Source organism: Rana temporaria, assembly GCF_905171775.1.
Source record: "Rana temporaria chromosome 2 unlocalized genomic scaffold, aRanTem1.1 chr2f, whole genome shotgun sequence".
NCBI lineage: Eukaryota > Metazoa > Chordata > Amphibia > Anura > Ranidae > Rana > Rana temporaria.
Window position 1 is genome coordinate 424637 of NW_024404411.1, and position 72089 is coordinate 496725.

At 45.3% G+C, this 72089-nt stretch overlaps 1 protein-coding gene across 2 annotated transcripts; it reads right to left on the minus strand.

The window, feature by feature from the left end:
• Nucleotides 1–11292: 11292 nt before the first annotated feature.
• LOC120921577 (zinc finger protein 605-like) lies at nucleotides 11293–51069 on the minus strand. Of its 2 annotated transcripts, XM_040334079.1 has the most exons (4): nucleotides 50711–51069; nucleotides 40333–40431; nucleotides 11444–12893; nucleotides 11307–11359 (listed from the first exon to the last, which is right to left on the minus strand). In XM_040334079.1, the coding sequence occupies exons 3-4, from the start codon at nucleotides 12562–12564 to the stop codon at nucleotides 11341–11343; spliced, it is 1140 nt and encodes a 379-aa protein (XP_040190013.1). In that variant the 5' UTR covers nucleotides 12565–12893; nucleotides 40333–40431; nucleotides 50711–51069; the 3' UTR covers nucleotides 11307–11340. The 2 variants fall into 2 exon arrangements, with proteins under 2 accessions (XP_040190012.1, XP_040190013.1); XM_040334078.1 differs by having other exon boundaries at nucleotides 11293–12893; nucleotides 50711–51068.
• Nucleotides 51070–72089: the final 21020 nt, after the last annotated feature.

Below are 72089 nucleotides of genomic sequence, written 5' to 3' on the forward strand. Positions count from 1 at the left end.
AGCTGAAGAACAGGGAGAGCCGTGTGTAAACACGGCTTCCCCGTGCTTCACTGTGGCAGCGTATCGATCGTGTCATCCCCTTTATAGGGGAGACACAATTGATGACATCACACCTACAGCCACACCCCCTACAGTAGTAAACACACAAAAAGTGAACCCTAACTCCTACAGCGCCCCCTGTGGTTAACTCCCAAACTGCAACTGTCATTTTCACAATAAACAATGCATTTTAAATGCATTTTTTGCTGTGAAAATGACAATGGTCCCAAAAATGTGTCGAAATGTCCGCCATAATGTCGCAGTCACGAAAAAATCGCTGATCGCCGCCATTAGTAGTAAAAAAATAAAAATGCAATAAAACTATCCCCTATTTTGTAAACGCTATACATTTTGCGCAAACCAACCGATAAACGATTATTGCGATTTTTTTTACTAAAAATAGGTAGAAGAATACGTATCGGCCCAAACTGAGGGAAAAATTTTTATATATGTTTTTGGGGGATATTTATTATAGCAAAAAGTAAAAAATATTGCATTTTTTTCAAAATTGACGCTCTATTTTTGTTTATAGCGCAAAAACTAAAAACCGCAGATGTGATCAAATACCACCAAAAGAAAGCTCTATTTGTGGGGAAAAAAGGACGCCAATTTTATTTGGGAGCCACGTCGCACGACCGCGCAATTGTCTGTTAAAGCGACGCAGTCCCGAACTGTAGAAACTAGGGTTGTCCAGATACCGATACCAGTATCGGTATCGGGACCGATACCGAGTATTTGCGGGAGTACCTAAATAGAATACTTGCCCCCCCCTGCCCCCCCCGCCGCTGCCGCCGCATCGCGCCGCCGCATCGAGGGACATGGCTAGAGGGACATTGCTGCATATGTGAGGGACATGGCTAGAGGGACATTGCTGCATATGTGAGGGACATGGCTGCATATGTGAAGGACATGGCTAGAGGGACATTGCTGCATATGTGAGGGACATGGCTGCATATGTGAGGGACATGGCTAGAGGGACATGGCTGCATATGTGAGGGACATGGCTAGAGGGACATTGCTGCATATGTGAGGGACATGGCTAGAGGGACATTGCTGCATATGTGAGGGACATGGCTAGAGGGACATGGCTGCATATGTGAGGGACATGGCTAGAGGGACATGGCTGCATATGTGAGGGACATGGCTAGAGGGACATGGCTGCATATGTGAGGGACATGGCTAGAGGGACATGGCTGCATATGTGAGGGACATGGCTAGAGGGACATGGCTGCATATGTGAGGGACATGGCTGCATATGTGAGGGACATGGCTAGAGGGACATGGCTGCATATGTGAGGGACATGGCTAGAGGGACATGGCTGCATATGTGGGGGACATGGCTGCATATGGGGGGGGACATGGCTGCATTTGGGGACACATTTAAAAAAAGTATCGGTATTCGGTATCGGCGACTACTTGAAAAAAAGTATCGGTACTTGTACTCGGTCCTAAAAAAGTGGTATCGGGACAACCCTAGTAGAAACACCTTGGCCCAGATTCAGGTAGAATGGAGCAATATTTCCGTGGGCAAAGAGCAAAGATTTTTCTCTGCGCCCACGCAAATATTTCGATTTGCCCAGCGATTCACGGAGCAGAAGCTCCGTAAATTGCGCGGGCGATATGCTAAACAGCCGGGCGTAAGGCTGCCTAATGTAAATGATCCCGCCGGGGGCGGGAATCATTTAAATTAGGCGCGCTCCCGCGCCGAGCGAACAGCGCATGCTCCGTCGGGAAACTTTCCCGACGTGCATTGCGGCAAATGACGTCGCAAGGACGTCATTTGCTTCTAAGTGAACGTGAATGGCGTCCAGCGCCATTCACGAATCACTTACGTAAACGACATGAAATTTAAATTTCACGGGCGGGGGGCGCAGCTATACTTTAGCATAGGTTGCCCCTGCTATAGCAGGAGCAACCTTGCGCTAAAGTCGCCGTACGGAAACTCCGTACCTTGCGTGCGCAGGGCCCGCGCAACTTTTGTGAATCGGTGGTAGTATGCAATTTGCATACTATACGCCGATCACAATGGCCGCGCCCCCTAGCGGCCAACGCAAGAATGCAGCCTGGGATGTGAAGGCATAAGGAGGCTTATGTCTGTCACATCCTAGGCTGCAGTCGGTGTAACGAGGTTCCTGAATCAGGAGCACTCGTTACACCGGAGCAAGTAAGCACTTGCGCCGCGCAACCCAAGTGCTTCTTGAATCTGGGCCCTTGGGTCTTTAGGCAGCATATTGGTCCGGGGCTTAAGTGGTTAAAGTCCAACATGACCGAAAACTTGGGCCCGGATTCAGGTACGACTTGCGCGGGCGCAATCGCGATATGCGCCGCGCAAGTACTGATTAGCGCCCAGGCAAATATGCTGATGACACACAAAACAAGCTAAGCCTGAAATTAGGCATGTTTCCACAAAGGCTGGAGGGTACACCCCTCGTTTTTGAAAGAGCATTCCTGGGAGGAGAGGCTGGGGTACGTCCTGAGGGAGAAGAAGGGGAGGGACACTGGAGGGGGCGACAATGGTGGGAGGGACACTGGAGGGGCTTGCCCTGGAGGGGGATGACTTTATGGTCGGGGGGTGGTGGGGAGGGATGGTGGGATCATCCTGGAGGTAGACAGAGTCCTCCTGGTGGAGGTCAATAGACTCCTCCACCACTTCCTCCTCCATAGATGGACTATGGGCGCTCTCCTCCTCCACCAACATACCAAGGACTTGCATGGGGGTTGACTGGACCCCATGATGATGTGGGGATGGCATGGGTCGCCCTGCAGCCGACGACGGCCCAGCTTCATCCTCAACATCTGTGGATGACACAAAAAAACACATGTTGCTGGAGCCACACACTTGTTACATGTTCCCTTCTACCCCCTCACATGTTCCCTTCTACCCCCTCCCATGATACACAGCAAATATGAGATAAAACACACTTGTTACATGTTCCCTTCTACCCTACCCACTACCGGATACATTGTGTACCTTCCCTCTAGTAATATATATCTACCCCATACATTGTGTACCTTCCCTCTAGTAATGTATACCTAACCCATAAAATGTGTACCTTCCCTCTAGTAATGTATACCAACCCCATACAATGTGTACCTTCCCTGTAGTAATGTATACCTACCCCGTGCAATGTGTACCTTCCCTCTAGTAATGTATACCTACCCCATAAAATGTGTACCTTCCCTCTAGTAATGAATACCTACCCCATGCAATGTGTACCTTCCCTGTAGTAATGTATACCTACCCCATGCAATGTGTACCTTCCCTCTAGTAATGTATACCTACCCCATGCAATGTGTACCTTCCCTCTAGTAATGTATACCTACCCCATGCAATGTGTACCTTCCCTCTAGTAATATATATCTACCCCATACAATGTGTACCTTCCCTCTAGTAATGTATACCTAACCCATAAAATGTGTACCTTCCCTCTAGTAATGTATACCTACCCCATAAAATGTGTACCTTCTCTCTAGTAATGTATACCTACCCCATACAATGTGTACCTTCCCTCTAGTAATGTATACCTAACCCATAAAATGTGTACCTTCCCTCTAGTAATGTATACCTACCCCATAAAATGTGTACCTTCCCTCTAGTAATGTATACCTACCCCATACAATGTGTACCTTCCCTCTAGTAATGTATACCTACCCCATACAATGTGTACCTTCCCTCTAGTAATGTATACCTACCCCATACAATGTGTACCTTCCCTCTAGTAATGTATACCTACCCCATGCAATGTGTGCCTTCCCTCTAGTAATGTATACCTACCCCATACAATGTGTACCTTCCCTCTAGTAATGTATACCTACCCCATGCAATGTGTACCTTCCCTCTAGTAATGTATACCTACCCCATGCAATGTGTACCTTCCCTCTAGTAATGTATACCTACCCCATGCAATGTGTACCTTCCCTCTAGTAATGTATACCTACCCCATGCAATGTGTACCTTCCCTCTAGTAATATATATCTACCCCATACAATGTGTACCTTCCCTCTAGTAATGTATACCTAACCCATAAAATGTGTACCTTCCCTCTAGTAATGTATACCTAACCCATAAAATGTGTACCTTCCCTCTAGTAATGTATACCAACCCCATACAATGTGTACCTTCCCTGTAGTAATGTATACTTACCCCATGCAATGTGTACCTTCCCTGTAGTAATGTATACCTACCCCATGCAATGTGTACCTTCCCTCTAGTTATGTATACCTACCCCATACAATGTGTATCTTCCCTCTAGTAATGTATACCTACCCCGTACAACATGTATCTTCCCTCTAGTAATGTATACCTACCCCGTACAATGTGTACCTTCCCTCTAGTAATGTATACCTACCCCGTACAATGTGTACCTTCCCTCTAGTAATGTATACCTACCCCGTACAATGTGTACCTTCCCTCTAGTAATGTATACCTACCCCATGCAATGTGTACCTTCCCTCTAGTAATGTATACCTACCCCATGCAATGTGTACCTTCCCTCTAGTAATGTATACCTACCCCATAAAATGTGTACCTTCTCTCTAGTAATGTATACCTACCCCATACAATGTGTACCTTCCCTCTAGTAATGTATACCTACCCCATGCAATGTGTACCTTCCCTCTAGTAATGTATAGCTACCCCATACAATTTGTACCTTCCCTCTAGTAATGTATACCTACCCCATAAAATGTGTACCTTCTCTCTAGTAATGTATACCTTCCCCATGCAATGTGTACCTTCCCACTAGTAATGTGTACCTACCCCATGCAATGTGTACCTTCCCTCTAGTAATGTATAGCTACCCCATACAATGTGTACCTTCCCTCTAGTAATGAATACCTACCCCATACAATGTGTACCTTCCCTCTAGTAATGTATACATACCCCATACAATGTGTACCTTCCCTCTAGTAATGTATACCTACCCCATGCAATGTGTACCTTCCCTCTAGTAATGTATACCTACCCCATGCAATGTGTACCTTCCCACTAGTAATGTGTACCTACCCCATGCAATGTGTACCTTCCCTCTAGTAATGTATACCTACCCCATGCAATGTGTACCTTCCCACTAGTAATGTATACCTACCCCGTACAATGTGTACCTTCCCTCTAGTAATGTATACCTACCCCATACAATGTGTACCTTCCCACTAGTAATGTATACATACCCCATACAATGTGTACCTTCCCACTAGTAATGTATACCTACCCCATACAACATGTATCTTCCCTCTAGTAATGTGTACCTTCCCTCTAGTAATGTATACCTACCCCGTACAATGTGTACCTTCCCTCTAGTAATGTATACCTACCCCGTACAACATGCACCTTCCAACTAGTAATGAATACCTACCCCATACAATGTGTACCTTCCCTCTAGTAATGTATACCTACCCCATAAAATGTGTACCTTCCCTGTAGTAATGTATACCTACCCCATGCAATGTGTACCTTCCCTGTAGTAATGTATACCTACCCCATGCAATGTGTACCTTCCCACTAGTAATGTGTACCTACCCCATGCAATGTGTACCTTCCCTCTAGTAATGTATAGCTACCCCATACAATGTGTACCTTCCCTCTAGTAATGAATACCTACCCCATACAATGTGTACCTTCCCTCTAGTAATGAATACCTACCCCATACAACATGTATCTTCCCTCTAGTAATGTATACCTAGCCCGTACAACATGTACCTTCCAACTAGTAATGAATACCTACCCCATACAATGTGTACCATCCCACTAGTAATGAATACCTACCCCATACAATGTGTACCTTCCCACTAGTAATGAATACCTACCCTATGCAATGTGTACCTTCCCTGAAGTAATGTATACCTACCCCATAAAATGTGTACCTTCCCTCTAGTAATGTATACCTACCCCATACAATGTGTACCTTCCCTCTAGTAATGTATACCTACCCCATAACATGTGTACCTTCCCTCTAGTAATGTATACCTACCCCATACAATGTGTACCTTCCCTCTAGTAATGTATACCTACCCCATAAAATGTGTACCTTCCCTCTAGTAATGTATACCTACCCCATAAAATGTGTACCTTCTCTCTAGTAATGTATACCTACCCCATACAATGTGTACCTTCCCTCTAGTAATGTATATCTACCCCGTACAATGTGTACCTTCCCTCTAGTAATGAATACCTACCCCATACAATGTGTACCTTCCCTCTAGTAATGTATACCTACCTGTAAGGCGAATTACTTGTATAAGACCACCCAGGTAGGTTGTTAGGTTAAAACGACGGCGGGAGATTTCAGCTGCCCACGGGCCCCGGAGACGTCAAATAACACAAGGGAACAAGCATGTATTGTGACAAATGGCATCTGCCTCTTTACTCAGTGTTTGCTGTATTTATACAATTTTTGAAGGACACAAGAGACCTCTAAAAGACATACGTGCATTTTACATTCATTTCAGGTTAATCATTTGCTTAGTTATTACCTAAGTTCATTTTAACGTATGGATATGAACTGGAAAACCTCTGTTTTATGAGTTTACATAAGCATTGTAGCAGTATGCCTTATCTTAAACAAACATGAGCCAAAGCAAAGTCCATAGATACAGAACTAGGTAAAAAAGATTTCTACACATGACATACATATCTTAAACTAGGCCAAAGGTTTCTTCACATCAGCAAATTGAGTCATTTATGTAACTTTTAATTTTTCATACATAACATGGCGTCTATGAACCTAAGATGGAGGTTAGCATGCTATATTTATTTCAATTTCCCCTCTGTGAGACATCATATGTCTCACAATTATATAATATTTCTTCTATCAAAATACATACTTAGATAAATCCTATCCGCAGCCGCAGGATCAGGGGTTCGGGATGCCTTGGCAATTATGCACACTATGGGCCAGATTCTCAAAGGCGTTACGACGGCGCAATACCATTAGCGCCGTCGTAACACCTCATCTGGCCCCGGGTATCTATGCGACTGATTCTCAGAATCAGTTGCGCATAGGTACCCATTAGATCTGACAAGCGTAAGGCTGTTACGCTGTCAGATCTTAAAAGTAATTTTTTTTCCCGCCGCTAGGTGTCGCATCGTCGCTTTTCCCCGTCGTCTATATAAATGAGGTAAGTACGGCGATTCCCGAACATACGCGAGGTCGACGCAGCGAATTAACGTCGTTTGCGTAGCGTACCCGACGCGTAAGGTTGCCCCTGCTAATTAGCAGGCGCAACCAATGTTAACTATGGCCGTCGTTCCCGCGTCGAATTGAATAAAAATTACGTCGTTTGCGTAAGACGTCCGTGAATGGCGCTGGACGCCATTTACGTATACATCTAGGCAAAAGACGTCGGGGCGACATCATTTAGCGCAATGCACGTCGGGTAATTTACCCGACGGAGCATGCACAGTACGCTCGGCGCGGGAGCGCGCCTAATTTAAATGGTGCCCGCCCCATTTGAATTGGGCGGGCTTGCGCCGAGAAATGTAACGCTACACCGCCGCAAGTTTACAGGTAAGTGTTCTGAGAATCAGGATTTAAACCTGTAGATCTGCGGCGGTGAAACGTAGAGCTCATACATTACGCTGCCCAGGAGCAACGCTAATGTATGAGAATCTGGGCCTATAAGCTTATAACAAGCATATAGGAACACAACAAAAAGAATAATCATAATGATGGTTATGGCAGCACTTTTTAACCATGTCAGTATTCCTACTCCAGAATTTAGGTTGCAAAAGGATCCCATGTTTTGGCAATATTTCTAGCTTCATCTTGTAATTTGCTTACTTCTTTATAGATATATATCTCAACATTATCAGTACCATATTGCGGGGTCACTACCATATCTTCTCTACCTAGTATGACACCAAAGGGTCCACCGTACTATTTCACATCTATGTGGAGCAAAGATCTTCTTAAGGTGTATGTGGATACATATATTTACTCATTCATATCACCCATCTTGGCATCATACAAATCTGCTAATCTGACAATCTGATAACACTCTATCTCTTCCCTGGGGTGATCTTCCTCAGTTCTAATTGTCATTGTAGTACTAAGTGTATTTTAACAATAATAGAACATTTCTGATACTTAGGCCCCATACACACGAGAGAATTTATCCGCGGATACGGTCCAGCGGACCGTTTCCACGGATAAATCCTCTCAAAGATTTCCGCAGATTTCGATGCGATGGAGTGTACACACCATCGCATTGAAATCCGCGCGGAAATCCTCTGGCGATGACGTGTCGCGCCGTCGCCGCGATTATGACGCGGCGACGGGCGCGACGCTGTCATATAAGGAATTCCACGCATGCGTCAAATCATTACGACGCGTGCGGGGAATCCCTTTGGACGAATGGATCCGGTAAGTCTGTACAGACGAGCGGATCCATCCGTTGGAATGGATTCCAGCAGATGGATTTGTTGTGCATCACAGCAAATATCCGATCTGCTGGAATCCATCCCAGAGGAGATTTCTCCGCGGACACAGATCCGCTGGCGTGTACACACCATAGGATCTATCCGCAGAAACCCATTTGCTGGGATTTATCTGCGGATGGATTCTATCGTGTGTACGGGGCCTTAAAGGTACAGCCATGAGAGGAATACTAATGGTGGAGGGGTGTAATTTACTACATATCCAACATTTTTCATACCCTGATTTCTGTGCATAGGCATATTTAAACTTCAATAATAACATTTTATCTGTAAAACTTTCTGAGTTTTCATTTCTCTTGTGTCTGACATGTGTATTATTCATATTATTCTGTTGTGGAGTGTTAGAAGCTCCACAAATGCTCTTTATGTGTCCCAAATCTTCAGGATGATAAATACAGTTAGTTGTCAGCCAAATTGACAGGAATACGATCAGGGCAGCCCAGAATAAGAGGCACAAGGCTTTCCCAGAAGTCTGTGGTGAAATAAGCGACGTCATCTTCAGAGACTTTTTTTCCACCTGCTTCACTCACTGTTCGAGGATTTGTATCACCTTCTTCACCTCCTTTATCTTTGGCTTGCTTCTTAGGTGTTTGGTTCACCTTCTTCACATGACTGGCATGGATCCAAGCCTGTTTTCCCTCTACCAGAATAGCTGTTCGGGTAACCGTGATCACTGTTGATGGTGGCTTCACATGTGGACTCTCTGACCAGAAGTGCATTCTTTGAACAAAAGTGCCTGAGTTAAAAACCAGGAGTTTGCTATCAACTGCTTCTGCTTGCAAGGGTTGATTTTTTTCCCCTCTTTTTCTCTGACACTTTTTTAAACAGCTTTTTTTTTCTTTTTCCTTTCTGCTAATTAAGGGGATGGTTTAATTGTTCACAGGTGTGTGTTTGTTCACAGGTCTTCACAGGTGAGTATAAAGTGGCTGTACAAACTCCCATAGGAGCTGGCTCCCAGTTGATGGTGGCTTCACATGTGGACTCTCTGACCAGAAGTGCATTCTTTGAACAAAAGTGCCTGAGTTAAAAACCAGGAGTTTGCTATCAACTGCTTCTGCTTGCAAGGGTTGATTTTTTTCCCCTCTTTTTCTCTGACACTTTTTTAAACAGCTTTTTTTTTCTTTTTCCTTTCTGCTAATTAAGGGGATGGTTTAATTGTTCACAGGTGTGTGTTTGTTCACAGGTCTTCACAGGTGAGTATAAAGTGGCTGTACAAACTCCCATAGGAGCTGGCTCCCAGTTGATGGTGGCTTCACATGTGGACTCTCTGACCAGAAGTGCATTCTTTGAACAAAAGTGCCTGAGTTAAAAACCAGGAGTTTAAAACAGGAGGTAAGACAGGAGTCTTCATTATTTTTTCCAATCACTGATCCAGAACAAGCTTGCAGCTAATAAAGTTGGAACTCTTGATATATAGATTCAGCGGTGCAGCAGACGCTCTCACCTTAGTCTGCTCACCCCAGGGATAGTGAGAGCAGGACGCTCTCAAACGAGTCGGCTCTCCCCAGGGATAGTGCAGCCAGGCAGGGTCCTCCCAGCTCTCGGCTGCTGCAGACACAGCACAAACAACCAGGACTCACATAGTTTAACACAGGGGTACATATCCCCCCCACACCCCCCCTAGGCAATTGATCCAGGGTTGCACCGATCTCCCGTTGAGGGGTCAGGAAGGAATTTTTTCCCCCGGTCGCTGCAGATTGGCACAGCACGCCTGGGGTTTTTCGCCTTCCTCTGGACCAATCGGGGAGAGAAGACTCAACGAGTGACGACTCACTTGGACAGTCTTCCGCCCATCACCATATAAGACCCCCCCAATCAACATTACTTCCCTGCGTTTTTTTCTGCGACCATGGGTTACATAAAATACTCTGCAGAAACCATCCGGGAACTAAAACCATTTGCCTCTCTACTCCCAGTTGTCACCAAAAAAGCTCTAAGGAATGAGCGACTGTTGAGAATCAATCGACGATCAACAGTCAAAAACTACGAGCAGGTACCCCAGCCCAAGTGCATAATATGCGCTTTGGTCAACACAAGATCGGCAGTAAAACATCGACAAGAAATCTATGATTTCATCCTTCAACATGATCTAGACTGCCTCTTCATCACAGAAAGCTGGCTCACAGCCGACTGCAACACCATTCTAACAGAATTGGTGCCAGCAAATTATCGCATTCAAATGCAAAACAGAGTGGGGCAAAGAGGGGGGGCCTGGCGGTGATCCACAAGACTCACCTCTCGATCACCAAACCAGTCCTTTAAAACTCGCTTCCATTCATGGAAACCCTCACTCTGCAGCTGCAAACAAATCCCCAAAATACGGTCCATATGCTACTTTGCTATAGACCACAAGGCCCAAAAATGCACCTTCTCACGTCATTGATGGAATTTTTCTCCACATATACCCTAGACATCAAACACCTTTTGGTGCTTGGGGATTTCAACCTCTGGGCCAACTCCTCGCTGGACCCCGTAGCCGACGCCTGCATCGACCATCTGGAAGGATTAGGTCTGTAGCAACTAATTCAAGGCCTGACGGGAAACATGCGCTTTTTCACATGCTGACTTTACACCCCCCCAGGTACGAAATTTAAAGTAATATTACACTTTTATTGTTTCACTTTTAGCATTATTAAATTCACTGCTCCTGAAAAAACTGACGTTTTTAAAACATTTTTTGCATTGATACATGTTTCCTGGGACAGGACCCAGGTCCCCACACACCTTTTAGGACAATAACTTGCATATTAGCCTTTAAAATTAACACTTTAGATTTCTCCCATAAACTTTAACAGGGTGTTCCGCGGCTTTTCGAATTTGCCGCGAACACCCCTAATTGTTCGTTGACTCGAACTCGAAGCTCATCCCTAATCTTCAGTGTGAATCCTCTGGTGTGTCATAAGGTGTGACTTACGTGTAAAAGTTTTGCTACATTCAGAACACTGATATGGTTTTTCTCCAGTGTGAATCCTCTGGTGTGTCATAAGGTGTGACTTACGTGTAAAAGCTTTGCCACATTCAGAACACTGATATGGTTTCTCTTCAGTGTGAATCCTCTCGTGTGTCATAAGGTTTGACTTCTGTGTAAAAGCTTGGCCACATTCAGAACACTGATATGGCTTCTCTTCAGTGTGAATCCTCTCGTGTGTCATAAGGTGTGACTTCTGTGTAAAAGCTTTGCCACATTCAGAACACAGATATGGTTTCTCTTCAGTGTGAACCCTCTGATGTATAATAAGATAATTTTTGGTTGTACAAGCTTTGTCACATTCAGAACATTGATATGTATTTTCTCCAGTGTGAACCCTCTGGTGTATCATAAGGTATGACTTCTGTGTAAAAGCTTTGCCACATTCAGAACACTGATATGGTTTCTCTCCAGTGTGAACCCTCTGGTGTATGATAAGATCATTTTTGGTTGTAAAAGCATTGTCACATTCAGAACATTGATATGTCTTCTCTCCAGTGTGAACCCTCTGGTGTATGATAAGATGAGACTTAAATGTAAAAACGTTGTCACATTCAGAACACTGATATGGTTTCTCTTCAGTGTGAATCCTCTTGTGTGTCATAAGGTTTGACTTACGTGTAAAAGCTTTGCCACATTCAGAACACAGATATGGTTTCTCTCCAGTGTGAACCCTCTGGTGTATGATAAGATCATTTTTGGTTGTAAAAGCGTTGTCACATTCAGAACATTGATATGGCTTCTCTCCAGTGTGTACCCTCTGGTGTATGATAAGACGAGACTTAAATGTAAAAACGTTGTCACATTCAGAACACTGATATGGTTTCTCTTCAGTGTGAATCCTCTCGTGTGTCATAAGGTTTGACTTACGTGTAAAAGCTTTGCCACATTCAGAACACTGATATGGTTTCTCTCCAGTGTGAACCCTCTGGTGTATGATAAGATCATTTTTGGTTGTAAAAGCGTTGTCACATTCAGAACATTGATATGGCTTCTCTCCAGTGTGATACCTCTGGTGTATGATAAGATGAGACTTAGATGTAAAAACTTTGTCACATTCAGAACACTGATATGACTTCACTCCATTATAACCCTTCTGGTGATTGATACGTTTTGCCTCCATTGTAAATCTTTATCACATTCCAACCAAGAAATATCTTCTGAAATGACTCCTCTTATGTATACATGGGTTGGACTTTACTGTAAAGTCATTGTCACTTCCAGAACACTGAAATGACTTCTCTCCTGTTGTCCTCTGAGGCGGGATCGATGTTGAAGAGAATTCAGAACAACATTTAGAACACGGATATGACTTGTGTCCTGTGTGAATCCTCCAGTGAATTGTGATAAAGACTTTCAGTGACTTCAGACACCCATATGGCTTCACTTCCCATGTGACTTTGTTGTATTGATGAAGTCCAACATGACAGAAAACTTGGTTCATCAATCCACCTGTACAGAAAAAAATAAAAAGTCAGAATTCTATAAAAAGAGCTGAATAAAGTTGTTTTCTTTTATAACATTCATTATTAAATGTATCTAATATATAGAAACAATATATACAATATTATTTTACAGAGGACAATATATTATTCCCATTGGCTGATAAAATGTACATTTTATTACAATTTCCAGCGGGAGAATCTCATTCAGAGAAATGTGCTGCATAGTGACGGAGGAATGTTCTTGGGTTCAGATTTGTGGGGACTTCAGGCAAGACGTCTAAAAATCCCATAAAATTGCAGATTTAAATGCAAAACTCATTGAAATCAATAGGAGGCAAATCTTGAAAATCAATTCTCTGCATTTTCAAAGCGATTAATTATTCCTAATGATCTTCCTCACCCTTCAGAGATGTGGTGAGATCTTCCTTTCCTTTGATCTCAGTAACCCTGGAAATCCACAGAGACATTTCAGTGGGATAGAAGATCTCACCACGTTTATAAGGTGAATGAGTAGTGATATTTTATATAAAGCTTTAGAAAGGAGGGTCATGTGTAGAGGAAAAGCCGAATAGTCATCTCTCAGGTGTATTCTGGGTAGAGGTTTGGTAAGTCTTTAAATTTCTCTCCACAAAGGGAACAGCAGATATTATATATATATATATATATATATATATATATATATATATATATATTGTAATATTGGGGGTGTTTAGCTCAAGTGGAATATGCGATTTTAAGCGATTCACGCCAGTCCGGAACTATGTTTAAGGGCTTGTTGGCCCACTTTTATTGAAAAGGCAAAAATAAACAAAAATCCAAACATAGGTTTTCCACGCAGGGGGTTTTCACTGTCCACACAGAATGGTACCTTCAGCCTCCTGGCTTACACGTGCAAAAGAAAATACCGAGCCACCTGGCTCTTGTCAGCAGTAGCACAACTGCTCAGGCTCCAGCATGGAGCTCTCCTGACTCCTGTCAGCAACCTTAGACTCAGGTCTCTGGGGTTTCACACTGCACACCTGCACTCTCCAGCTCTCTAGCTACTTCCGTGCACACCTACACTCTCTGGGTTCTCCCTTCCAAGCCTGGACTCCTCGGGAGGGTGGAGCCCAGAATGCTGGTCCTGAGTCTCCTATCAGGCCCAAACACACACCTGCACAATCAGTGTGCTGATCTATCTGAAAATCTGGACCCAGGACTGGGGATTTCATCCCACCCAGATCGCTACGAAATCCCCGGCTCCAGGTCCCAAAGTGGACTTTAATAACAATTGAGGCAACTGAAATGCCAGTTTCCTCTGTAAACTGCAAGCTTTCTGGAGCCCCTCAACCAGTCCAATTGAAAACCCTGGGTCACCACACCCCTGGGGTACCACACTACTACATATCTCCCCCCCCTTGTTTCGACCCCGAAGGGGGCGGAACACCAGCACACGTCATCAGGGTTGGGACACCCATGTGCCTTTTCCCTTTATTTAATTTGTAAGGGATCAGATTTTTAAACCCTTGTTTAGCGGAAAGCAGGGGCTCTTTTATTGGGGTGACACTGGTCCCTCTCTGAGCTCCAAGTACGGGCACCCACTTACTGTCCAAACTTGGCGTCACTTGTTTCCCCATGTACACTGCATGCTTCATTCTGTCAGTTTCATCACTAAAACCCTCATAAGACTGCAGCCTCGTCCTAGTCTCCCTCTGAAGCACATCTTGACTGTCTTGTCACTCTGAGATTTCTAAGTCATGTGACACATTGCTAAGCTTTGGGCTATTTCCCTCCAACCATGGTTTACCAGGATCCTTCTCAGATCCTAGACGTTCCTCGAACCTCAGGAAACCTTCCCCAGAATTACCCTTCTGAACCTGTAGGGGACCTAATTCTGCTTTACCCTTTACCTCTGTGTCAAACCTATCATTTCCTGTCTCACTACAATTTTCAGGGTTTGCTACAACCAGATCAACTTGACCAAGACCATCAGGTCTACCATTATTTTTGTTGTCACCCAGAGTAACCAAACCATTAACAATTGCAGATAAGCTGCATTCTCTATCATGATCAGAAATATCAATGCATTTGTCATATTTCATTTCACCCATGTTTGGCAGGGCAGTATCTGGGGAGGAACTGCACCCAGCGGTGTGGTTGTCTATGGCAGCTTCAGTATACACCAACTCCACTGGCATGAGATCCTCTGCCAGCCATTGTCCTGACCTCTGAACATTTTTGCATAACACAACATTTGGACCTTTGACTACAATCACTTCATTTATTGCTGTGCCATCTGGCACTTCCACCAACATTAGCTCATTTGGCACGGCATCATCCATTACCACATCATTAGAACCTGTGTGGATCACAGACATGACCTCTTCTGTGCGTTCGCCGTTACTTGGCGCTTCCATCTTGTGAGCAACATCTGCAGCAGCAAATGCACCATTGCATACGAGTCGCTCTGCAGGTCCTTCATCTGGCACTGCAGAAATCATGTCTGCTCCACTTTTACCAACAGAGGCCTTTTCCAACAAAGCCAACAGGCTTTTTGCCCATCTGTCCCAGTCTATTATTTCTGCGCTATCAAAGGGATAGAGTGGCTCAGTAACAGACACCTTGCACATGTCACTTTTGTTTAACTACTTGGTAACCGCCCTATAGCCGAAATACGGCTACAAGGTGGTTCCCTAACTCTAGGAGGGCGTCAATATACGTCCTCCCAGAGAGTCACAATTGCGCGCCCGAGCGGGCGCGCACACGCGATCACCGGCGCTCGGCGGGTCCACGGGACCCGCAGCAACACGGATCGCGGTAAGGAGCCAATGGAAGCGGCTCCTTACCACGTGATCGCGCCGTCCAATGACAGCGCGATCACTTGTAAACAAACCGGCGTCATGTAATGACGCCGGTTCCTCCCTCTCCTCTCTGTACCGTTCGGTACAGTGTGAGAGGAGAGGGAGGGGGGGGGGATCGGGCGGCAGCAGCAGCCGCCGCACTGTGGGCTGGATCTGTGACAATTGCAGTCACAGATCCAGCCATCCCTGCGCAATACTCTGCAAAATAAAAATAATGATGAGTGCAATACTCTGCAATACCCCACCCCATACTCTGCAATACCCTACCCCATACTCTGCAATACCCACCCCCCCATACTCTGCAATACCCACCCCCCCATACTCTGCAATACCCCACCCCATACTCTGCAATACCCACCCCCCCATACTCTGCAATACCCACCCCCCCATACTCTGCAATACCCACCCCCCCATACTCTGCAATACCCCCCCCCATACTCTGCAATACCCCCCCCCCATACTCTGCAATACCCCCCCCCCCATACTCTGCAATACCCCCCCCCATACTCTGCAATACCCCCCCCCATACTCTGCAATACCCCCCCCCCATACTCTGCAATACCCCCCCCCCATACTCTGCAATACCCCCCCATACTCTGCAATACCCCCCCCCATACTCTGCAATACCCCCCCCATACTCTGCAATACCCCCCCCATACTCTGCAATACCCCCCCCATACTCTGCAATACCCCCCCATACTCTGCAATACCCCCCCAATACTCCGCAATACCCTCAATACTCCAATACCTTGCAATACGTCGCCTATGGGGATTTTTAAGTAGCAACGTTTGGCGCAATTTCACGAGCGTGTGCAATTTTGAAGGGTGACATGTTGGGTATCTATTTACTCGGCGTAACTTCATCTTTCATATTATGCAAAAACATTGGGCTAACTTTACTGTTTTGTTTTTTTTTTAAGCACAAAACTGTTTTTTTTTTAAAAACACGCGTTCAAAAAATTGCTGCGAAAATACCGTGCAAGATAAAAAGTTGCAACAACCGCCATTGTATTCTCTAGGGTCTTTGAAAAAAAAGCATATATAATGTTTTGGGTTTCTATGTCATTTTTTAGCAAATAAATTATGATTTTTACATGTAGGAGAGAAATGTCAGAATTGGCCTGGGTGCTCCAGAATGCCTGATGGTGCTCCCTGCATGTTGGGCCTCTCTATGTGACCACGCTGTGTAAAAGTCGCACACATGTGGTATCGCCGTACTCGGGAGGAATAGCAGAATGTGTTTTGGGGTCTAATTTGTAGTATGCATATGCTGTGTGTGAGAAATAACCTGCTAATATGACAGAAACTAGATTTTTTTTTTTTTTTTTACAGAATTTTCAGTCTTTTTTCTTTTATAGCGCAAAAAATAAAAACCGCAGAGGTGATCAAATACCACCAAAAGAAAGCTCTATTTGTGGGAAAAAAAGGACAAAAATTTCAGATGGGTACAATGTTGTATGACTGAGTAATTGTCATTCAAATTGTGAGAGCACCGAAAGCTGAAAATTGGTCTGGTGATTAAGGGGGTTTTCGTGCCCAGTGGTCAAGTGGTTAAACCAGACTGTGGTAATACATTTTGAACCAGAGCAGACTGCAATACCACACTCTCACCTTCTGGTGGCGCTTCATTAAATGCATGAAGACCTTCACACCTGTCATTGCCAGACTGCATTAACCCATTTCCATCATGAGTGTTTCCAAACATATTAGTTTTAGCATTTAACATTTCATTATTACTATGTTCAGGTACCGTCTTATCCTTCAGAGTGGCACCATGACAGGAATAGTACCACTGGATTGGCGTAGAGCCAATGTGGTGCCTATATTTAAAAAGGGAACAAAGTCTTTACCAAGTAACTATAGACCTGTTAGTCTAACTTCTATAGTTGGGAAGATACTGGAACGTTTAATAAAAGACCACATGGATGAGTTCTTGCAGGAAAAAAACTATTTAAGCAGCAGACAACATGGATTCATGAAAGACAGAAGTTGTCAGACAAACCTGATTTCCTTTTATGAAGAGGTAAGTAAAACCCTGGACAGAGGCGTGGCTGTGGACGTGATATATTTGGATTTTGCAAAAGCGTTGGATACAGTTCCGCACACACGGCTCATGTGTAAGGTAAGGTCTACAGGATTGGATATATCAGTTTGTAAATGGATAGAAAATTGGCTGAAAGACAGAATTCAGAGAGTCGTGGTTAATGATTCTTACTCTGAATGGTCCAATGTTATCAGTGGTGTACCCCAAGGTTCTGGGACCCTTACTTTTCAATATATTTATAAATGATATTGGGTCTGGGATCAAAAGTAACATTTCTGTCTTTGCAGATGACACCAAGCTATGCAGTGGAATAACGTCCTTGCAGGATGTCGCCAATTTACAAGCCGACCTCAATGCTCTGTCTAATTGGGCGACTGAGTGGCAGATGAGGTTTAATGTTGATAAATGTAAAGTTATGCACTTGGGGGCTAAGAATATGCATGCATCATACATACTAGGGGGAGTACAACTGGGGGGGGTCTGTAGTGGAGAAGGATCTGGGGGTTTTAGTTGATCATAAGTTCAATAATAACATGCAATGCCAAGCTGCGGTTTCCAAAGCGAGCAAAGTCCTTTCTTGTATTAAGAGAGGTATGGACTCCAGAGAGAGAGATATCATTTTGCCCCTGTACAAATCATTAGTAAGACCTCATCTGGAATATGCAGTTCAGTTTTGGGCTCCAGTTCTCAAAAAGGATATCAGAGAACTGGAGAAAGTGCAGAGAAGGGCAACCAAACTGATAAGAGGCATGGAGGAGCTCAGCTATGAGGAAAGATTAGAGGAACTGAATTTATTCTCTCCTGAGAAGAGGAGAATAAGGGGGGATATGATCAACATGTACAAATATATAAGAGGTCCATACAGTGTACTTGGTGTTGAGTTATTCACTTTACGGTCATCACTGAGGACAAGGGGGCGCTCTTTACGTCTAGAGGAAAAGAGATTTCACCTCCAAATACGGAAAGGTTTTTTCACAGTAAGAGCTGTGAAAATGTGGAACAGACTCCCTCCAGAGGTGGTTCTGGCCAGCTCAGTAGATTGCTTTAAGAAAGGCCTGGATTCTTTCCTAAATGTACATAAAATAACTGAGTACTAAGATTTGTAGGTAAAGTTGATCCAGGGTAAATCCGATTGCCTCTCGGGGGATCAGGAGGGAATTTTTTCCCCTGCTGTAGCAAATTGGATCATGCTCTGCTGGGGTTTTTTGCCTTCCTCTGGATCAACTGTGGGTATGGAGTTGGGTGTATGGGATTGTATTGTGTTTTTTATTTTGTTTATTTTTTTGTGGTTGAACTGGATGGACTTGTGTCTTTTTTCAACCTGACTAACTATGTAACTATGTAACTATGTAACTATGTAACCATAGCTGTCCCAGGCAACCTCCGGCTCCAAAACGCAGAGCCCCATGGGGGTTTCTAGGGACACCTCTATAACCTTTGTCTCAGTTGCTAGGGGAGATAGCACATCTTTAACTGCATTCATAGCAACATTGTTATCTCTAGTGAGCTGCACTAGCCCATTAGCAACTGGACCATCAACTTTAGAAAACACAATATTATCAGTTTTACCCATCACACTGTCACATTCAACTTTACCACTTGCCTCCCCATTGAACAGGGCACTGCAGCAAGGCAAGTCCTTTTCCACACAGACAGTGGATCTCCCATTTGGGGTCACTGCAACTGCAGTGTGCACATTCACATAGTCATTTTTCATGCCATTACCAGCAACAGTTTTACCGATCACTGTAACAGGGGTTGTCATGTTCATTTGAGTACGTTGTCCATCCTTTATCGCACTTTCACTGGCCAACTCTCCCTGGTGGCCATGGGATGAAATTACAGCAGCCATTTCTGACTCCTTAGCACCCCCTGCAGGCACAACAGAAAACTCCTCCTTGTTGCCAGGGGTGACGGCAAATATATTTTCACAGGAAACTGGCTCAGCCTCATTACCTCCAGGTGCACCCCAGAATCTAGGGCAAGACAACATTTCATGCCCCAGCTGGCCACATTCCAGGCATGGTACATTTTTACACAAATCTTTAATGGGACGCCTCTCTACATCTCCACAGTAGCTCCTCCTTCCGGTTGACATTTGATCTCTTGTTGCTAAGGGAGATGGCACTCTTCCAGCTGTACATTGCTGACTCTCCCAAACGCAGCGACTTTGCGATCATTGAAACATTGTTGCTTTCAACTTGCCACGATCCTTTGTCGGCAATACGTTTCTCATGTGGTTTGCAGACTTGATATCTCCACCGTTGCTACGGGCAACCACATACCTCTCAAACTTCTGATCCGCCTTTTGGACACTCCTGGCACTCAAATCAGGTTTTCCAAACATTGTCGCAGGCCTTTGTCGGGCCATGTCACCTTGTCTTGGCGACTGAGACAAAGGGCACTTGGAGAGAACATGCCCCCACTCTCTGCACCGCAAACAGCGCTCTTGCCTCAGAGCCTTAGCAGGACTTCCCCAACTGCATCCCCTTTCAAACTTAGGACTTTGCACATTAACAGCTGGCCTGCTTGCACTAGCGTTACCAGGGGCGACCACATGCACTTCCCCTTTAACTGGAGTTAGATTAGCAAAAAACAGTCTGCAATGCTCTCCAGCAGGCTCAAACCCTTGCATCATCTTTGCAGTCACTCCACCAAACTTTTGCACCGTCCAGCAAAAAAAAATGAAGCACTGTCACTTTAAAGCAAGTTGCTTTTCACTTCTTGCAAGCTTTACTCAGCTGTACACACAGATTGTGCTGTCTCAAGCACACAAACACAGTTCATAAAAAAGATGAACTTACATTTCCAGGGATCTCCAGTTCTGCCAAGGATTCTCCTTTCACAGGTACAGAACCTGCAACATGCAATGCCTTTCGCCTGGCTGCACTTCCACACACAGCCAACAGTTCCTGACGTGAATTTACTGTGGAGCAATGACCCGGATTCCACCGTCTTGTTGCCCGCTGAATCCACCACTTGTAATATTGGGGGTGTTTAGCACAAGTGGCATATGCGATTTTAAGCGATTCACGCCAGTCCGGAACTATGTTTAAGGGCTTGTTGGCCCACTTTTATTGAAAAGGCAAAAATAAACAAAAATACAAACATAAGTTTCCCACGCAGGGGGTTTTCACTGTCCACACAAAATGGTACCTTCAGCCTCCTGGCTTACACGTGCAAAAGAAAATACCGAGCCACCTGCCTCTTGTCAGCAGTAGCACAACTGCTCAGGCTCCAGCATGGAGCTCTCATGACTCCTGTCAGCAACCTTATGCCGCATACACACCATCACTTTATGTGATGAAAAAAAATGACGTTTTTAAAAATGTCACTTTAATTGACTGTGTGTGGGGGAAAACGTAGTTTTATGTCTTCTAAAAAACGACCAAAAAAAATTGAAGCATGCTTCAATTTTATGTGTCGTTTTTCAAAAGTGCACTTTTTACTTCACAGAAATTGACCGTGTGTAGCAAAAAACGTCGTTTTCTAAGACGTTTTTTCATCCACGCATGCCCAGAAGCTACTTATGAAGCAAGCTTCAATGGAAAAACGTGGTGAACGTAACCTCGCTTTGCAAGATCATTGTGAGAAAAACGATGGTGTGTAGGCAACTTCGTCTTTGAAAATTGAAGTTTCAAAAACGTCATTTTTTACTTCACAGAAAGTGTCGTTTTTTTTCATCACATAAAGTGATGGTGTGTACGTGGCATTAGACTCAGGTCTCTGGGGTTTCACAGTGCAACCTGCACTCTCCAGCTTCTCTAGCTACTTCCTTGCACACCTGCACTCTCTGGGTTCTCCCTTCCAAGCCTGGACTCCTCGGGAGGGTGGAGCCCAGAATGCTGGTCCTGAGTCTCCTATCAGGCCCACACACACCTGCACAATCAGTGTGCTGATCTATCTGAAAATCTGGACCCAGGACTGGGGATTTCCTCCCACCCAGATCTCTACGAAATCCCCAGGCTCCAGGTCCCAAAGTGGACTTTACTAACAATTGAGGCAACTGAAATGCCAGTTTCCTCTGTAAACTGCAAGCTTTCTGGAGCCCCTCAACCAGTCCAATTGAAAACCCTGGGTCACCACACCCCTTCAATATCTACACTCCACTCTAAAAAAATAGAGTTCTGAAGCTTTTTTGGGGTGATTGTTGCACATAGGGCAGCCCAGTCCAATGAATGGTCTACCCTATGCGTGACAAGTGAAAATGCTTCAGAATGATAAAAAACCTCATGGGGGGAATGCGAGTTCCCACTACGCAGAGATATGAATGCGGCTTGACAGCTGAGTGACTCCATCACCTCCATCTTATGTACTTATTTAAAGCTGGCCATATACCATGCAATCTGATTGTACAATGTCCTTTAGGTGTACCAGGTTGTATAGTGTATGGTGATCATTACAGAACCCAGGACACACTTCTCCAAATTGCAATATTACAGCTCTATCAACATCCGTTGTTATCTGATCGCTCAGCTCCTGCACACTCTGCCAAATAAACGATCTATAGCTGTGTATTTAGTGAGAATGGTGATCACTGATTGCATAGGAAAAACGTGCACCTGATGAGGTGGGTGGAAGGGGGGAGGGTAGATGGTGCAGGGTGTGTCCAGGAAGTAAAGGAGAAGTGATTATCCACTTAAGGACCAAACCTCTTTCTGAGATTTGGTGTTTACATGTTAAAAACTATTTTTTACTAGAAAGTCAATTAGAACCCCCAAACATTATTAAAAAAATAAAAATTCTAACACCCTAGAGAATAAAATGGCGGTCATTGTAATACTTTATGTCACACCGTATTTGCACAGCGGTCTTACAAGCGCAATTTGTTGGGAAAAATTAAACTTTTTTTAGTTAAAAAATAAGACAACAGTAAAGTTAGCCCATTTTTTGTATAATGTGAAAGATAATGTTACGCCAAGTAAATTGATACCCAACATGTCACGCTTCAAAATTGCACCCGCTCGTGGAATGGCGACAAACTTTTACCCTTAAAAATCTCCATAGGCGACGTTTAAAAAATTCTACAGGTTGCATGTTTTGAGTTACAGAGGAGGACTAGAACTAGAATTATTGCTCTCACTCCAACCATCGTGGCGATACCTCACATGTGTGGTTTGAACACCGTTTTCATATGTGGGCGCTGCTCACGTATGCGTTTGCTTCTGCACACAAGCTCGGCGGGACCGGGCGCATTTAATTTTTATTTCTTTATTTTTTACACTGTTCTTTAAAAAAAAGTGTCACTTGTATTCCTATTACAAGGAATGTAAATATCCCTTGTAATGGAAAAAAAGCATGACAGGTCCTCTTATATATGAGATCTGGGGGTCAAAAAAAGTCACATCTCATATGAATTGACATAAAAATGTAATATAAAATACAATTGTCATTTAAAAAAAAATACAAACAAATGTCCCTTTAAGATCTATGAGCGGAAGTGATGTTTTGACGTGGCTTGCACCCTGCTATGGTATGGAGACGGGTGGGGGGCATCTTCCCCTCACTCATCTCCATACCCAGCCAGCAGATAGATGTGATTGCCTCCACCGCTACCGACAGCTCCGGTTAGCTGCAGAGGGCACGGGAGAGTGGCGGGAGGGGGAGAGTGGCGGGAGGGGGAGGGCCCTCTCCCACCACCGATAAAAGTGATCTTGCTGCAAATCTGCCGCAGAGACCACCATTATCAGAAACCGGACCCCCGGCGAAGAGGAGGATACCGGAGTTATAGAAGCTAGCTGCTGCCATAACAGAGATATCCCTCTTCAAACAGCCGACGTATATCGGAGTGCGGAGGTCCGGAAGTGATTATACAGCCAAGTGGGCACAGGTGGGGGGTGTAAGATAAATAGAAATAAGTACATTAATGGTATATTGGTACATGGGGGGCTGGGATTTAGGTGGGGAGGGGAACTTATCATTGAAGTCAGCAATGTGAGGGGGGGCAGTGTTTGGGATGCACAGTGTTTATAGATTAGTGAGGGGTGAAAGGACACAGTGAGGTGCTGGGACAATAAAGACCGCTCTTGGACAGATTGTCTGGTGAGGACTAATTACCACAAAGCTACAAGATAACATGTCCCAGAAGGGGGCGCTCTGTCGGGGGGGGGGGTAGAGAAGAGTGATCTGGAGATCTGACCTCGGAACCATGGAGGGAACAGTAATGGGAGGTGACAGGACAGCATGGCACGAGGGGCCCGACACCCCGTGTTTTCCAGAACAGATAACAGATTCAGAGCATAGAAGATAGGAAAAAGAGTGTGTCCAAGGGCACATGAAGGTCAGTAGACGGAGGAAGAAAAAGGGGGGGTAGAAAGGGGGTGAATATAGAGCACAAAGAAGGGGGGGAAGGGGGGGGGGGAAACTCGCGAGCACAGCTCCACGCCGCCTTCCCAAAGCTGTTGTTCTTCACGTCAGACAGTCCAAGGGGGGGTCCTCACATCCCAGTGAGTGAATCGTCAGTTGATTTGGTCAACCCCCCTGAGGGCCTGGCCCTCCGCTGAAAATTTAAAGATGTTCCATAGTTGCCACCTCTTGGAGTAGGATTACTCCTATATTGGCTTGTGAGAATAAAGTCTTCCATCTGGTTGATGTCATCAACCTTTTGAGCCACGTGGGCGATGGTCGGTGCGCATTGAGACTTCCACAGGAGTGGGATGCAGGCCTTTGCTGCGTCTAGTAGGTGTCTGAAGACTGATTTTTTGTAAATACCGGCCGGGATGTCAGTGGAGTGCAGGAGGAAGTATGCCGGGTCGTCCGGGACCTGTCAGTCTGTGAATTTTTGGACTATTCTGTGGACCTCTCTCCAGTATGTCTGTATCCCTGGGTAAGTCCAGAAAATTTGGAGCAAAGTGCCTCTTTCTTTTTGGCATCAGGGAAAAATTGATGTAATAGTGCCGGAGTCCTGTACCAGCACGTAAGAATTTTGTAATTAGTCTCCTGTATTTTGGAGCACAAGGAAGAAAATGTGTAAATTTAAGGATGTGTTGTCGTTTGCTGGCAGAGAGGTGGCAGTCTAGATCTCGCTCCCATTTGACAAGGCTCGGAAGTTGGAAAGCCTCAGTCAGTGTTATGAGCATGTTATACATCAATGAAAGTGCGCGTGGTAGTACCGCATGTGCCTGTGCAGAGTTCCTCTAGTGTCGTAACAGGGTGAGTATCTGGAGTCAGGGGTGTCAAAAGTTTAAGGAAGTGACTAAGTTGAAGTGCCCTCAGAAAGTACAGTCGGTACTGTCCGTCTGGGTCCGAGAGCTCCCCAGTTGTTTTCCACCTACCCCTGTTGCTGAAATGCCAGGCTTGGCAAACTCCCGCCCTCCACAGGTCTCGGAATTTCTTGTCGCTGATGCCCGGTTCGAATTGGGGGTTCCCTAAAGTAGGGCGTAGAATGGAGTGTTGGGAGAAAAAGGAAGGGTTGGATATTAGTTGTGCGCAAATCTTCACAGTGGTACCTATCAGCGGGTGTCGTTTGAGGCTGGAGGGTAGGGCCATGAAACACCAAGGTGCCCCTTGGAGGTGAACTTCAGTCTGTGGCTGCTCCAGCTGTGACCAAAGTTTGGTGTCTTTGTGATGACACCAGTCTAAGAGCCTGTTCAGATGGACAGAGTTATAATAAGAATGGATGTCCGGCATTGCCAGGCCCCCGTATTGCTTAGGTAGTGAAAGTATTTTCTTTTGTATGCGGGGTCTTTTCCCTGCCCATAGGAATTTTATAAAGGTCGAGTGTATTTGTCTGAAGAAGTCCGCAGGTATTTGGATAGGGAGAGCTTGGAGCATGAAAAGAAATTTGGGCAGGACCGACATTTTAAGAATGTTGCAGCGGCCAAACCAAGAGTGCAGGCCGCTGCCCCATTGGTCCAGAAGTTTTTGGACAGTTTTCGGGGGGGGGGGGGGGGAATTGAGTTGGAAGAGTTGGGTGAATTTGGGAGGGATGTGCGTACCCAGGTATTTTAGGGCCGTGTCAGTCCATTTTAAGTTGAAGCTACCCCAGAGGTGTGAGAGCTGTGGTTGTGGGATGCCCACCCCCATCGCCACTGATTTGGTAAAGTTTATTTTAAGGTTAGAGAGCCGACCGTATACGTCAAACTCCCGCATCAGGTTGGGGAGTGAGACGGTTGGGTTGGTGAGGGAGAATAATAGGTCATCCGCGTACGCTGACACCTTGTGTTGTAATTTGTCTTACACCAGGCCAGAGATATTCGGGTTCAGTCTAACATGGCACAGGAAGGGTTCTAAGGACAGTGCGAAAAGTAATGGCAATAATGGACAGCCCTGTCTGGGCCCATTAGTAATCTGGAATGGTTCGGAAAGTACTCCATTCGCCCTCACCCTTGCCGACGGGGTGGAGTAGGCCGCAGATATCCAGTGTAGCATGTTGTGTCCTACTCCTATATGGTCCAGTGTCGCAAATATGAATTTCCAGCTCATCCGGTCAAACGTTTTCTCAGTGTCCGTTCCAAGAAACACACACAGTGTTTTATTGCTATTAACTATGTGCAGTAGGTTCAGCACCTTGGTGGTGTTGTCCCTAGCCTCCCTGGCCGAGACAAACCCTACTTGGTGGATTAGATGCGTCAGGTGTAGAGTTGAGCGGACACCTGGATGTTCGGGTTCGGACCCGAACCTGGACTTTGAAAAAAAGTTTGGGTTCGGGACATAACCCGAACCCGGACTTTGACCCGGACCCGAACCCCATTGAAGTCAATGGGGACCCGGACTTTTGACTACAAAAATGTCTCTAAAAAACTAAGGGAAATGGCAGCAAAATGTCGGGAAGAGCATGGCAAGTACTCTGAAAATAAATGTGGATAGGGAAATAACTCAAAATGGCATAAAAAAATAAAAATTAAAAAAAATTCAAATTTTGCAAAATGTCGGGAAGAGCATGGCAAGTACTCTGAAAATAAATGTGGATAGGGAAATAACTCAAAATAACAAACAAAAATCATTTTGCAAAATGTTGGGAACAGCATGGCAAGTACTCTGAAAATAAATGTGGATAGGGAAATAACTCAAAATAACAAAAAAAAAAAAATTGCAAAATGTCAGGAACAGCATGGCAAGTACTCTTAAAATAAATGTGCATAGGGAAATAACTCAAAATAACATAAAATAAAACATAAAAAAATAAAAATAAAAAATAAAATCATTTTGACCTAGGAGGACGAGGTCCATATGTATTAGGAGGTTGAGGTGAATGTGGCGGTGTAGGTGGAAGCGGCGGTGGAGGAGGAGGAGGAGGAGGAGGTAGCCAACACAGCAGGTTTTGGTTTTTAATGTATGTATTTTTTAAATTAGGGTAAACCCCAAAAGAGTGAGAAAGATCTAGGGTTGCTACCTCATCCCTTTAAACCTGAACACAGAGTTACACAGGTTCTGGGGCTAATTTAATGTCGATAAGGCACCAAGTGAGTTTAATTAGCAGCACTTTAATCAGCCAGAGAACCCGTGTAATTAATATGTTTTGCTTTGAAAGTGATGAGATGGCAACCCTAGAAAGCTCAGAAAAAAACAATGGCTGGGTAAGGCCGGCCCGGTGTCTATTCTGCACAAGGTACGGACAACTCCTCTGGGATCCATGCCTGGTTCATTTTAATGAACGTGAGCTTGTCCACATTGTCTCTGGACAGGCGGCTGCGGTTGTCTGTGATAACGCCCCCTGCCGTGCTAAATACACGTTCAGACAATACACTGGCCGCAGGGCAGGCCAGCACCTCCAAGGCGTAAAGGGCAAGCTCAGGCCATGTGCCCAATTTGGAGACCCAGAAGTTTAAGGGGGCATTGCCATCATTCAGTACGTGTAGGGGTGTGCTCACATACTGCTCCACCATGTTGCTGAAATGCTGCCTCCTGCTAAAACGTTCCATATCAGCTGGTGGTGCTGTTTGTTGTGGCGTGCTGACAAAGCTTTTCCACATTTTGTGTAAATGGGGGGGTGTAGTAGCGCTTGCAAATATAGAACTAAATAGTAATAAATTATTAAACACAGCAACGTGTGATGATGGACCAGTATTCAATAAATTATGTTCCACTCCTACTTCCTCCAAGACTCCTCTCACATCAATTGTGATGTGAAGGATGGAAATAGTGAATATTGATGAAAGTGAAATCCAACAATTTATGACTCAAACAAAAATGTAAGTCATATAAATAATGTGTGAAACAATTATATCGACAAGTGATATACAATAAATATTAAATAAACACCGATTGAAATTAAAAGGTGTAGGTGAAAAATGAATAAATAGTCCAAAAGACATGCATAAAAAAATTGCACCTCTATTAGTGCCAGTAAATGTGAAAATAATGTTCAGGTAAAACAATAATGTTCAAGACAAAAAACTTTGTGTTTAAAAGTGAAAAAATAAATAAATAAATAAATATATTCATAAAGTGCTTGATGAAATAAGGTGCTTAATGAAATAATTTCCAACAAAGTGGAATAGTGCTTGATCGATGCTGCAATCCAATTCACGATCCTTCCGTGTAGTAGTGCAGATCAAACTTGGGGGAAATCCTAGCCTCTCACCTCAAGGAAGGCTATTCAAGCCTAAATGTAGTAAAAATGGAGACCAGCAGGTATAGCTATGGATCCCGGACAGCCCAGCTTGTTTCCAGCACCCGTCCACAGACCATCCAGACCATCAATAAAAGCAAAAAGCAAACTCTATGGTGTAGTATATACGGGTAGGGTTTAATAAACAAAACAGTATCACTCACAGTTAAAATCTCTGTAAACAGCAGGTGGTTACAGGAGGCGTAGTAACAAACAGCTGATCTCCGCTCTCGGCCGCGAGTGGAGATGACGTCACCGACGGCACTTCTCTATCCCCTGACGTGTTGCGCGGCTGATCGACGCCGCTTAATTATACCTATGATTAAGCGGCGTCGATCAGCCGTGCAACGCGTCAGGGGATAGAGAAGTGCCGTCGGTGACGTCATCTCCGCTCGCGGCAGAGAGCGGAGATCAGCTGTAATCAGCACCTGTCATAATGTGCGAAAACACGCCGGTCGTTGCGGAGACACTGCAGCATGTAATTGCTCATTGCTGCCCAGAGGCAACGAAAAGCTGTCCCCTGTGGGAGGTGTATCATCTGTGTCCTCTGTATCCCCCCAGCCACGCACCAGTAATGGCCATGAGCTGGTCTGGATGCCATCCTGCTGTGAAGATGGTTCCTCCTCCTCCTCCATGTCTTCCTCCTCCTCATCCTCCACCGCGTCATCCTCCAGAACTGTGCCCTTGCTAGACAATTGTGTACCTGGCCTTTGTTGGTGCACGAACCCACCCTCGCAGCCACTTGTGAATGACTGCCCTGAAAGCCTTGGAAATTATCCCGATTACTCCTCCTCCTCCTCCTCCTGTGCCACACCCTGTTCCATCATCACCCGTAGCGTTTTTTCAAGGAGACATAGTACTGGGATAGTCACGCTGAGAGCGGCGTCATTGGCACTGGCCATGTTGGTGGAGTACTCAAAACAGCGCAACAAGGCACACAGGTCTCGCATGGAGGCCCAGTTATTGGTGGTAAAGTGGTTCTGTTCAGCAGAGCGACTCACGCGTGCGTGCTGCAGCTGGAACTCCACTATCGCCTGCTGCTGCTCGCACAGTCTGGCCAGCATGTGCAAGGTGGAGTTCCACCTTGTGGGCACATCACATATGAGGCGGTGAGCGGGAAGGCCGAAGTTACGCTGCAGTGCTGCCAGGCGAGCAGCAGCAGGGTGAGAACGCCGAAAGTGCGCACAGACGGCCCACACTTTCTGCAGCAGCTGTGGCATATTGGGGTATGTTCTCAGGAAACTCTGCACCACCAAATTCAGCACATGCGCCAGGCAAGGAATGTGCGTCAAATCGGCTAGGCCCAGAGCTGCTACGAAATTTCGCCTGTTATCGCACACCACCAGGCCCGGCTTGAGGCTCACTGATGCCAACCACTCATCGGTCTGTTGTTCCATGTCCCTCCACAACTCCTGCGCGGTGTGTGGTTTTTCCCCCAAACAGGAAAGTTTTAAAACTGCCTGCTGGCGTTTACCCATGGCTGTGCTGAAGTTGGTGGTGAATTTGTTACGCTGACTGGATGAGGAGGTGGTAGAGGATGAGGAAGCGGAGTAGAAGGAGTTAGGAACAGGAGGCAAACTGAAGCGCCCTGCAATCCTCGGTGGTGGAAGGACATGCGCCAAACTGCTTCCGCCTCAGGCCCAGCCACCACTGCATTTACCCAGTGCGCTGTTAGGGAGATATAACGTCCCTGACCGTGCTTGCTGGTCCACGTATCCGTAGTTAGGTGGACCTTGGCACAGATGGCGTTGCGCAGTGCACACCTGATTTTGTCCCCCACTTGTGCAGGGAAGGGATGGCTCGCCTGGAAAAGTAGTGGCGGCTGGGCACGACGTACTGTGGGACAGCCAATGCCATCAGGCTTTTAAAACTCTGCGTCTCCACCAGACGGAATGACAGCATTTCAAAGGCCAGTAATTTTGAAATGCTGGCATTCAGGGCCAGGGATCGCGGGTGGGTAGGGGGGTACTTCCTCTTCCGCTCCAGTGTTTGGGAGATAGAGAGCTGAATGCTTCCATGGGACATTGTGGAGATGTTTGGTGACCCAGGTGGTAGTGTTGCTTGCCGGTCCGCTAATTGAGGGATGGCAGGTGGCTCTGTCACTACAGAGGTGGACGAAGAGGCAGAGAGGCCAGAGACTGATGCAGAAGAGGAAGCAGGAGGAGCCAGAGACCTTTCTGGGTTTTTGAGGTGTCTACTCCACTGCAGCTCGTGCTTTGCACTTAGATGCCTGGTCCTGCAGGTTGTGCTCAGGTTGAGAACGTTTATGCCTCGCTTCAGGCTCTGATTGCACAATGTGAAAACCACGCGTGTCTTGTCATCAGCACATTGTGTGAAGAACTGCCACGCTAGGGAACTCCTTGGTGTAGTGATCAAAACAACTACACTTGGACCTGGCTTTGGTGTGCTCGGTCCCTTGCTGGGTTGGGCAGTAGCAGGCGTACTGTCTAGGGGACGGACGCTCTGCTTTGGCACCCTGCTCCCTCTTTTGCTGTGCTGGTGGCTCTGTGCAACCACCGCCTCTTCCTCCGAACTACACGGGTCACCTGCATGAGGTTTATTCCATGTCGGGTCGAGGACCTCATCGTCCTCCACATCATCTTCCACCCAGTCTTCACCACTGCCCTCCTTGTCGGTCTGCACAATTGCAAAAGCACCAGCAGTTGGCAACTGTGTTTCATCATCATCCAAGACGTGCTGTGATGGTCCCCCCATGTACTCATCTTGAAATATAAGTGGTTGGGCATCAGTGCACTCAATCTCTTCCCCTTCTGAGGCTGGGCTAGGTGGATGGCCCTGGGAACACATGCTAACAGACTCATCAAAAAGAAGAAGAGACTGCTGCATGCTTTGGGGCTCAGACTGCTTGGCTGATTTGCAAGGGGGTGAGGTGAAAGACTGATGGTGGACATCGGCTGCAGGCGCCAACTCTGAGATTTCAGCACAAGACTGGTTGGAAAACAATGTGAAGGAACTGGAGGCACTGTCAGCAACCCAATCTACTACCGCCTGCTCTGCTCCTGGCCTCAACATTCGTAGAGCTGGATTAGGCCCGGCTACTCGCACCTGAGAAAGGTGTTTCACTTGTGCTTGTAGCTGGCACAGATCGACCACGTCCTCTCCCTGTAACAGGATCTCCACCAGCAGCACCACGACCGCGGCCACGTCCCTTATTTGACGTTTTCCTCATATTTCTCAAATTTAGGGTCTTGCCCTAATTTTGAGAAATTTTAAATACAAAAATAGTGTAATATGGTGAAATAGGCAGAGATTCACCTATATATTTCTCCACCTATAGCAAGAAGCAGGAACCCAGCCCTAAACAATGTATATCACAGGGGACAGGTAGAGTGCTGGTGAAATATACAGTCACCTATAGATTGCTGTCCCTATAGGAAAAATTCTGGAACCTGTCCCTCAACTATGTACTGGACACAAACACAGTGTATCACAGGTGCACAGGTGGTGGCAGGTGCAGTGCTGTTGAAATATACAGAGTCACCTATAGATTGCTGTCCCTATAGCTGAACAAAATTCCTAAACTATATGAAGCACAGCAGATGTCACAGGAATAAATAGTGCTTGTTTAGATTTATGAAGCAGGATACACCTCTCTGACACTGTCCCTAAGCAGCAGCAGCAGCAGCAGCAGCCTCTCCGTTTCATAACTAAAGCAGAGTGACGATCTGTGCTGTGTGCCTCTATCTAATATAGAGGCTGGTCACATGCTGGGTCACATGCTGCACTGGCCAATCACAGCCATGCCATAAGTAGGCATGGCTGTGATCAGTTCCCAGTCACAGTAGTAAAATGAATGGCGATTGGCTGCCGTGCAGCGCGCCAAAAAGAACCCGAACCCAAACTTTTTCCAATTATTCGGGTTCGGGTCCGGGTTCAGGAAAAACCCAGTTCGGGTTCGCTCAACCCTAGTGCTCGGATAAGGGTCTGGTATGGAATTTGGGGGACCCCCACACATTTTTTTTGCCGTTTTTTTCAATGACTTTTATCTGTATTGCTGGAACCCGACAATTCATTATAGCTGCGATCAGTTTTAAATGACTTTTTTTCCTTTAGAAATGTCATTTTGTGCAGGGACTGTTCTAAACACGGGAAACATGCGCTACTTCACAGACATATTATAGACACCCCCAGGTACGAAATTTAAAGGAATATTTCATTTTTATTGTTTCACTTTAAGCATTTTTAAAATCACTGCTCCCGAAAAAACGGCAGTTTTTAAAACTTTTTTTAGAGGTGCACCGAAATGGAAATTTCAGAACCGAAATAAAAAAGAATGTCAGGCCGAAACCGAAACTGACTTTTCTTTTTTTTTATAATTGTATGTTAAAACACCACCACCACCTCCTCCCACAATCACCTCTGCCGATTGGCTAACTGACATTGATTGACAGCATCAGGAGCCAATGGCACCGCTACTGTGTCTCATCAAATCAGGAGAGAGAGTCTCAGACAGCAAAGAGACTCGTGGACATCGCTGGATAAAGATAGGGCTCAGGTAAGTAGTGGGGGGGCTGAGGGGGGGAGGGGCACACAGAAGGATTTGTATCTTTATGCATAGAATGCACCTTCTGCCTTTATAACGCCTTTCATTGTATCTTCCGATATTTTACACTTACCTGGCGGCACTTTTATTGGCTGTTCCTGGAAAGTGACATCTTTGTGTTCAGAGGGGAAATCTTCCCTCCACTGCTGTCTGCACATCACCAAGAGACCCCCCCTCCCCCGTCCTCCCACCACTGGACACACCCCCCCGACCAACACACCAATCAGGAAGAGTCCTCCACCTTCTTCTACATTTCACAGGGAAGTCTGACTCCCCAAGATAAGGAAAAGCTTCTCCTAGGACAGCGCCCTCTCCAGATAACACCCTCCATGGGGAGGGGCACCTTCATACACACCGGGGGGGGGACACAGACAAGAATTACCCCCACTCTATAATATACAATGTATACAGGACATGCTGGGACTTGTAGTCCTCCGGTGTATAATATACAATGTATACAGGGCATGCTGGGACTTGTAGTCCTCCTGTGTATAATATACAATGTATACAGGACATGCTGGGACTTGTAGTCCTCCTGTGTATAATATACAATGTATACAGGACATGCTGCGACTTGTAGTCCTCCGGTGTATAATATACAATGTATACCGGACATGCTGGGACTTGTAGTCCTCCTGCGTATAATATAAAATGTATACAGGACATGCTGGGACTTGTAGTCCTCCACTCTATAATATACAATGTATACAGGACATGCTGGGACTTGTAGTCCTCCTGCGTATAATATAAAATGTATACAGGACATGCTGGGACTTGTAGTCCTCCACATGCATACACACATACTCATAATACTAAGATGAGAAGTGTAACAAGACCCTTGCTCGCTCGCTTCCGCTCTCCCGACACTCCTCTGCTACTATTGAGTCAGCTTGCAGATTGCAACGTCTGAGGGTTCGGTCATCCAAGGCTCCGGGATCCGAACTACAGCTATGTGCCGTTTGGTATCCATTAGAGCAAACACCAGGCAGGCTGTATGTAAGTTCAAAACAGGAAGTCCTTTATTGGAAGCACACAACACACTTTTATACAGAATTTGGAACATCCCGCCCCCAACAACCGCTTTCCTATTGGTCAATTGTAAAGTACATGGAGTCCTCCTTCAGGTCCTCGTAGCCATGCAAATGGGGACTTGAAAATGAGTCAGCAGGGATTGGTCCGATAGCTTGATTAAAAGGACTGTTATGTGTAATGAGACAGAAGCCCCAGGGGGCAATAAATGTACACAATAGCCAGACACAGAACAATGGAGCCGTCTGGAGCCTTAAGACAGAGCAGAAGACCCCCCACTGTGTAACAGATTTCAAGGAGGAACACTTCCGCATTCCAAGGTCCATGACAAAGAGATATACATAATGTTTCCTCCTAATGATGTTACAAAGATGATAAGACAGGTCCTAAATCCAACCTTTGTCTTCTCTTTATGTTCCATGTTGTTGGTATATCGGAGTGGTGACACCCATGTGGGCGGTACCCGGGCTGTCTTCTCATGGCCGTTATTAGCAGTTGGGTCCCCACATAACATACAGGTTCCAGGGCCCCCTGAGGTTCTCAGCCCAGTACTGCCCCCTACATGAATGGAGGTCTATCCTTCCCATCCTCCGGATTGTGTATGGTTAACCCCGTCTCTCCCAGGAGTACTCACACATTACATCCAAGCACCGGCTTCCAGGACTCTGCAGTCCGGGTTCCACCAACCCTCACGTCTCTCCTTCCCCTCCAGGCAACGGCTGTAATGATCGGCACTTCTCTCCTAAATACTCACACCGAGGTCAGATCTTACAGAAAACCTTCTTTACGTGTTTTATAAGATCTTATTCTGTGAATAGTAACCCCAGAGAGACACATCGGTGTCCGTAGTCTCCTTCCATTCTCCGTCTCACAAATCATTATATAGACTGCTGGAGAGGAAAGTCAGTTTTACTAAAAGGAAATATTCGAGGATCTCAGAAGAAGCAGGAACTGGTGAAGACGTGAACAGGAACTTGCGGTTTAACAGACAGCTACTGGTATAAGCCGAGGAGATCAACGGATCTCTATTACAACTGTCTCAGGCGTTCATACACAACAATCCATATATTGGCACAGAGAGTAACGGCCCAACTCATGGCTGAGATCGTAAATCATTACTTCATGCCGGAGAACCTTGTATGTCTAGTGAACAATTAGTCTGATTCTTCTTTTGCTCTCCATATGTCCTCTAGATTCACTATTCTCCTTTCCCTGGAGGTGAAAACCAAGAGAAACACCGGCTCCTGGCCTAGTCTGAACCAAGAGAAACGCCGGCTCCTGGCCTAGTCTGAACCAAGAGAAACACTGGCTCCTGGCCCACTCTGAACCAAGGGAAACACCAGCTCTATAACCAGTCTGAACAAATAGAAACATCATCTCCCATCCCAGCATGAACCAACGGTAATATCAGCCTCTATCCCAGTCTGAACCAAGAGAAACACCAGCTCTATAACCAGTCTGAACCAAGGGAAACATGAGCTTGTGGTCCAATCTGAACCAGGAAAAACACCAGTTCTTGGCCCAGTCTGAACCAATGGAATTACCAGCTGCTGGTCCAGTCTGAACAAATAGAAACATCATCTCCCATCCCAGCATGAACCAACTGTAATATCAGCCTCTATCCCAGTCTGAACCAAGGGAAACACCAAATCCTAACCCAGTAAAAACAAAGGGAAACACTAACTCCAGGTCCTGTCTGAACCAAAGGTAATATCAGCCTCTGTCCAAATGATGGCAGAGATAGTAAATAGTTACTTCATGCTGGAGAACCTTGTACATCTAGTGAATAATTAGTCTGATTCTTACTTTGCTCTCCATATGTTGATTAGCTTCATTATTCACCTCTCTCTGGAGGGGAAAACTAAATGAAACACCAGCTCGCGGCCCAGTCTGAACCAAGGCAAACACATGCTCATTGCCCACTTGTAGGGTGACCAAGTGTCCCGGATTGCCCGGGACAGTCCGCATTTTGCAGGTCTGTCCCGGGCACATTCATTCCAGGACAATACAGTGTTCCGGAATGAAACTGACACAGCCACCCCCCCGGGGCCGATCTGATGGCCCCAAAAAAGGCTGCCACATCACTGCTTTACTCACTGACAGTACTTGTCCTGGCCGGGGATGCCTGGAGGAGCACATTCCCCGCCCCCTGCTTGTGATTGGAGAAATCATAAATCCCGCCTCTTGTGTCAAATGACTGTGCTGTGTTACAGCACTAAGGATGATCTCCAGTGTGTTCGCATAGTACACGTGCAGAGCCCGCCAGGAAGTTTGCACGGCGCTGTGCTAATCACAGGCAAGGAGACATTGTCCCGATGCTCGGCTGCAAAGATCGAGAAATGTCTCCCTGCCTGTGATTAGTGCAGTGCCGTGTGGACTTCCTGGCGGACTCTGCATGTGTACCATGTGAACACGCTGGAGCTCATCCTTTGTCACAATCAGGCATCGGGCGCGAAGGCCAATTGCTACAGCAGTTGCAGAGCAGGCATCAGGCAATAGAGTAGTACAGGAACAGGCCGAGGGTCAAACACTGGTGGTTGCAGGTTGGGATCAGGCATCAGAGTAGTACAGGAACAGGCCGAGGGTCAAACACAGGTAGTTGCAGATACAAATGGCAGAAGCGCAGACAAATCACAAGGCACTGGCTGGGAAGGCACAATAACCTGGCAAAGAGGAAGTGCTGAGACAAGGCTTTTATAGGAAGTCTGTGGGAGGAGCAAAGAGTTCAAGGTTCAGTTGCAATCAAGACACCAAGCAGAGTAGTCTAATGGATCAGATAGGTTTATCCAGCAGATCAGGCAGGGAACTGTCCAGCATCTCATATAGCTCAGTGGGAAAAGACAATGCCGGACAGAGAAGAGGTCCCAGGTTCAAGTCCAGGTCCTGACATCCTTATACAGCACAAGCTGAATTTTGGGAAAGGGGGAGGTGTCCCTGAATGGTAGTTTGGAAATGTGGTCACCCTAGTCACTAGGCAGAACAGGGGAATAGCCTGTTTAGAAAGATATTCCCCTGTTCTGCCTTTGCCGACCACAATCGCGGGCCACCCGGGAACATTGAGTTCCCAGGACCTCTAGCACACTCACGAGGCACATGACGCGCGCTGGGAGACAAAATTAAAGGGACGTACAGATACACCCATTTGCCTACCCATGTAATTGTGTCGACGTATATTTGTGTTCGGCAGTCGGCAAGTGGTTACACTCCCTTCCGCAAAAAAGTTTTATCCCTATTGTGGGGTCACCAGTCCGGTATTTGTAAATTGAAATCATATCCCCTCTCATCGTCTCTTCTCCAGAGAGAATACGTTCATTGCTCACAACTTTTCCTCATCACTAATGTCCTCCATTCCTCCTCCAGACCCTTTATTAGCTTTGTTGCCCTTCTTTGTACTCTCTCCATTTCCAGTACATCCTTCCTGAGGACTAGTGCCCAGAACTGGACGGCATACTCCAGGTGCGTCCGGACCAGAGTCCAATTTGCATGTATGTGAACACAGCCTTAATGTCCAGCAATGAAGAGAACACTGATACCGAGAAGTAGATTCAGAAGTCCCAGATCAGCACAAAAGTTCCATCAATGTTTACAGAGAGTGGTGACCTTCTTTATCAGGGTGACCGACAGAGACAAAGGCCAGGATTCAGATACATTGGCGCATATTTATGCCGGCGTAGCGTATCTTTTTTACACTATGCCGGAGCAGCGTGGAGAGGCATGCAGTGTATTCAGAAAGCCATTACTCACCAAGATGCGCCAGCGTAACATATTTTCGAAGGCATAGGCCAGCGTAAGTGGGCGTCACCCCATGCAAATGATGGTCCGAGCTTGTCGCAGTGGTTTACGTCAGGCGTATCTTAACTGGCACATGTGCTGTGACGTGGACGTCTGGCCTGCACCCCTCTGCACATGCTCACAACTACGCCCGGCATAACCCCTAAGATACGCCGGCCCACCGCCTATGCCCAGTGCATAAATACACCCGGACATGCGCCCGTTGAGCGCAAAAGTACACCAGCAGTTTTTGGTGTTAGTACTTTTATCTTTGGAGTCATGTCTGCAACAGTGACTGGGAAGGAGAGGAGGAAGAAAAATTATAGTCCTGAGGAGAAGGCAATTGTCATCGATGCCACCTCCAAGTACAATGCATGCCTCCATGGGGCACAGAGTGGCACGACCAGCAAGATACAGAAGGACAAAAGGTGAAATTCAGTGCCAAAAAAAAATATATATATATATATATATATAAGGAATACAAATAAATTACAAAGAAAAATTAAAAAAGCTGCACCTCATGAACAATACTGATTGTAATGAATGAAAATTTAGATAGAGGGCGCTAGACCACTCAGTGATAAATTACTAATAGATAAATAAAGTGATCCTGTAAAAGAAGATTGTACCATAAATAAATACAAAATCTAAAATAAATTGCAAAACATCATAAATGTCTCTATGTCATGAGCACATGACATTAAGTCCCAATCTTGTGTCAAATATTGTGTCACGAAAGTTGGTGTCACAAAAAGGTGAAAGGAATTCTTCTTAGTTGATTTAATCTTGCTTTTTAGTGAGAAAAGGAAAATACCACCACCACATTCCAGTCTTCTTAAACACCCATTATCTGTGCTGATGAGAAAAGGATGCGCTTACCAGAGGAGATAGACTAGTTTAGTTAAAAAGCTAGTCAAATGAGCCTATGCAGGATTGTGCCTGCATACACATCGAACAGGAGACAGATCTTAGCCTCGTCCCAGGAAATTCCAGTTAGGATATGAAAAAAAAGGCAATGGAGGTGCCAATAGTGTGATATTGCTTTGATAAAATTGATTAAAATACAAAATAGAAAAAACAAACAAACAGCCAAATTGGCCTCTTACTGTAGGGGTGCCTACCCGGCACTGGGACTGCAAGCGTGTCACCGCTAGCTTGCGGTACGATTGGTGTGTGGGTCGTTCGATTCTAATGCTACCACCGTAGCATAGCCTGGCGTCCCAGCTAACAGCTCCACGAGCAGGGGGGCAGGGGGGGCACGTCACGTGACCGGGTCCGCCTCCGACGTACGTTTCGTTTGGTAGAACGTCTTCAGGGGGGCGTGCCCGATCACTGGTGCATGATGTGGTGGGACATGATTAAGCACTAGCTCAGTGTGAAACGCGTCGGCTGTTCCCCTGTTCCTTTGCTGTGACCTTGTGAAGTGATGCATTTGCTGTTCGTTTGAATAAAAATACAACCTTTTTGGTTATTGGAGTGCGGCTATCCATTTCCTCTCTTCGTATCTCATGCATGGTGGGACATGTGTCTGAGGATTGCGGGGACAACCTGGTGCACACATCTGCTCATGGTGGATTGTGACATCCCAGCCACGACTCCACTTATACGCTGAAAAGATCCACTGGCAAGGAAATGCAGTGTTGCCAGGACCTTGACCAGTGGCTGCACTGCATGTACGCGGCGTGTCTTGCTGGTGATGTCATCATGCAGGGTTGTGGCTAATTCCAGGATGGCAGCAGGGCTTAATCTGAAGATGCGATACACCTCCGAATCCCCCATGCCAAAGACATTCATGCGCGTTCGGTAGATCCTCTCCCGTGCCCTCCTCCGTGCCTGTAGACGCAGTAGTGCTATGACCACCGCTGCCCCTGGCATGTTGGCATACAGATGTGTTGTCCTGCAAGTGTGGTTGCTCAGCTTGTCCGTAACGGTGCTGCTGGAGCTGCTCTCCAGCTGACCTGTGCAAGTGTGGTGCAAAGTTACCCCTGCTTTATGAGGGGTAACTTTAGGCCGGACGTACAACTTACGTGCACTGCGCCGGGCGCACGTACATTTCTGAATCGCCGTATCTCCCTCATTTGCATATTTGAATAGGAAATCAATGGGAGCGCCAGATGCGTCCAGCGTAAATATGTACCCACGATACGCCGGCGTAGGAACGTTACGTTGGTCGGAAGAAGCCTATTTTCTGGCGTATCTAGGTTTGTGGGTACGGCGCAAAGATACGACGGCGCATCCATGGACTTACGCGACGTATCAGTAGATACGTCGGCGTAAGTTCTTTCTGAATCCCGGCCAATGTGTGGAAATACTCTCGCTATATATATATATATATATACACACAGTATACCCAGATCATTAAACGCAAGGAGGAGGAGCCGATTACAGATGATTGAAATGTCTATAGAGCAGTGTTTCTCAACTCCAGTCCTCAAGGCGCCCCAACAGGTCATGTTTTCAGGATTTACCTCAGATGAAATGGCTGTGGTAATTACTAAGGCAGTGAAACTGATCAAATCACCTGTGCAAAATAATGGAGAGCCTGAAAACATGACCTGTTGGGGAGCCTTGAGGACTGGAGTTGAGAAACACTGCTATAGAGGGACAGGAGCCCTGTACCATGAATAGGATATATACCTGACTTACCTGTGTGGTGTGATATGGAGAAAATCTCATGCTGGTGGCCGTGTGTTCAAGATGGAGACTGAGAAGCTGTTGAACCTCCTGGAACCAGATCTAAAATGGCTGAAAACAGGAAAAAAATACACAACGTTACATTTGGTACACGCCCACACTGGTATTTCCTGTATTTCTCTCATAGGGAGGATCACTAAAGTAACAGCACTGATCATTACAGAGGGTGCAGTATGGAGAGCAGACACCAGATGGTGCTGTGTCCAAATAGCTGAAAAGTATAAAACAACAACAACAAAAGATAAAAAATAACAAAAAGCAGATAAACAAAAAAAAAGGGAAAAGAAGAAGAGAAGTGTAAAAGACCCCAGTAAAATGACAAAGCACATTCCTAGTTGGGAATCCATTCTTAACTGTTGGGGAACAACTAAAAGACAAAAATAATGGTGAAAGAATAATATTTGTTTTAATATATATATATATAAATATTTAATAACAAAAAAATAAGAAAAATAATTGGACTGTGAGCCGAGGCAGCCGTGCCAAATGGAAAAAATTGCCATTGATAAGCACTGTATGCGATCAGTACATTGCGACTAGAGAAGTGAGACTACATAACACATAACTGAGATCTCTGGATGAGACTGTCTCATTAGATCTGAAGGATCCGTACTTCTACATACTTATAGACCAACACTTTCAAATGTTTTTGAGGTTTGCAGTAGGTCAACTCCATTTCATCTCCCTGCCATTCAGGGTAACAATATCACCCCGGGGTCTTTTCCAAGGTACTGTTGGCACTAATCGCCCAGTAGAGGAGATTAGGATTTTTCCGTCATACTTACCTGTAAAATTCTTTTCTTGGAGTACATCACGGGACTATTGGCAGCTGGTGCTCAAAATTTTGGGGGGCAATCAAACTGACAAAAAAATCATCAATCGCAGCCACTGTGCCCATCAAACGCAGACACTGTGCCCATCAAACGCAGACACTGTGCCATCAAACGCAGCCACTGTGCCCATCAAACGCAGACACTGTGCCCATCAAACCCAGCTACTGTGCCCATCAAATGCAGCCACTGTGCCCATCAAACGCAGACACTGTGCCCATCAAACGCAGCCACTGTGCCCATCAAACGCAGACACTGTGCCCATCAAACGCAGACACTGTGCCATCAAACGCAGACACTGTGCCCATCAAACACAGCCACTGTGCCCATCAAACGCAGCTACTGTGCCCATCAAATGCAGCCACTGTGCCCATCAAACACAGCCACTGTGCCATCAAATGCAGCTACTGTGCCCATCAAACGCAGACACTGTGCCATAAAACGCAGACACTGTGCCCATCAAACACAGCCACTGTGCCCATCAAACACAGTCACTGTGCCATCAAACACAGCCACTGTACCCATAAATTGGTGCCACTATGCCATCAAACACAGCTACTGTACCCATCAATTGCTGTCACTGTGCCCATCAATTGCCGCTAATGTGCCCATCAATTGCTGCCAGTGTGCCCATCAATTGTTGATACTGTGCCCCGCCTGCCCGGCACTTACCTGTCTTGGTGGGGCAGTGGGTCAGGGGGGTGGCAAATAAGCCGCCCGCCCGCCATCCCGTTCCATGAGGCTAATGCACACCAAGGTGTGTAGGTTTAGTGTGGATGCAGGGGTGGCACCGCGCCCCCCTTCTTCCCCGCCCACTGCAGAGGAGAGAGGAGCAGGGAGAGGTGCATCAGGATGTCAGTACTTTCGGTAGCACCCCCTGATTCTCAATCCGCGGGGAAGAGAAGGGGGGGAGAGGAGAGATGTTAACACTGCACTGGTCACGGCCTCCATCCTGGTAAGCTCACCCTCTCTCAGGCAGGCTTTGGTGAACAGAGACCCCCTTTACACCAGAGTCCACAGCATGCCCCCTTAAATCAAGTTTCCCAGAACACCCCTTACATCAGATTCCCCCTTAAATCAGAGTTCCCATTTACATTAGAGTCCACAGAGCTCCCCTTACAGTGCAAGTGGAAATTCTGTGTGGACTCTGATGTAAGGGGGCCTGTGTGCGGACTCTGATGTAAGGGGGCTCTCTGTGCAGACTCTGATGTAAGGGGGCCTGTGTGCGGACTCTGATGTAAGGGAGGCCTGTGTGTGGACTCTGATGTAAGGGGGCTCTCTGTGCAGACTCTGATGTAAAGGGGGCCTCTGTGCAGTCTTTGATGTAAAGGGGGCCTCTGTGCGGACTCTGATGTAATGGGGGCCTCTGTGCAGACTCTGATGTAATGGGGGCCTCTGTGCAGACTCTGATGTAATGGGGGCCTCTGTGCAGACTCTGATGTAATGGGGGCCTCTGTGCAGACTCTGATGTAATGGGGGCCTCTGTGCAGACTCTGATGTAAAGGGGGCCTCTGTGCAGACTCTGATGTAATGGGGGGCCTCTGTGAGGACTCTGATGTAATGGGGGCCTCTGTGCAGATTCTAAATTAATGGGGGGCCTCTGTGCAGACTCTGATGTAATGGGGGGCCTTTGTGCGGACTCTGATGTAATGGGGGGCCTCTGTGCGGACTCTGATGTAATGGGGGACCTCTATGCGGACTCTGATGTAAGGGGGCCTCTGTGCAGACTCTGATGTAATGGGGGGCCTCTGTGCGGACTCTGATGTAATGGGGGCCTCTGTGCGGACTTTGATGTAAAGGGGGCCTCTGTGCAGATTCTAAAGTAATGGGGGGCCTCTGTGCGGACTCTGATGTAATGGGGGGGCCTCTGTGCGGACTCTGATGTAATGGGGGGCCTCTGTGCGGACTCTGATGTAATGGGGGCCTCTGTGCAGACTCTGATGTAAGGGGGCCTCTGTGCAGACTCTGATGCGTAAATAATAATGTACCAAAAGATGCCAGTCAGCCCCTGCCAGGGGCTCTGGAGGACCACATTGTCCTCCCCCACTCTTGTGATCATGAAGAATCTAGGACTGTTTTCCTCGATCCATCACTTTCCCACGCTCTAAGGGCCACTTGACTGGACTTTCCCCCCAGGCCTAAGGCTGCCAGGGGAGGTGAGAAGTCACTAGGACTTTCGGCAGCACCCCCCCCCCCCCTCAGCCTCCGCTGCAGAGAAGGAGGGAGAGGTGATATGTCAGGACTTTCGGCAGCACATCCCCCCCACGCTTCTCAATCAGCGGCATTGGGGCAGCAAAGGGTGTAAATCCGGGCCTGACTGTGAGGCAAATTGACACCTGCCCGCTCCTCCCGCTCCGCTCCCCAGGTGAGTAGCCTAGCAGCGGCATTCTGAACAAGCCGGAGCCTGTGTAAGATGTTCTTAGACACACCCATATACAGAGCATTGCAGTAATCAAGTTGACTATCAACCATTGCATTGACCATGGAGATTTTATCAGAGTCATCGATAAAGCGAAACGTAGATCTCAGGAGTCTCGAGTGGAAGTGGCATGAACTTACCACCTGATTTACCTGGCTACGCAGTGTCAACTTAGAATCAGAGATGACCCCCAGGTCCCTGACCTTGGTGACTGGTACCGGGCTCGGTTTAAAAGAGTCAGGCCAGTCGGGCATCTTACTAGGGCAATCATGGTTACTGAAGATCATATTTTCAGTTTTGGAGCCTTTAAGTTAGAGATAGTTGGCTCCCATCCAGGTTCTAATCTCCTCCAAACAAGAGGCAAGATCCACTTTCCTCTCATTGGTCCTGGGAAGGCGAAAGTATATCTGGGTGTCGTCAGCGTAGACGTGGAAAAGGAGGTTGTGGCGACGTATGATGTACAACAATGGTTTCATGTAGATGTTAAATAGGATGGGTGATAATGCCGACCCCTGAGGGATCCCACAGGAGAGAGAGCTATCAGCAGAGTAATACGGTCCCAATCTTACCCGCTGAACTCTCTCCTGCAGAAATGAGGCCATCCATGCCAATGCAGTACCATCAGTGCCAGCCACAGTCCCTAGTCTTTCCAACAGTCTGATGTGATCGATGGTATCAAAAGCTGCCGACAGATCCAGAAGTACTAAGGCCGAGGTGTCATTCCTATCCATGGACCAGAGGAGATCATCCTGAACTTTAACCAAGGCCGTTTCAGAGCCTCTGCCAGGTCGGAATCCTGACTGGAGGTCATCAAAGATGTTGTTGGATTCTAAGTGAGGCTGATACTGCCATACCACTGCTCTTTCCATGATCTTGGCAAGGAACGGTAAGGTGGAAATAGGTTGATTGTTACTGAGCATGGAGCGCGGTAAGTTAGATTTCTTCAGCAGGGGTATAACCACCGCCTGCTTCAGAATACTTGCCACCACTCCAGATGAAAAAGATGTGCTTACAATGTCTGCTATAAAAGGGGCCAGGGTCTCACAGGCGTCCTTCATCGGCTGTGCAATGCAGGGATCAAGCGCAGAGGACGATGCCCTGAGAGACACAGGTATAGATTCAGAGTAATTCATATTTTCAATATTATCTCTGATACTCTGAATCTTATAGAGCCATGACAGGTCCTCTTTATACTCTTATATACATGTATAGAGCCATAACAGGTCCTCTTTATACTCCTATATACATGTATAGAGCCATGACAGGTCCTCTTTATACTTCTATATACATGTATAGAGCCATGACAGGTCCTCTTTATACTCCTTTATACATGTATAGAGCCATAACAGGTCCTCTTTATACTCCTACATACATCTATAGAGCCATGCCAGGCCCTCGTTATACTCCTATATGCATCTATAGAGCCATGACAGGTCCTCTTTATACTCCTATATACATGTATAGAGCCATAACAGGTCCTCTTTATACTCCTATATACATGTATAGAGCCATAACAGGTCCTCTTTATACTCCTATATACATGTATAGAGCCATGACAGGTCCTCTTTATACTCCTATATACATGTATAGAGCCATGACAGGTCCCCTTTATACTCCTATATACATGTATAGAGACATGACAGGCCCTCTTTATACTCCTATATACATGTATAGAGCCATGACAGGTCCTCTTTATACTCCTATATACATGTATAGAGCCATGACAGGTCCTCTTTATATTCCTATACATGTATAGAGCCATGACAGGTCCTCTTTATACTCCTATATACATGTATAGAGCCATGACAGGTCCTCTTTATACTCCTATATACATGTATAGAGCCATGACAGGTCCTCTTTATACTCCTATATACATGTATAGGGCCATGACAGGTCCTCTTTATACTCCTCTATACATGTATAGAGCCATGACAGGTCCTCTTTATACTCCTATATACATGTATAGAGCCATGACAGGTCCTCTTTATACTCTTATATACATGTATAGAGCCATGATAGGTCCTCTTTATACTCATATACATGTATAGAGCCATAACAGGTCCTCTTTATACTCCTATATACATGTATAGAGCCATGACAGGTCCTCTTTATACTCCTATACATGTATAGAGCCATGACAGGTCCTCTTTATACTCCTATACATGTATAGAGCCATGACAGGTCCTCTTTATACTCCTATATACATGTATAGAGCCATGACAGGTCCTCTTTATACTCCTATATACATGTATAGAGCTATGACAGGTCCTCTTTATACTCCTATATACATGTACAGAGCCATGACAGGTCCTCTTTATACTCCTATACATGTATAGAGCCATGACAGGTCCTCTTTATACTCCTATATACATGTATAGAGCCATGACAGGTCCTCTTTATACTCCTATATACATGTATAGGGCCATGACAGGTCCTCTTTATACTCCTCTATACATGTATAGAGCCATGACAGGTCCTCTTTATACTCCTATATACATGTATAGAGCCATGACAGGTCCTCTTTATACTCTTATATACATGTATAGAGCCATGATAGGTCCTCTTTATACTCATATACATGTATAGAGCCATAACAGGTCCTCTTTATACTCCTATATACATGTATAGAGCCATGACAGGTCCTCTTTATACTCCTATACATGTATAGAGCCATGACAGGTCCTCTTTATACTCCTATACATGTATAGAGCCATGACAGGTCCTCTTTATACTCCTATATACATGTATAGAGCCATGACAGGTCCTCTTTATACTCCTATATGCATGTATAGGGCCATGACAGGTCCTCTTTATACTCCTCTATACATGTATAGAGCCATGACAGGTCCTCTTTATACTCCTATACATGTATAGAGCCATGACAGGTCCTCTTTATACTCCTATATACATGTATAGAGCCATGACAGGTCCTCTTTATACTCCTATATACAGGTATAGAGCCATGACAGGTCCTCTTTATACTCCTATACATGTATAGAGCCATGACAGGTCCTCTTTATACTCCTATACATGTATAGAGCCATGACAGGTCCTCTTTATACTCCTATACATGTATAGAGCCATGACAGGTCCTCTTTATACTCCTATATACATGTATAGAGCCATGACAGGTCCTCTTTATACTCCTATATACATGTATAGAGCCATGACAGGTCCTCTTTATACTCCTATATACATGTATAGAGCCATGACAGGTCCTCTTTATACTCCTATACATGTATAGAGCCATGACAGGTCCTCTTTATACTCCTATACATGTATAGAGCCATGACAGGTCCTCTTTATACTCCTATACATGTATAGAGCCATAACAGGTCATCTTTATACTCCTATATACATGTATAGAGCCATGACAGGTCCTCTTTATACTCCTATATACATGTATAGAGCCATGACAGGTCCTCTTTATACTCCTATACATGTATAGAGCCATGACAGGTCCTCTTTATACTCCTATATACATGTATAGAGCCATGACAGGTCCTCTTTATACTCCTATATACATGTATAGAGCCATGACAGGTCCTCTATATACTCCTATATACATGTATAGAGCCATGACAGGTCCTCTTTATACTCCTATATACATGTATAGAGCCATGACAGGTCCTCTTTATACTCCTATATACATGTATAGAGCCATGACAGGTCCTCTTTATACTCCTATATACATGTATAGAGCCATGACAGGTCCTCTTTATACTCCTATATACATGTATAGAGCCATGACAGGTCCTCTTTATACTCCTATACATGTATAGAGCTGTAGCGCCTGGTTACTTTATAGTACTGGTGTTAGTTAAATTCAGAGGTAGATCGGAGTGTAGTTAAACTCTGATCCACATTGTTGTGTGCAAAACAGGGTCTCTGTCTCAGCTTGGCTGTGCTGTGGGCTTATTCTGTTGCACTGGGGTGTTCTTCCCACCCCTGTGCAGTAGGTGGCAGCAGTGGAGTCAAGGTTTGGGTGCTCTTCCCCTGCAGCCAGACATGAGGGTTTGGCCTCGCTGTGCATGCTGGGGGAGGGTATTTATGGGGCAGACGCCATTGGTTCTGGGTTCTTCTTTCGTCCAGTGTGGCACCCACCTTTAGGATGGCCACATCACGGTGCCCCGGCGTTATGACCTACCTGTCCAGGGCATGCGTGCCACGCGGTGTTCCTGGTTTACGGGACCATGTTGGCCTGGAACATTTGAGCAGCGACGTGAACCCAGTGGGTGACTAAGTTCCCACCTTTGAAGATCCTAAGGCCCCGTACACACGACCAAACATGTATGCTGAAACTGGTCCGCGGACCAGTTTCAGCATACATGTTCGGTTGTGTGTAGGCGCGAGCGGGCCGAATTCCAGCAAACATTTGCCCGCCGGGCCTTTTCCCAGCAGACAAATATTCCTGGACGTGTTTTAAAACCGTCCCCTGGAATCCTGCCCGCTCGGACATGTACGGTCGTCAGTACAGACCTACCGTACATGTCCGAGCGCCCGCCGTCCCTCGCATGCGTCGAATGACTTCGACGCATGCGTGGAAGCCTTTAAATGGCAGGCCCGCCCACGTCGCCGCGTCATCGCCGTGTCATCGTCGCGGCGACGACGCGGACACGCCCCGCGTATTGTTTAGGCGCGGACTTCTGTACGATGGTTAGTACAACCATCGTACAGAAGCCCTCTGGCAGGCATGTACGGTGAAAACGGTCCGACGGACCGGTTTCATCGTACATGTTTGCTCGTGTGTACCGGGCCTAAGCGGTACTGCTGTTCGGTGGGGAGTCCTTCTGAGGAGCGCCATTGAGAGGCTGGCGGTCCAAAAGGGCCTGGACAGACCACCGGGGATCAAGGTAGCCAGACACTGAGGGATTGATCACCTGTATCACAATGTACCCCATTACTCATTCACATGGGGGGGCAGGATCTGGGGGTCCCCTTTGTTAAAGATGTCTTCCAGATTCTGATAAGCCCCCCAGCCCGCAGACCCCCACAACCACCGGCCAGGGTTGTGGGGATGAGGCCCGTGTCCCCATCAACATGGGGACATCCTTGTTTCCCTAAATCTAATTGTAAAGACCGGTCTTTCAGGGTCTTTCCCAGTGACGTACGAGGGTGCGTCAGAGGGGGCGGGGTCACGTGACGGGTGGCCGCTTCCCCTATATAAGAAATGTCACAGCTCCAGCGCGTCATTACGCTGGGCTGTGTCCAGCGGAGAGAGGAGCTCCCCTGCTGCACTCTGGACGGATGGATCTTCTCATCGCTGGACTGGGCCGCTGATCACCCGTCGCTGGAGAGATCATCCGTCGCTGGATAGAAGACAACGTTGGAGCGGGGGGCCGGGCCGAGAGTGGATTCACATCGTTGGATTTTTTTTTTATTATTATTATTAAAGGATTTTTTTATACGGTGTTTGTGTGTTTTTTTTTTAACTATTTACACTTCCTTCGTGAAATGGTAGAGGTACAGTGTACCCCATTACCAATTCACATAGGGGGGGCAGGATCTGGGGGTCCCCTTTGTTAAAGGGGTCTTCCAGATTCTGATAAGCCCCCCCGCCCGCAGACCCCCACAACCACCGGGCAAGGGTTGTGGGGATGAGGCCCTTGTCCCCATCAACATGGGGACATCCTCCCCATGTTGAGGGCATGTGGCCTGGTGCGGTTCAGGAGAGGGGGGGCCGCACTCTGTCCCCCCCTCTTTTCTGCGGCCGGCCAGGTTAACGTGCTCGGATAAGGGTCTGGTGTGGATTTTTAGGGGAACTCCACACCATTTTTTCCCATTAAAATCCACACCAGACCTGAAGGGCCTGGTATGGATATTTGCGGGGAACCCTACGTCATTTTTTTTTTTTTTACGGCGGGGTTCCCCTTAATATCCATTCCAGACCTGAAGGGCCTGGTAATTTAATTTGGGGGAACCCCCACACACTTTTTTTTTTTCTTTATGAATTAATCCTGTCAGAATTGTCAGAGCCGACAATTCATTATAGCCGCAAAGCCGGTTTTAAATCTTTCAGAAATGACACTTTGTGCAGGGACAGTTCAATGTACGGGAAACATGCGCTATTTCACATGCTGACTTTACACCCCCCCTAGGTACAAAATTTAAAGGAATATTTCACTTTTATTGTTTCACTTTTAGCATTATTAAAATCACTGCTCCCGAAAAAACTGCCATTTTTAAAACTTTTTTTTGCATTGATACATGTCCCCTGGTGCAGGACCCAGGTCCCCAAACACTCCCCTGGGGCAGGACCCGGGTCCTCAAACACTCCCCTGGTGCAGGACCCAGGTCCCCAAACACTCCCCCTGGGGCAGGACCCGGGTCCCCAAACACTCCCCTGGGGAAGGACCCGGGTCCCCAAACACTCCCCTGGGGCAGGACCCGGGTCCTCAAACACTCCCCTGGGGCAGGACCCGGGTCCCCAAACACTCCCCCTGGGACAGGACCCAGGTCCCCAAACACTTTTTAGGACAATAACTTGCATATTAGCCTTTAAAATTAACACTTTAGATTTCTCCCATAGACTTTAACAGGGTGTTCCGCGGCTTTTCGAATTTGCCGCGAACACCCCAAATTGTTCGTTGTTCGCCGAACAGGCAATGTTCGAGTCGAACATGAGTTCGACTTGAACTCGAAGTTCATCCCTACCAATCACCCCGATGTCCAAAATGACAACCCATCCCGCCTTATCAGCTGGCTTCAATGTTATATCTCACCTTGCTGCTAATGATGGCAATGCACCTTTCTCTTCAATGGTTACATTATTAGGAGAGGACCCCATAGTTCCTGATTATATCCTGTAATACTTTCCCATCTTTATCCTCCAAATGAAGAGACATTTCTGCTGCTGCATATGTAGTGGGCGGTGGAAACTTCTATTGTGTCTGTAAACCTAAGACAGACCTACTCAGTGGTGTTACTACAGATGATCCCTCAATATCGCCTCTCGAAGAATAATCTACCTTCAATCTATCAATATTCCTAAAATATCTCTACAAGTCCGGTGCCAACAAATATTTCTTCATTAGAACTTTAGAGCTAAAGGCCAAACCTTTCCCCAGAAGGTCCATCTTACCCGATGTCAGTTGAGCGGAGGAGAAGGTGAGAATTGCGTCTCTTTCTGTTGATGAGGAATCCTCTGTTGGGAAGGTTGGCTGAGTGGCAGATGACTTGTTGTAGAGTTGATGTTTCCTATCTCCTCTGTGGCCGTATCTCTGCTGTTTCCTTCATTCCGATGTAGAAAACCAGGCCGGTGTTGTCCCTCTATAGATCCTAATAAAGTGCCTCTAGCAGAGGAGGGAAGTGATGGGTCAGATTCTGTAGAAGAAGTTCTAGTGACCAGTCTAGATGGACGAGGTGAGAATGTTGTGTAGGTGACGCTCCAAGAGTACGTCTAATTAGTAGACGTTTAGACTTCAGACATTTTACCTTTAACTCTTTCAGCTTCTCCGCTGACACCCGTGTGATCGGTACAGCCGGAGCGGAGTGTTCCTCCTGGAGGAAGGAAAGAGTTAAAGCTCTGAGATGAATGGAGACGTGTATAGAACTTGTACAAACAGACCTTTGCACCCGTTATCTGGAAACTTAGTAACAGTTTAACTTGTAGGGCCCCTTGGAACACTCTGTGCTTTATAATATTCAGCTAAAGTCATGCCATGGAATCCCAATGACACTTCTCTTTTTAGTACCTTCTTGAGGCCCCATACACACGATAGAATCCATCCGCGGATAAATCCGCGCAAATGGGTTTCAGCGGATATATTCTATGGTGTGTACACTCCAGCGGATCTGTTTCCGCGGATATTTCTCCATCGAATGGCTTTTCAGCAGATCGAATATTTGTTGAGATGTTAAACATATCTATCCGCTGCGAATCTATCCGACGGATAGATCCGTTGGTTAGTACACATTATCCGCGGATAAGAACCACGCGCATGCTCAGACAAAATAAGGGGATGGGAGCACTCGTTCAGGTAAAACTCTCGTTTGTTTGTGATATGGCACATTCGTCATTTTAACTATATAGTGTGTCGTTTATTTCCTCTTGTTTTTTCCGCGTTCTCTTGCTAGAATAAACCCGTTCTCTTGCTGATGCCATCTATCCAGATGTTTGAACTTTTTTTTTTGCATCCACATGTGAATGTCTTTGTTTTTCTTTTCCAATTTATGTCCCCATTCTTTTTCCTTGCCCATTTTTTACCCTTTTTTTTTGGTTTAGTAAATTATTTTCCCCATTCTTTTCCCTTGGCCATTTTTTTACCCTTTTTTTTATGTTTAGTAAATTATTTTCCCCATTCTTTTCCCTTGGCCATTTTTTTACCCTTTTTTTTATGTTTAGCTAATTATGTCCCCATTCTTTTTTCTTGGCCATTTTTTTACCCTTTTTTTTATGTTTAGCTAATTATGTCCCCATTCTTTTTTCTTGGCCATTTTTTTACCCTTTTTTTTATGTTTAGCTAATTATGTCCCCATTCTTTTCCCTTGGCCATTTTTTTACCCTTTTTTTTATGTTTAGTAAATTATTTTCCCCATTCTTTTCCCTTGGCCATTTTTGTACCCTTTTTTTTATGTTTAGCTAATTATGTCCCCATTCTTTTTTCTTGGCCATTTTTTTACCCTTTTTTTTTATGTTTAGTAAATTATTTTCCCCATTCTTTTCCCTTGGCCATTTTTTTACCTTTTTTTTTATGTTTAGCTAATTATGTCCCCATTCTTTTCCCTTGGCCATTTTTTTACCCTTTTTTTGGGGTTTTGTTTTGGTAAAGTTATGTCACCATTTTATGTAGGCGTGTGTTTTTCCTCTTTTGTTTTCCCAAGTTGGTACGCCAAATTCCCCCCCCCCCCCCAACGAGTTGGTGTCCTTTCTAAATGACACATATTATTTGCTAAAATGTTTCATGCCTAATCACCACAGTATTAAAACACAATAGACAAGGTCTTTCAGTAAATCAAATAACCATTTATTTGGTACATAAACAAAATTAAATTACCAAGAAGGGCAGCACTTGCTGAGATAGCAACATACATGCAGACTTGTGTTCCAGACTGCACAGGCAACATAGTCAAGGACAAAATGAATAACCTTGAGGACCGCATACCGAGAACAAAAAAAGAACAACAAAAACAAAAACCAGGAGCAGCAGCAAGTGAGCCAATGGAGCCCAGGCTGTGGTACTCCAAAAAACATGAAGTTTTTGGGGGATCAAATAGAAGGCCGGCAATCATCGTCTCCTGTTCCTTGGAACACTCCTTGCAGCAGATCTTCCACGGACCCGTCCACGGCCCCTTGCAGGTCGGGATGATGTGGCAGCAGGAGGAGTTAGCAGGTGTTGTGCAGGATAGGCCGGGTCACTCAGCTCAGTGTCATCGGTCAGCCAGCCCTGGTGCAGCCATAAAAGCACCTGGTTCATCAGGTTCCTGGCACGCCTCTGACCGTCCTCCCCCGCTTGGGACAATTCATGGGCCACATAGGCACTGTAGGCCTCAGTGGGGTTGAGGGGGGCCCTCATTAAGGCGCTAGCTTCCCTAATCATTCGGAGGCTCTCATCCTCCACCTGCCTCCTGCGCCTCATTAGGCCAGTTTGCCTGACCCTGGGGGGAGGGAGTTGCCTGGTGGGGCTGACCGTGGGCCTGGGGCCCTCCTGGCTGGTGCTGGGCCCGGCCTCCTCCTCCTGGCTGACAATGACCCCTTCCTCCTGGCTGGCAGGCAGCTCAGCATCATGAGCCAATCTTTCCTGGTTGCTCCCTTCTTCCTGTGTAAAAAAAAGTGACATGTTTAAAAATTTGGCACAAGCAAATCACACACATTTTCATGCTCTAGACTGGTTTGTTTTATCTTACTTTAAACTTGAATAGACTCTCCTTCTGATCCCTGTACTTGGCATCCATCACCCCTATTTTTATGACCATGACTTTTCAAGTCCATTTTTTTGTTTGGGATTACAATATCAACTCAATAAACAAACAAGAATTAGCAGGCCAAAAACATTTTTTAAAATACTCTACCTCATCAGAAGTGGAGAGTCGCAGATTATCCGGCCTGCCAGCCAGCCCCTCACCGTCCTCCTCCTGGCTGGGGTGATCTGTGGAAGGTCTGCTGCCCTGCTGTCTGGGTGGAAGGCTTGACATTGATTGCCGGCCCTCTATTTGATCCCCCAAAAACTCCATCTCCTGGTAGTACCACAGACTTGGCAACGTGGACTGTCTTGCTGCTGCTCCTGATCTTTGCTCCCGAAGTTCTCTTCTTTTTGCTCTGTATGCGGCCCTCAGGTTATTCATTTTGTTCTTCACCATGTTGCCTGTGCAGCCGGGAACCCATGTCTGCATATATCTAGCTATTTCAGCAAGTGCTGCCTTTCGTTGGTCCCGGTTTGAATAATGAGGATGTTTTGAATCCCAAAGTAGGGGCATTTCCCTAAACTTCTCTATTAGCCTAGAAATTATCTCCTTTCCCACGATATTTTCCATTTGTGAGTTTTCGAAGGTAAATTTCTGATGAACACTGTTAAACCAAAAATTTAAAAAATAAAAAAATGCACATCATTCACATTGTATTCATATGTGGCCCCAGATTGATCTTGTACTATGCAAACACAGTGTCTCCTGCAGCCAAAATGCTGGCCAGCTCTGCCCCATTGTTGTGACCCAAAATTAGTTCACATGCAGACCCTTTTTAAAATCATTTTGCTAAATACGTGTAATCTAGACCCATCCACAAATTTACAGATTGAGACCTTTCATGAAGGCAGTATTTAATGTGTACTTAGCCTGCCACTCATCATTCCTGAAATCTAAATACACTTCCTAATAACCTCTGGCCAACCAACACAGAACAATACTTGCATGATCACAATACACCTGGCAAAAAGTAAAACTAGGTAGAGCATTCTTCACATCTAGATTTAAGTGATGTGTAAAAGCATTGTGAGAATTTAATTCAGTTTGGGGGGACACAATAAACATACTAATTTGCGTTAAAAGGCTGCAAACAACAGACAAAACCACAATCCCATGGCTCTCAAGTTTCTAGGCCTCTGCTGATCCCATGTTTCAAGTTTGTACCTTATCTCTAGCTCCTCGTGCAGCTCAATGAAATAATCTCCGCGTAAGCAACGTAATCACGTCGGTTCCCTTTTATAGACTCCGCGTGTGCGTGACACATCGTCACCATTGCCATGCCCCCTAATCAATCTTAATTCTCAAAATCTGGCGTTAACTGTGTTACTGCTGTCAAATGTTCTACAAATCTCCGCGTAAGCAACGTAATCACGTTGGTTCCCTTTAAAAGACTCCGCGTGTGCGTGACACATCGTCACCATTGCCATGCCCCCTAATCAATCTTAATTCTCAAAATCTGGCGTTAACTGTGTTACTGCTGTCAAATGTTCTACAAATCTCCGCGTAAGCAACGTAATCACGTAGGTTCCCTTTAAAAGACTCCGCGTGTGCGTGACACATCGTCACCATTGCCATGCCCCCTAATCAATGTTAATTCTCAAAATCTGGCGTTAACTGTGTTACTGCTGTCAAATGTTCTACAAATCTCCGCGTAAGCAACGTAATCACGTAGGTTCCCTTTAAAAGACTCCGCGTGTGCGTGACACATCGTCACCATTGCCATGCCCCCTAATCAATGTTAATTCTCAAAATCTGGCGTTAACTGTGTTACTGCTGTCAAATGTTCTACAAATCTCCGCGTAAGCAACGTAATCACGTAGGTTCCCTTTAAAAGACTCCGCGTGTGCGTGACACATCGTCACCATTGCCATGCCCCCTAATCAATCTTAATTCTCAAAATCTGGCGTTAACTGTGTTACTGCTGTCAAATGTTTTACTAATCTCCGCGTAAGCAACTGAGCAGAAACGGGCGCATAATCTCCGCGTAACCTACGTAATCACGTCGGTTCACTTTTATAGACTCCGCGTGTGCGTGACACCTCGTCATGCCCCCTACTCAATGTTAATTCTGTAAATCTGGCGTTAACTGTGTTACTTGCAGTCAAATGTTTTACTAATCTCCGCGTAAGCAACTGAGCAGAAACGGGCGCATTATCTCCGCGTAACCTACGTAATCACGTCTTATTCATTCTCTAGACTCCGCGTATGTAGTACCCGCCGCCCTGGTCCCCGCCCATGACGGGACATTTCCAGATTTCCACGCCCCTAATCTCTGTGGGGATGAAAGATGGCGATGACAGGCGAGCATGCACGGAGCTCTCAGGCCAGAAGTGAGGGGACAGAGGCAGGAACGTCCCGATCCCGGCCTAAACGTTATAAGGCAACTAATATGTCCTTTGACGAAATGGTGGAGCTGGTAGACATTATGCGGAGGAAGGACTATGATGGGCAATATGGCCCATACAAGACCCCCAACCGCAGGAAGGGGAAAATTATGGAGAAGGTGGCACGTAAAATGCAGAGGATGTTTGGCATCGCAAGGTCCAAGGAGCAGCTACGGAAGCGGTGGTCCGACTTAAAGCTTCGTGAGCCACATCAACTAAAGAAAATAAAAAAAATACTCAAAAAACGTAAGTTATTTTTTGTTTTGAGGGGTGGGGACAATTTTATTCTTTGAATGTTTGGTCAGGTACATTTCTACATCTGTATCCTTGGCCTGGTTGTACTTCTGAAAATATGTTTAAATAATTGTATTTCTCAAAATCTCATTTGCTTGGCCAACGACTGTTAATAGGAAACCTTGTTCACATCAGGTTGCTTCGCAAAAATACGATGTTGGCCCAGGAACAACACACCTGGACATGCCTCTCTTGCCAAAAACATTGTTTGTAAACATTGTGGTCAAATTTATTAATTGAACAATTAAATCCAAGAATGGGAAATGCAAACAGTGCTACTAAGCAGGTGTTTCCATATCTGTAATCCATAGCACCTGTGTCTCCCTCAAAATCTTACCAGAAAATTTGGATGGTCTCTGCTCTAAATTATAAGGGGGGGACATCCATGTGTGTCACTTTGCTAAAAATGGAATTAATCAGAGCTTGGCCTAGAAGTCATCCTAAAATATAGGTTTGTGTTCATAAGACAACTAAATATTTTTCCAAAAAGCCTCTAAACCTCTATGCAATGTGTGCGATTTATGCTCTACAATATCTTTTGTTTTGTTTTTTTTTCTAGGGGAAAGAAGACGCCAGCAATTTGAGGAGGCAGAGAGGGCCAGACATGCCCGGGATCTGCCATCTGGCCATGTGGAGGAGGAGGAAGGAATAGAGGAGGATGTTGAGGAGGAGGTGGAAGGAAGAGATGAGGATGTTGAGGAGGAGGTGGAAGGAAGAGAGGAGGATGTTGAGGAGGAGGTGGAAGGAAGAGAGGAGGATGTGGAGGAGGAGGAGGAGGAAGGAAGAGAGGATGATGGCGTAATTTTAGATCTGGTAGTTGTTGAGGAGGAAGATGAAATTGAAGAAGAAGATTTAGCAGATTTTGAAGATGGTGGATTGGTGGAAGAAGAAGAAGGAGGAGTTATTGAAGATGGAGAAGTGGTGGAGGAGGAGGAAATCAACACGACATCAGGTCAGTGTCATCCCAGCTTGATAGGGCAAAACAGATGTAGATAGGGTTGCCACCTCATCCCTTTAATCCAGAACACATATGGATTACACATGTTCTGTGGCTAATGTAATGCTGATATGGCACCAGGTGAGTAAAATTACCACCTTTTAATCAGCCACAGAACCTGTGTAATTAATATGTGTTCTGGTTTAAAGTGATGAGCTGGCAACCCTAGATGTATCTCGGCCGGTCAAATGTCTAATTTTAGATTTTTTACTAATTTTGTAGGGGATGAAGATGCTGTTCCCCATTTTTCTCGGGCAAGTGCGGGAATTATAATCCAGCAAGTAATGGAGTGCAGCAGCGAAATGGAAAATATGCGGCAACAGATGGTTCAGATGGAACAGAATGTGCGCAATATAATAGTCGACTGCTGTGCCGAGCTGGACACTATGCGGCAACGAATGGTGGTTATAGAGCAAAACTATAAGAACATCATTGACATGATGGGCCGTGTGAAAGACTAAACCAACCCCCCCCGCCCATCCCCCAACCTGTTTTTATGTCTGACTCAGCAACACGCCAAAATTTGAAGATGCACACACAGTGTGTCAACATGTGCTATCTGCCATCACAGAATATAGAATATCTGTGCTTTGTGGGTACAACCCCCTCCTCGATTATTAAATAATTTTCGAGGAAAGGTTTGCTCCCACAAAACCCAGACATTGTTCACCCATGATGGCAGATAGCACATGTCGCCTTTTTAAAGTCTTTTGTTGTGGTATAACTGACATTTGGCGAAAAGCACTGAATGTGTGCATCTTCAAATTTTGGCGTGTTCCGGTGTGACCTCACACCATGACTGTTTTTGGGAATGCAAAAGTGACACATTTGGGTTTGTATTTTTTGGGACATGTTTTCTATTGTATAGTTTAAAAATGGCTTCCATTCAACAAGCCATACAAAACAGAAAAAGTAAACAAAAATTAAAAAAAATAATGTAAAAAAATCAAAAAAATTAAACCAAAAATTTAAAAAAAAGATTGGTTAACACATCGATCCCAAAAATATGATCAATATTTTTAATTGATTTCCAAAAAACACAACACCCAAAAAAAAAAAAAAAAATATATTGTTATAAAATATTTCCCCAAAAAAAATAATAACGATTATTTGGTGAACAAATATGTTTAAAAAAATTTGAAAATATTTTTAGACACAATTACGAGAAAAAATATTGAAGAAATTGTTTGGAACCCAAAAAAAAAAAAAAGGATACTTACTAAAAAAAATAAAATAAAATAATCAACGTGAAACGTAAAAATGTTGGCATGTTTAAGAGCCAAAAAAAAACCTTTTGGCAAAAAAACAGAAAAAAACTGACAATAAAAAAAGTTGGTTTTAAAACATTACAAGGAGTGGCTTGATTATTTAAGATGCTGAACACCCAGTTTGGAGATGAGTGAATAATGTGCAATTGTGTTTATTTACTAAAACCTGAACCCTACATTTGGCACTAGAAGTGCACTATTTTTTGGGCTAACCAGGAAGACAGAAAAAAATACAAAAAGCAGGAATGACAAACAACTGTATAAAGTCCAATGGTCTAATTATTTATTATTTCTGTGAATATTCCTTTCTTTGGGGGGCCAAATTAGAAAGAAATATGATCTGGCATAGCAATGGCCCCCCGACCCATGAAGTACTCAACATATTTGTCGCGTACCTCACGAGCAGATTGGGTGCCAATGCCAGCGCGACCAGTGACCAGCCCAGGGAGAGGATCTGAGAGTAGTCTTGCCTCAGAAACGCTGTCGGATAGGTACGTCTGGGAATGCCTGCGTAAAAAGTTGTGCAAAATGCAGCAGGCAAATACAACGGTGTTCAATTTATATTCCGCCAAATGTATCGATGTCAGGAACAGGCGGAACCGGTTGCTGAGGATCCCAAAGGCATTCTCGACTACCCTCCGAGCCCTGGACAACCGATAATTAAACACACTCCTCTCTGAGGTGAGGGTCCTCTGGGAAAAGGCCGCATTAGGTGAGGTCCAAGCCCGAAAGCCTCGTCCGCTAGGAACACAAACGGAAGTCCTTCCACATTGTCTTCATCTGGTGGCAGTGCCAGATCACCAGTTTGGAGACGATCGTAGAATTCAGTCCGTGAGAACACTCCCCCATCTGACATCCGGCCATTCTTCCCCACGTCCACATATAGAAACTCATACTGTGCCGACACCACCGCCATCAACACAATACTATGATAACCCTTGTAGTTAAAATAGTAGGACCCCGAGTGGCGTGGGGGCACAATGCGGACGTGTTTCCCATCTATTGCTCCACCGCAGTTAGGAAAATCCCACCGCTCGGCAAATTGGGAAGCCACAGACTGCCATTCCTGTGGGGTGGAGGGTAGCTGTGGGGACAAACAAAAAATGAGATTTACTACTTTGGCACATAAACATTGCAAACATAATCGAAAATCCATCATTGTGCAACATCAACAACAGGATTCACATTTCACACAAGCATTGTGAATTGTTTTTTTTTTTGAAAAAATATAGACCCACTTAATTATCAGACTCCACATCCCTCTGATGATAGAGCAAGAAACTATTTTGGGGGGGGGGGGGGAGGGGCAGAGCTACAATTGATTATCCTAAAAATAACCGAGAATTTAGGCTAGGTGGGTTTGGGCCTAGGAAAGCATGCTGGACAGGTTTATGGTGGGTAAGGACAAAATATGCAGCTAGGCCCAAAACAAACATGTAAAGGTTAACAACATGCCTGGGGAGAAAAGGGAACATCCCACACACAGCAGATTACAATCTCATGGTTATTAGGGAAGAAAAAAAAAAAGACTTTCTCACACATTTAAAAAAACAAAATTGTGTTGTTCAAATTAGGGAACTTACCTTAAGATACTCCTCCTGCAGAACATGTATGATGGCAGTACACGTCTCCGGTATGATGACCCCAAGTGACTGGGGAGAGATGCCTGTCGAGAACTTGAGGTCCTGCAGGCTCCTCCCAGTCGCCAGGTACCGCAACGTGGCAATAAGCCTCTGCTCGGCCGTGATGGCATCGCGCATCACAGTGTCCTGCCTCGTGATATAGGGGAACAGAAGTTCCAGCAGACGGTTGAATACGGGGTCCGTCATGCGGAGAAAATTCCTATAGTCATTAGGATTATTCTCCTGGAGTTCCCTAAGCAGAGGCATATGAGAAAAATGGTCACGCTGGCGCAACCAATTCTTGGCCCAGAAACGCCTCCTCCCACTGTTCCTGGCCAAACAACTGATTCGCTGAGCCTGTCCATTAGCAATCCCATAACCAGCACCAATTCGCGAGAATCGACGCTGCTGCTCCATCATGGATTCAAACCGGCCGGCTGGTCAGTCAAGAACACACTCCAACAGAAAGCACTCGCAAATCCAGCACAACCTGCTAAGCCCGCACGACACACAGATACGAGCGCACAGTACGCGGAAACGTGCTGAAAGCCTGTGCCCGAATGCCAACTGCAAACCCGCAAGCAAACGCACTGAACCCGAGAATACCTACTGTCAAAACGCGGAGAATGAAAAGCACGAATCGGCTCTAACCAAACCTTCACTAGCACGCGGTCACACGGAACTAGCAAAAGCGGAACAGAGGGCGGCGCCGTTGACTTTGGTCTTCCCCTTTATAGTGACGTTTTACGTGGTTTACGTTGCATACGTTCTGGTTCGCGGAGATTTTTGGGCGCTAGTGTGTACGTTCCAGCGGATCAACAGATAAATCCGTCGATCCGCTGAAACCGATCCGCGGATAAATTTCAGCGGATGGATTCTATCGTGTGTATGGGGCCTGAGAGATGATTTCTTCCTATCTGGTGTTATTTCACAAATACTGTCTGGATCCTTGTGTCTCCGCTGTGATATTCAAGTAGTAAATAAGCGATATTGTGCTAAGTGCATATAGAGTAAAGTTATATGATGTAAGTGACGCGGATGATCCGTGACCGACAGCAGCTCTCACACCAATATACACTTCATAACAACAATTTAAAATCAAAAACGTGTAGCGCTGTCCAACCATGACCTTAATGATTACAGTGCAAAAAAAACATCTAATATAATGTAATAAATGTGAAAATGTGAAAAAATGAAAAAGGGAAAAATAACAATTATTAACCACTTGCCCACCAGGCCAATTCTGACATTTCTCTCCTACATGTAAAAAACATATTTTTTTTGCTATAAAATTACATAGAACCTCCAAACATTATATGTTTTTTTTTAGCAGAGACCCTAGAGAATACAATGGCGGTCATTACAACTTTTTATCTCGCACGGTATTTGCGCAGCAATTATTCAAATGCTTTCAAATGTTTTGTGCTTTAAAAAGATGAAGTTGCTTCTGTGAGCACACGGGGGACAGGGCCACTTTAAAAAATGTATTTTCTTTTTTATTGTTAATATTACAAAAAAAAGGAATATGACATGACAGGACCTCTTTACAGTGATATCTGGGGACCCCATATCTCACCTCTAGGCTGGGAAGCCTAAAATCCCCCAAAACAAAAAAAAAAGATCACGGCTTGTCAGCCAAAACAGGGCCGGTTTTTAGAATGCAGAAGCTGGGCGTGACGCCATAACATCGTGCCCAGCCTCCGACGATCATAGAGACTCCAGCGACCATCTTGTCCACCACATATCTCTATAGTGGACCTCCGGGGCCCGGCGGATCTGTTCTCTGACTCATCGATCGCAGCAGTGAGTTGGTAGAAGCAACGGAGACGTCCCCTCTCGCCGCCCTTAAGAAAAATCAACCGACTGACCAGCCGCTATGATCATTCTTATGGTGTAGGGAATCACCGTCTGAAAACTGCAATATCTGAATGATGCCTGAAGCTGCACCCATCATTCAGATATCACCGCACAAAGCCGAGGACATCTTTAGACGTCCAGCCATCAGCAAGTGGTTAATAGCCCAAATGTCCCAATTCCACATCCATAGAGTGAACTCAGAATGTGTGCTGATCCAATGTCCAATTTGTGAAGACACTCGGTGCTCCCCACAGGATAGACGGGGGAAGTATATCGGCTTACCAGATTTGAAGACCCTCCAGGGTCTATCTGCACATTAGTGAGCTTTCACCCCTCATTATGGGCTCAGCCTCATCCACCAACCGGGCCTGCTTAATTGGATTCCACAGGTGTGTATTCCACAGTTATCATCAGTTAAGGAAACTTCAGAGTCCGGTCACACATTCATCATATGAAAGAGGAAGATAAACTCATTCTGCAACTGTCACAATCAGATGTCGGGATCGAAGACCAATTGCTATACCAGTTGCAGGACTACCACTGACCAGCAGGATATGTATACAGGCAGTCACCCTGGCAAATTGTCCAAAGGATCCGACAAGGCACTGTCCAGCATCTCAGATAGCTCAGTGAGAAGATTCATTGCCAGACACAGCTGAGGTTCCAGTTCCTGACAGCAACATTCTTTTGAAAGCACACGGGAGTTTATTAAAAGTTGTACTTACAACAAAAATGATAAAATTAGGTTTAAAATGGAAACATTAGTTTGCCCAGCACCCTCCATGAGTGTTTGGACGTCACCGCTGCTCCGTGCCTATCCTGACGTACGTATGCCTTACTGCCTCACAGAATAAGTCCCAGTGGACGAAACGTATGTCAGGCTAGGCACGGAGCAGCAGTGACATCTGAACAGTCGTGGAGGGTGTTGGAAGAACAAATGTTTCCATTTTGAGCCTAATTTTATCGTTTTTGTTGCAAGTACAACTTTTAGTAAACTCCTGTGTGCTTTTATAAGAATGTTGTGCAATGAGTTTATGTTCCTCTTTCATATGATGAATGTGTGACCGGACACTGGAGTTTCCTTAACTGATGATAACTGTGGAATATACACCCGTGGAATACAATTAAGCAGGCCGGTTGGTGGATGAGGTTGAGCCCATAGTGAGGGGTGAAAGCTCACTAATGTTCAGATAGACCCTGGAGGGCCTTCAAATCTGGTAAGCCGATATACTTCCCCCGTCTATCCTGTGGGGAGCACCGGGTGTCTTCACAAATTGGACATCGGATCAGAACATGTTCTGAGTTCACTTTATGGATGTGGAATTGGGACATTTGGACTATTAATAATATTTTTTATTTTTCCCTTTTTCATTTTTTCAAATTTTCACCTTATTGCATTACATTAGTTTTTTTTTTTTGCACTTTAACCACTTTGTACCGGTTGGACGTCCTTGACTTTAAGCCGGGATATCTGAATGACGGGTGCAGCTACAGGCATCATTCAGATATTATCTTTTAGAGCCAGTGATTCTGTGCACCGTAAGAATGTACATAGCGGCAGTCCCGCCGCTTGATCGTTCTTGCGGGCGTTGAGAGGGGACAACCCCCCTGCCACCGCCCTCCGGTGCTTCTACCGACTATCCGCTGCGATTGGTGAGTCTGAGAACAGATCCGCCGGCCTCCGGGTTCCTATCATAGAGAACCAGTTGGTTGCCGGAGTCTCTATGCTCTTCGGAGGCCGGGCGCGATGTTATGACGTCATGTCCAGCTTTTGCATTCAAAAAAATTGCGCCGCTTTGGCTTGGAAGCGGTAAACTTTTTTTTTATTATTATTTCAGGCTTCGCAGCCAGAGGTGAGATGTGGGGTCTTATTGACCCCCCTCCCCCATATCTCACTGTAAACATGCTTATTCTTATTACAAGGGATGTTTACATTCCTTGTAATAGGAATAAAAGTGATAATTTTTTTTAAGTATCAAAGTAAAAAGTCTAAATGAAAATTAACATTAATTTTTTTTTTAAAGTGCCCCTGTCCCCGTGTGCTCGCACGCAGAAGTGAACGTATATGTACAGTATATCCTGCCCACACATGAAAACTGTGTTCAGACCACACATGTGAGGTGTCGCCACAAACTCTGTAACTTAAAACATGTAACCAGTAAAAAAAATTAAAGCGTCGCCCATGAGGATTTTTAGGTATGGAAGTTTGGCACCATTCCACGAGCATGCGCAATTTTGAAGGGTGACATGTTAGGTATCTATTTACTCGGCGTTACTTCATCTTTCACATTATGCAAAAAAATTGGGCTAACTTTACTGTTTTGTTATTTTTTAATTCATTAAACCGTTTTTTTTTTTTACAAAAAAGAGGCGTTTGAAAAATTATTGCACAAATACTGTGGGAGATTCCTTAAGGTGTCTGCTAAAAAAAACATATAATGAGCTAGATTCACAAAGACTTTACGTTGGCGTATCTATTGATACGCCGCGTAAGTTGAAAGATGCGCCGTCGTATCTATGCACGCTATTCAGGGAACTAGATACGCCTGAATTCCTGCTTCATCCGACTGACGTAAGTCTTAGTACGCCGTCGTATCTAGGGTGCATATTTACGCTGGCCGCTAGGGGCGCTTCCATAGATTTACGCGTAGAATATGTAAATGAGCTAGATACGCCGATTCACAAACGTAGTTGCGCCCGCTACGCTGTTTACGTAAGGCTTACGTCCGCCATACAGTTATCACTGCTATAAGAGGCGCAGCCAATGTTAAGGTATGGACGTCGGAACAGCCGCCGAATTTTACGTCGTTTACGTAAGTGGTACGTGAATGGGGCTGTGCGTAGGTTACATTCACGTCGAAAGCATTGAGCCAACGTTTCTTAGGGAGTATTTGCGACGTGATTCTAAGCATGTGCTCGCATGCGCCAAACGAACGGCCATTCATTTACATGGGGTCATGGCTAATTTAAATGAAGCATGCCCACTACCTGCCTAGTTTGAATTAGGCAGGCTTACGCCGGCCTATTTACACTACGCCGGCGCAGCGTACGGCTCCAGATCTTTGAGAATACTGGTCTGGGCTCCCTGTTTTACGTTGGCGTAGCGCATATGAGATGCACTACGCCAGCCAAAAGAAGCGCCGAGCTACCTGAATCTAGCTCATAGTGTTTGAGGGTTCTGAGTAATTTTCTAGCAAAAATAAATATGATTTTTGCATGTAGAAGAGGGGTGCCAGGATAGGCCCGGTAAGGAAATGGTTAATCATTAAGGTCATGGTTGGACAGCGCTACACGTTTTTTATTTGAATTGTTGTTATGAAGTGTATATTGGTGTGAGAGCTGCTGTCGGTCACGGATCATCCGTGTCACTTACATCATATAACTTTACTCTATATGCACTTAGCACAATATCACTTACTTACTACTTGAATATCACAGCGGAGACACAAGGATCCAGACAGTATTTGTGAAATAACACCAGATAGGAAGAAATCATCTCTTAAGAAGGTACTAAAAAGAGAAGTGTCATTGGGATTCCATGGCATGACTTTATCTGAATATTATAAAGCACAGAGTTTTCCAAGGGGACCTACAAGTTAACCACTTGCCGTCGCCGCACCGTCATAATACGTCCACAAGGTGGCTCTCCTAGGCGAGATCACGTATTATGACGTCCTGCCTTTTAGCCGCCACTAGGGGCGCACCCCCGCTCGCCCCCCGCTCGCCCCCGACTCCCGTGCGTGTGCCCGGCGGGCGCGATCGCCGCCGGGCACACGCGATCGCTCGGTACAGAGCGGGGAACGGGAGCTGTGTGTGTAAACACACAGCTCTCGTTCCTGTCAGCAGGGGAAATGCTGATTTTCTGTTCATACAATGTATGAACAGAAGATCAGTGTTTCCCCTAGTGAGGCCACCCCCCCCCCCCACAGTAAGAACACACCCAGGCATACTTAACCCCTTCCCCGCCCCCTAGTGTTAACCCCTTCACTGCCAGTGGCATTTTTATAGTAATCGAATGCATTTTTATAGCACTGATCGCTATAAAAATGCCAATGGTCCCAAAAATGTGTCAAAAATGTCCGAAGTGTCCGCCATAATGTCGCAATACCGAAAAAAAAAACGCTGATCGCCGCCATTACTAGTAAAAAAAAATATTAATAAAAATGCCATAAAAATACCCCCTATTTTGTAAACGCTATAACTTTTGCGCAAACCAATCAATAAACGCTTATTGCGATTTTTTTTTATGAAAAATATGTAGAAGAATACGTATCGGCCTAAACTGAGGAAAAAAAATGTTTTTTTATATATTTTTGGGGGATATTTATTACAGCAAAAAGTAAAAAATATTCATTTTTTTCAAAATTGTCGCTCTATTTTTGTTTATAGCGCAAAAAATAAAAAACGCAGAGATGATCAAATACCACCAAAAGAAAGCTCTATTTGTGGGAAAAAAAGGACGCCAATTTTGTTTGGGAGCCACGTCGCACGACCGCGCAATTGTCTGTTAAAGCGACGCAGTCCCGAATCGCAAAAAGTACTCTGGTCTTTGGGCAGCAATATGGTCCGGGGGGGTAAGTGGTTAAACTGTTACTAAGTTTGCAGACAACGGGGTGCAAAGGTCTGTTTGTACAAGTTCTATACACGTCTCCATTCATTTCAGAGCTTTAACTCTTTCCGTCCTCCAGAAGGAACAATCGGCTCCGGCTGTACAGATCACACGGGCAGAGGTGTCTCTAGCTTTCATATTTAGGGGGGCACATGGGGGAACAAGGACAAAAGTAGGGGGGGCAACCATAAAACGCAAATTATATATATATACAAAAAAGGCTGGGATTCACGTAGCACTTACGCCAACGTATCTCGAGATACGCCGCGTAAGTGTAAATGTGCGCCGTCGTATCTATGCGCTGTAACCATAGAACTAGATACGTCTGAAAATAGGCTTCCTCCGACCGACGTAACTTTCCTACGCTGGTGTATCTTGGGCGTATATTTACGCTGGCCACCTCATTGCAAATATGCAAATGAGTGAGATACGGCGATTCACGAATGTACTTGCGCCCGGCGCATTAATATATGTGGTTTACATAAGCCGTACGTCCGGGCGTAAAGTTAAGCCTCATAAAGCAGGTGTAAGTCATGTTAAGGTATGGACCAAGGAACAGCCGTCGTATTTTACGTTGTTTATGTAAGTCGTACGTGAATGGGGCTGGGCGTAGGCATTGAGCCGTTGTATCTTGGGGAGTATATTCGACGTGATTCTGAGCATGCGCGCGCATGCGCCGTTCGTTTGGCCCATCATTTGCATGGGGTCACGCTTCATTCAAATGTATCACGCCCACTTCCACCTACTTTGAATTAGGCCGGCTTACGCCTATAAAATTACGTTACGCCGGCGCAACGTTGGGAGCAAGTGCTTTGTGAATACTGTACTTGCCTCTCTGTGTTACGTCGGCGTAGCGCATATGAGATGCGCTACGCTGGCAGAAAGATGCGCCGATGTATGTGAATCCTGGCCTTTGTATCTACAATGTTGTGTAGTGAGTGTACAGCTTGTATAACAGTGTAAATTTTCTGTCCCCTCAAAATAACTCAACACACAGCCATTAATGCCTAAACCGCTGGCAACACAAGTGAGGACACCCCCTATTAGCCATTTTCCCTCCCCGGTGTCATGTGACTCGTTAGTGTTACAAGGTCTCAGGTGTGAATGGGGAGCAGGTGTGTTAAATTTGGTGTTATCGCTCTCACTCTCTCATACTGGTCACTGGAAGTACAACATGGCACCTCATGGCAAAGAACTCTCTGAGGATCTGAAAAAAAAAAAAAGAATTGTGTCTCTACATAAATATGACCTATGCTATAAGAAGATGGCCAAGACCCTGAAACTGGGCTCCAGCACAGTGGCCAAGACCATCCAGCGGTATAACAGGACGGGTTCCCCTCAGAACAGGCCTTGCCATGGTCCACCAAAGAAGTTGAGGTCACGTGCTCAACGTCATATGCAGAGGTTGTCTTTGGGAAATATACGTATGAGTGCTGCCAGCATTGTTGCAGAGGGTGAAGGGGTAGGGGAGGGGTCAGCCTGTCAGTGCTCAGACCATACGCCGCACACTGCATCAAATTGGGCTGCATGACTGTCGTCACAGAAAAATGGCGTGGAGTTCGCTCCAAAATCCATACCAGACCCTTTAATCCAAGCATGCAACCTGGCAGGCCGCAGGAAAAGAGGGGGGACGAATATCCATTCCAGACCCTTCAGGTCTGGTATGGATTTTAAGGGAACTCCACCTCAAATTTAGAAAAAAATGGGGTGGAGTTCCCCCCAAAAGGGTTGTGGGGATGAGGCCCTTGTCCCGATCAACATGGGGACATGGTGCTTTGAGGGGTCACAAACCCCCAAAGCATCCTCCCAATGTTGAGGGCATGTGGCCTGGTACAGTTCAGGAGGGGGGCGCTCTCTCGTCCCCCCCTCTTTTCCTGTGGCCTGCTAGGTTGCGTTCTTGGATAAGGGTCTGGTATGGATTTTTGGGGGGAACTCCACGCCATTTTTTATTTTTTTTTGACACAGGGTTCCCCTCCATAGCACACCTGAAGGGCTTGGTAATTGAATTTGGGTGGACCCCACACTTTTTTTTTTTATGAATGACTTCTCTCTGTATTGCCGGGAGCCGAGTGATTTTAAATGACTTTTTTTCCTTCAGAAATTCAATTTTGTGCAGGGACAGTTCTAAGCATGGGAAACAAGTGATACTTCACAGGCATGCTATACACCCCCCCCCCCCAGGTACGAAATTTAAAGTAATATTTAAGTTTTATTGTTTCACTTTAAGCATTATTAAAATCACTGCTCCCGAAAAAAAATGCAGTTTTTTAATCTTTTTTTTTGCATTGATACATGTCCCCTGGGGCAGGACCCAGGTCCCCAAACACTTTTTAGGACAATAACTTGCATATTAGCCTTTAAAATTAGCACTTTAGATTTCTCTCATAGACTTTTACAGAGTGTTCCGTGGCTTTTCGAATTTGCCGCGAACACCCCTAATTGTTTGCTGTTCGCCAAACAGGCAATGTTCGAGTCGAACATGAGTTTGACTCAAACTCGAAGCTCATCCCTACTCCTGATCCCACACCATTCAAAATGGACTCTTACCAGAACCAATGGAGCCCCATTACAGAGTCACTAGTGTCTGATCCATGAATTCCATCTGGAAGTGTAGGACCATTGAAAAATCTTTAAACCATCTCCAGGATGTCTCAGGTGGATAACATATTGTAGGGTAGTCCTTGCTGCAGTGCTTCTCTCCCCTGATTCTTTTCACATGTGTGGTCTGGCTGTGCTCACCTAATACCTAATAAACCTCATAGGTGAGCACAGCCAGACCACACATGTGAAATGAATCGGGGTAGAGAAGCACAATATGTTATCCACCTGAGACATCCTGGGACGGTTTAAAGATTTTTCAATGGCCCTACACTTCCGGATGGAATTCCTGGATCAGGCACTAGTGACTCTGTAAGGGGGTCCATTGGTTCTGGTAAGAGTCCATTTTGAATGGTGTGGGATCACGAGGTAGAATCTGAAAAATCAGTACAATTCTCTCACACATGGCGAAATTTGAAATGGGAGTTCTAAGATTACCAGGATATACATCTGGACTATATTTGGACAGTTGTTCTTGTGTATCACCAATAACGCCACAAAACTTGTTGTAGAAATATTTTATTATATGACAGCAGTGTGTAAACCAAATACTCTACATTTTTACTTTGTTTGCCTCAATTTTCCAAAAATGTTATCTTCAAAAGACTTGTCATGCATCTATTTATTACAGTAAAGGGTCTTGTCTTTGTAAAAGTTGGCATTTTGTAGATGTTTTTCCTGTCCGGACACTCCAGGGCCTCAATAAACAGGATAAGTAGTCAGGATAGTAGATGCAAAATATACGCACTTTGAAGATGCCAAAGGTGCTTCTTGGATTTTGGGCCTCTCTATGCATCTAAGTGAGAAAAACATTTCACACATGTGGTATCCCCGTACTCAGGAGGAATAGAAGAATGTTTTTTTGGGGTGTAATTGTAAGGATTCCTGTGCCGTGTGTGGGAAATAATTTGGTAAAGTGACAACTTTGTTAAATAAAATCAAATTTTATTTACTTTCTTCATTTCCCAAAAATTGTGGCAAAAGATTACAACTTCAAATAAACTCATCATACTTCTTACTGAAGAGCTTGGACTGTCTACTTTCCATTTCGGTGATATTTGTAAAGTCCTGGAATTTTAGAACCTCAATAAAATGAGACAATCAGAACATCGGGGATGTTACATTTCATATATACTCACCATAGTCTGTAGACTCGATAACTCTCACACAGAATACATAATAGACACTGATTAGTTTTTTTTGAGTAAATAAATGCAGCAGAATATATTTTGGCCTAAATTTATGAAGAAAGATTTTATAGCAGAAACTAAAAAGCCTCGTACACACGACCGTTTTTCCGACGGGAAAACTCCGCTGAAAGCTTTTGGCCGGTAAATCCCAGCAGTGTGTATGCTCCATCGGAGTTTTTCTGACGGGAAAACTGCCGGAAAAAAAAAAAGAGCAGGATCTCTTTTTTGCCCATCAGGAAAAAGTACTATATGTTGCTGATAGAAAACTCTACTATTGTAAATTGAGTGACAATGATTTTCCAATCCTGTGCTCATTTACATTCTCTCCTATCGTGATTGTACACTGCACAACGTCTATTACTGTGCAACTTTCTTACTGTGTAAAGTTTAAAAACTTGTTTCACTAAAAATGATCTGATTAAAAATAATATATGGGGTGCACAAATTATGTAAATGCTGCTTTGTAATTAATTACTGAAAAAACAAACATTTTTTAATGTATTCCCAAGAAAAACCCAGGAAAAAAACATATATATCTAAATTTCCTATTAAAGGGACCAGCTGCCGACCTCCTGAAGTACATATACTGCGGGTGGGAAACACCTATAGGCTAAGTATCGCCTGTATCCTGCATCGCTTCGCACATTCACACTGGCGTGTTCCCTGGGGCATTCAGGTCGCCGATACAGCGGCCGATGAGTCCGCAAGACAAAGCATATTTCAGCTGCCAGTAACCATCCGCTTTGATAGGCCCGGGGATCATGTGGGATCCATCGCTATGTGATCACAAGATCACAATGTAAACAAAGCTGTTATGAAGCAATTCTATTCCTAACAGCTGTGATTTCTGCAGTGATGCTGTGATTGGCCCACAGCTTTCGCATGGTACCTGGGAAAACTCACTGCACCCTGTACCACGTGATAACCGTGGGCCAATCTCAGCACACAATAGACACGTGCACACTGAAATATTCTGTTTCAGAATTTAGTTTTTGTCCAAAAAATACAATTATTTAGTTACTTCCGAAATACTTTTTTATTCATTTTGTTTTGTTAAAAAATGCATTCATCCAAAAATCCGAATGCATTAAGGTCGAATCTGTCATTAAAGGCTTATGGTGTCTGTGGGATGTTCTAAGAAGATTTGACGAAGCATCTAAACTGTACGACGCCGCAATCGTACATTTCCAGTCGAATGTTCCGCCCACAAGCTATAGTAGAATTCTAATGTTATATGACACTAGTAATAATTATATTTATTAATTATTATTACTAGTCAACCAACATTAGAATTCTTCCATAGCCTATGGGCGGAGCATTTGACCATAAATGTCCGCTGGAGGCAATCGTATGTTTTTAGCTGCTTCGTCAAATCTTCATGTCTCTATAATGTCAAATATTTTCGCTCTACGTTGAATCTTTTCTCTCTATATCCACTGTTTTCTCTCTGAGTCGAATCTTTCCTCTCTATGTAGAATAATCTTGGACTATGAATAGAGTTAAGGTTAGACACATTCAGCCGCAGGTTTGATAGACACAGATCTCTATTGTCACCGTCATGTCGAATCTTCTATCTATATCCAACTGTTGTCGCAACGAAACAAAAATAAAGCATTTTTTATGTTGGATCTTTTGGATTTCGGATTCTGCGCATTCGTTATCGTTTGTTTAACCACTTAAGCCCCAGACCATTTTGCAGCTAAATGCCCAGGCCAGGTTTTGCGATTCGGCACTGCGT

What these genes read in the sequence shown, in the direction of transcription:
- LOC120921577 (XM_040334078.1), bottom strand. Translation starts at nt 12,564, where the DNA reads ATGGAGGCAAAACGTATCAATCACCAGAAGGGTTATAATGGAGTGAAG.